This window comes from Talpa occidentalis, unplaced genomic scaffold, assembly GCF_014898055.3.
Source record: "Talpa occidentalis isolate TD23 unplaced genomic scaffold, MPIMG_talOcc4v2.1 talOcc4.10, whole genome shotgun sequence".
Lineage (NCBI taxonomy): Eukaryota > Metazoa > Chordata > Mammalia > Eulipotyphla > Talpidae > Talpa > Talpa occidentalis.
The window spans coordinates 98222857-98294578 of NW_023600993.1; the positions used below are offsets into that span (position 1 = coordinate 98222857).

Sequence of the window (71722 nt, forward strand, 5' to 3'; positions counted from 1 at the left end):
ATGTAACAGTGGTCAAGGGCAGAAATAAGCTATTTAGAGTTGAGAAAATACTGGGTATGGACATTTGCCATGATTTGTGGTCTTCTAGAAACTTCTATGTTCAGGGATATTTCTTAAGGGTCTGCATATTCTTAAGAAAGAGAAGCCAGAACCACTTTCCCTATCCCTTGCAGCTGGAGAGCAGACATGTGATCTGGATTCTATCAGGAGGCTGCAGCTCAGGGGAGCCATGTGTAAGGGCAGCAGCGTGCAGAATGCCTTCTGGGGAGTGTGGCGGAAACAGAGACCTTCTGAAGCCAGCGGGGAGGCACAGGCTGTCACCTTGTCTCCTAGGTTCAGAGTTTGGTGTGCGTTCAGGACCTGAGCCCAATGCCAGCAGCAAGGAGTCTGCCTTGTTCATGCTTGTGACCTCTGAGCCCCATTCTCTGGTCTTGTGGGAGCCACTAAATTCTTTTGTCTTGAACAAGTAAAGGGGTTCAGAACATGCCACCTCAATATGCCACATTGGCATCCTGGTTATTTTGATACGAAGCACTTGAGAAACTGAAGCTGCAAAGCTGCCCTCATAGCTTCTGTTTCTACCAAAAAGCAGGGCATGAAATTCCCCTTATTCTCCTCTACACTGGGGAGAAGAGACACTCTTACCCCCAGAGACTGGAAGTCTTGGGCCAGAAAGGATCTGTAGAAACAAACCTACTCATATAACCTCAATCCGGTCTTCCATTAGTTTCCCCCATATATTTCCTGTCCCAGCCAAGTCACTTCCCCACAATTTATAATTCTTTCTTATAAAGGTATACAAGTTTTTGGACCTGTTGTTGGCTTCTTCTGGTCTTTATTTTTCTTTTGAAGACTTGATGTGCACATAAAAATACTAAATAAAATGTGTATGATTTTCTCTTGTTCATCTGTCTAATGTCAACTTCATTCACAGGCTCAGGGTCAGAATGGAAGAGGGTAGAAGGCAGTCTTGCCTCCTCTATACTACCCTATGGATTCTATTGTTTGCAATTCAGACCCACGCCTGATCCAACTGCGAATAATTGGGGTGTGGGATCCTCAGGGATGCTTGGGTCAGGATAGAATGATGGGAAACTCAATCTGCAGATATGTTCTAGAAGATCTAGAGTTTTCATTAGACTGATGAAGGCTTTTTGGCACTAACAGATTATTTTGCTAACACTGTTTATAAACTTTCACCCTACTACATAAGCAATATCTCAGCTCTAATTATTTCTGAAGTTCCATCCAGTCCTTTGATTTCCTCATTCTATGATGCTTCTTAACACATGCAAACAATCAAAGGTTATCTAGAGGCTGACTTGTATCAATCTTCAAAAAATAACAGTGAACTCTTTAGGGTTTAGCATACTCACTAACTGGCATCCCAGCAGGGATAACAAATTAAAAAAATATGTATATATTCAAAAATTTGATGATCAGGAAATTACTGCTGAGATGAGATTTCTTATCATTAACTTCAAGAACGATGTGTGAGTATGGTGAAATGAAAACGGTATATTACAATTTGACATTTTCCATGCAAATGGAAAAAAAGTAGAAATATCAGTCATTTCAGTTCAAAGAAGAGTCCACCTGGCAAGAGGAGAAATGTGCACACTGTTACATCAGAAGGTGTTTTCTTATGGGTGTTTGAAAAATAGGCAAAAAATTTCTTGGACTTGCTTTGGCTGTAAGTTATAGAGGTCCTTGATTTCTCCCCCAAATAACTTAGAGGTTCATTTTTCCTCATATTAAATAAGTGCCGAAGTAAGTAGTAGTTCAGGGCTAGAATGGTGGCTCCACAATACCAGGGGCTGAGGCTTTTTTTAACTTTCCACTCCTCTATTTTTATTGCAGCCCCTGTCCTCATGTTCTCATAATGGCTGCCAGGCTCCTGCCAGTTTGACAGGTAATGGCAAAGGGCCCCTTCCTGAGGAGAAAGTTTCCTTTAAAGAGTTTTCCTGGAAGCTCCACCCAGTAGCTTATGTTTAGTAATCATTGGTTGCATCTATGTCACATGATGATGCAAGAGAATCTGGGAGCTTTTTATTTAAGCTGAGGTTACAACCTCTTCAAGCAACACAAGGGTTCTGTTAACAAGGATGACAGGCAATCAGGTGTCTCTGATGACCCTAACAGTATCTCTTCATATCAAGTTTTTTTTTTTAAGATTTATTTATTTATTTATACAAGCACTGGGTACAGTCAGAAGCACAGGAGGGTGAGAGGACCCACCAGAGTCAGAGCAGGGAGCAGAGCAGGCAGAAGGACCGAAGCACACTGCTGAGGGGAGCAGCAGGCGGCAGGAGAGGTCTGCGCGCCATGGGGGACCCTCCTCCGGTGGCCGGGGAGCAGCCGGGGATCGAACCAGCACTGCAGAGGCTGCGGGCAGCTTCGCAACCCAGCGCTCAACCGTTGTGCCACCGGGGATGCCCTCTTTACATCAAGTTCTCTTGAAGAACTTGCAATGCTTTAGATATTTCTCTTTCCTCCTTGCTGCTTCTCCCTTCATCTCCCTCATTTTAAATTATCTTTCAACTTCCATTAAAAAAAAAAAGGTGGAAAAACCTATTTGTCATGTTGCTGGTGTTCTGGAGCTGGTTTCTAATAGAGTGTGGGTGTCGAGTCTTCCCCACATCAACAAGCAATTTTCAGCACCAGCAGGATGTCTGAGGATTCAATTCAATTCTGACCTTATCTAACTGGCTAAGGATGAGATGTTCCCACGACCCCCTCATCAAACTTCAGGTGCCTGTCATGGCCCCAGACTGTTACCTGTGCTTCTGACCAACTGACTATGAATCAGAGGGTCCCAGCACACCCTTCTCAGGTTTTATTAATTTGCTAGAGCAGCATGCAAAACTCAGGAATCTCTCTACTCAATAGACCACCAAGTTATTACAAAGGATACGAAAAGTTACAAATCAATAGCCAGGTGGAAGAGATGCTTAGGGCAAGGTATGGGGGAACAGGGCGGCGTTTCTATGTCCTCTCCAGGATCACTATTCTCCTCCAAATCTCCACAAGTTCAACAGCCTGGAAGCTCACCAAAGATCTTCCTTTTGGGCTTTCTTGGGGGCCTCATTACATAGACATGATTGATGAACTCATTGGCCATTGGTGACTGACCCCAACCTCCAAACCCCTCTTTCCTCCCTGGAGGTGGGGGTGTGGTGCAGGGTGGGGTATGGGACTTCAAGCTCCATCCCTCTATTCAGGTTGGTTTCCCTAGTAACCAGTCCCTTCCCAGCTATTTTCCCAAGTTGCCGTCATTAACTTAATAAGAGACACCTTTATCACTCACCACACAGGAAATTCCTAGGTTTTTGGAAGCTGTGAGCCAGGACTCTGGATAAAGACCAAATAGTATAAGGTCATTCAGATGATCAAAAAAATCACATTATAACTCACAATATTGCACAAGTTCCTCCCAACCCTTGGACTTTTATATTAAACAGGGTCTGGGTTACAGAGACCCGGTGATCTCTTCCCTAAGATTATTCAGAATAGTCATAAATACTGCAGATTTTGAGGCTTCGTGATGAAAGACAGCCTTATAAATCAAGCACCTACATTTAAAAAATTGCATTTTCATATTTTCTGAACTGAGACTCTTCTACATATACATTTAGTTAAATATTTTTAGTCACCTGAATTGAACTAAACACTGCAACAAACTATGCTAATTGACTGGAATGCCATCAAAAATCAACACTAAATATTAAATTTATTCCCCAAATCCCCAAATATTCAGCTCCCTCCAAATTGAATATTTATATTTTCCTTAAATATTCAACTTCAACAAAATAGGACCATCCGGTCATTTTCCAAAGAACTTCTGGTCTAGGAGATCAATTCAGAGTTCAAAAGCCCAATTTAAATGACTATATAAACCCAATTATTAAAAAGTAATTTTATTTTCAAAATGATCACATGCGATTAACCTTTCAGGGGAGTGCAAGTGTATGGATTGTAACACAGTGTATCTGACGGAGGATAAAGATAGAAAAACTGGAGAGGAGATGCCACAAGACCAGAAACCTGGTTCACACAATGCCTAGAGCCTGAGGTGGAGGTAGGAGGGATCAACAACCATGAACCCAGCTATAGGACTAGACCCTTAGGCACCAAGGCCTAGATCACACAGCACAAGACCCAAGCAGGGAGTGTTAGGAGCTCTGACCTGAAGGTGAAGATAGGAGACTGAGGGTCACTGTAGAAACCTGGACCCTTTCAAATTCTACGTAGTTCATTCAAATTCAACAACAAACACATCACTCCAGGAAAGAGTGAGCCCCTCCCAAAGAGAGGGGCAATCAACAGCCCTCCTGCCCACCGGTGCCTATGCAGGTGCCCCTTTCCACCAATTCTCTGTCCCTCTGCAGGGCAGCAGCCTTCCTGCCTGCCCGTGACCTCGCAGGGCTTCTCTTCACTGACATCCCTCAGCAGAGGCAGCTCTCCTCAAGTCCGCCCGCCTGCGACCGGGCAGGTCTCTCTCTCTCTGTCTTTGTCTCTCTCAGCCCTTTCTGCCCATTTGTGTCTGTGCAAGTGTCCTGCTTTCTTCTTTCCCTTTTATAATCAACCTGCCCTTTTGGATAGACCTAATGTCCCTGTGTCGTGGAGAAACTCGCCTGGGAGGGGGCGCTCTGGTGAAACCTTTCCCAGACTGAACCCAAGGACCCCACTCTCCGAACCCAACAACTCCAGAAACAACACTGTATCCATCAGCATCTTCAGGACACAAAACCATTTCATCGCCCTCAACATTCCCTTCTGTGGCCCCCGTGTGACCAGCCGCATCTTCCCCCGGCCGCTGGCAACCGCTGCTCTTGTTACAGGGCACCCCAGTATGAAATGGGTTGCATGACTGGCTCACCTGTGCGCTTAGGGGGCTTATAATAAGACTCAACTGCAGGCACACACAAAAAGGTTAATAAAGGGCTTTTTTTTTTTAACAAAAGAAGGGGAAATGAAGACATGAATAACTCAGGGAGAAAGAGAGGGAGATAAATTCCTGAACACGTCCTACCAGTTCCGCCGAGCTGGAATCCCAATAGCACGCAGAGAGCCCGCGGAAAGCCAAGAGACCCCCCAAGGCCCACTTGCCTGGTTATACGCCACACCTGGCTGCTTACCTCCAGCCCCAGTTCCCAGCAGCCTCCATTCAGGGCTGTGATTTTATGGGATTTGTAGTTCTTGGTGTCTTCGATCTATTTGGTCTGGAGTGGGGGTGGAGTCCATAAAACCTGGGTTTGTGGAGTTTACTCAGGGCATCCTTTCCCCCCAAACCTTTAGTTTTCATTTTAAGGATCTCCTGCAAAGGACAGATAGCACATATGAGCCCAGCTTCTCTTACTTAGTTAGCATAACCGCTGTGAGGGTCTCCCTTGTGATGGTATAAGAGGAATCACCACCTTGTGGCAGCTCAGGGAGGACTCTGCTGAGGCCATGGGAGCAAGTGCTGTCTTCCTCACCCCTGTCTCAGCACCCGATACCTCAGCTGCCTTGCATTACACCTCCTGCCAAGCTGTGACCCGGACTCCCTGAACAGGGAGCTGCTAGGGAGGGCGGAGCTGAGTGGTCATGTTGAACGGGGTGGGCGGAGGGCTGAAGCCAAGCAGAGAGATGCTTCTCCTGGTCCCCCCTCTTTTTTCCAGCTTTTGCATTTTGGCAGGGGCAGCATGACCCCACTCTCTTGAGAAACTGACCTGATGGTGGATTCAGCTTGTGTGGTGGATATTGAACTTTGGTTCTCTTCTCGCTCAGACCTTTGGACCTGTGCAACCTCACGCTTGTGTTTCCTGCCGAGAGGTGCCTGAGATTCCTTCTTCTGGTGGCTCTGCTTTGGGCCTTTGTTGTTCTGCCTGTTTGGCTGAACTTTGCCCAAGTGGGCATGGTCACTTTCAGAGTTTGATCAGGAGTCTGTATTTTGAAATTCTCTCCCCTATTCCTCATCTCCCCCTCTTTATTCCCTGGGAAATTTTCACTGATTAAAAATCTTTGAACATGCTAGAATTTAATTGCTTTTGTGTGTATGGGTAGGCATGAACTCTTAGAATGGGTGGAATGGATATTTCACATTAAAAGTTTGGGGGGGTCCCTGAGCACCCCCATTTTTTGCCTGATAACAGCTGTGTGTGTCAACAGATTGTTCCTTTTGTTGCTAAAGAGTATATTCTACAGTATGGCTACACTAGTTTTGTTTTGTTTCTTTAATACATCCACCAACTGATGGCTATTTGGGTTATTACCACTTCTTATCAAGAATAATGCTGCTGTGAGCACTCATATGCACATCTTTGTGTGGACATATGTTTTCATTTTTCTTGGCTTACAACTGCAGGGTAGGGGGTGGTCTCCTGGAAAATAGATGGGGAATATTTTGTAACCCAAAATAGTGTGAGTGTGTTTGTGTACATATGTGTGTGGGGTGGGGGGTGGGGGGGGCGGAGACCAAAACTAACACTTGTCTATGATGCAGAGCCAAGTTTTTTTTTTTTTAACATAAAAATAAAGTCAATTTTGGTGTTTTATACTTGCCATTTACCAACTTTCTCACATCTCTTTATAGCTCACCCTTTATGGTAACAAAAGCAATTGGAGTTCTTTATTTTCTCTGGTTGTGGTTAAGACATGTTGACCAGCCTCTTGTGTAGAACATATTTTCTCTGTTTTCTCCTCCTCCTTCATAATAGTCTTAAGATGAAGTATAGTCACAACATGGATGGCAATGATTATTTACTTCAAATAATCCCCAGATGGCATTAAGCACCCACACCCCACTGGTTCATTCCTAACTGTCACTGTATTATTTCTGTGTCTAAATTTAGATCTCCTTTGTCATGCCATTAAAGTGCCATCCCCAATGTCAGCTCTTTCAAGCTTCTTTCCCTCCCATCAGATTCAATATTGGGGCTGTAGCTCCTGATTTGTTGAGGTCAGCAACTAGCTCATCTGTTCTGAGTTTTTTGACTGGAAAAAACTGAGAACCCATAATCTTTTCACGGTAAGTTTAGAGAAAGCTGTTCACATGTTCCTCCATAGGATACTGTGGTAGAAGGTACTGGGTATATTAATCAGAAGGGGAATGGCATGTTGCAGTAACAAACAGGAATGAAATCTCCATGACTGAACACAACAGATTTCTCGCATAACATCATGACTCACGTTGGTTGTTTGGGAGGCTCTATTCATCATTGTCATCCCATAGTCATCCCATGATCCAGTCTGATGGAGGCTGCAATATCTTACTACATGTCCTTGTGACCACCATCGTGGGGGCGAGAGCAAAGTCAATCACACTCCAGCTCTTGCATGCTTCTGCCTGGAAAGAGCACCTGTTATTTTCTCTTGGACTGACTTCATTGGCTGAGAGTGGTCACATGTCCTTGTACCATTACAAGGGTAGGAGATGTCTTATCCTCCTGTGTGGATGGAAAAGTGGGGAGCTAAGGGTTTAAGTGAGCTCTAGCTCTGTCTATCAAGAGCATGGGGTGTGGAGAGGGAAAAATTGACTTAATAAGAAACTAGATTCAGCTGATGAGATTTTTCTATGACTCTTTGGATATTGACAAATTATTGGGTCTTCATATTGATGGATTAAAGAGAAGTATCATTTGAGGTTGGGCGTTTTTGCCCTCAATATCTCTGTAATCTCATTTTGTCTGCATGAAGGCATTAGCATACATTTTCTGGGCTCTGCGCCAAGATGAGTCATTCTGTCTGTTTCTTCGTCTCTATGGTGCCCTAGCCTTCGCCAGAACCAAACAGCCGTTCCCATCAGGAACTGAGCCAGGGATCCTAAATCCCTCTAGCCTGTTGCCTGCTCACCCCTCCTGCTTTCTACAAGGAGCCCACCCTCGACAAGCGCCATCCCGAGGGCGAGGCGCCAGGGACAATGCCACTTGGAATCTGATAAGCAACACTTGGGACTGTGCCCGGATCAACTGTTCGTCACTCTAGAAATGAGCCAGGCTTGGGACACTTCAGTCTCCACAAAACCCTCCGGCACACCTTTGTTATTACAGGGTGGGATTATGGTTCACTCTGCTAGAAGGACCCACCCCCACCTCAGGCTGCTGTGAAGATTAGAGAGGTGAAGAAGCAAAATGGAAATGTTAGATTTCTAGTGGGGATTAGGAGGCTCTCAAATCTACTGACTTTCCTTTTTCCCATTCTTAAGAGAAGAAAGTAAAACCCAAATTCTCCAACTCTGCAACATATCATAAATTAGAAGGGAAAAAATCCCCAGACACAAAGAAGCAACTGGCCAACTAGCCAGGATTGCTTTGCCTAAAAATATTTTCATTTCCTATGATTTCGATGTCAGCACGTGCAAAAGTTCCCAAGAGCTATCTCTGGTGTGAATGGGGGCTCAATCCAGGATTCAGAGGTCTCTGAAGAATAGGAAAGAAGAGAAAATACGGTTTGCTAACGAGGCACAATTTAGTCTATTAACTATCAAAAATATGGTGAGAATATTTGCTGAGTTAAATAACCCATGTCCATGATTCTTCCCACAGTAAAAAAAAGAAAGCAATTTTGAATTCACCTCACTCCAGCATAGACTCCAGTAGATAGTCTCAATTATTTCTAGTTGCCAACATTTTTATCAACGAAAACTTGTAAGAAGTCAGTTTGTAAGCGAAACCAGAAACGGAGCTGCTTTGGTGGGGGGTGGGCCCTGTCCCTACCTCTACCTCGACTGCTGTCTCCATCTCGCCTGTGACATCCTCATTTTAAGACTCCTCAGCACAGACTGGGGATGGCCCAGCTCACTAGAAAGTATTTGGAAACCCCAGGGGAGTCTGAGGTTGACAGACTGATGGCCTCTTAGCCGTCACCGCAATAGGATCAGGTGTGAGGGGTGGGGATGATACCTCACGTAAGGTGGATGAGACGCGTCCTCCCCACAAAATTATTCTGCCTACATGTCCATGCAGCCCCTGCAAAGAAACAGCAGACTAAAGGCCGACTTTCAGGGGGTGGGGGTAAGGGCCCCTTGCTGAGGGTTTGGCCATAGCCCCCCCAGGTCCCAGTCAGCAGGAGCATGTAAAAAAGTGAATCTGCCAGAACCTTCTTGGCCAGCCGATCCTGCAGTCAGGAGGGGCCATGGGCCCACGTCTGAGCAAGCAATAGGACTGTAAATATTCTGAAGTCTGGAGAATTCTAGGAAAAAGTTTAGTGTCTAATCAAACAGATGCACAAGAAGAAACTCTGCTTCTTGGATTTAAAAAATGGTTGGTTGATGACAAGATGCTGGAACCGAAGCAGCCATTATGTGGACGTGAGGAGACATGTTGGGGAATCAGCCACCAGGGTAAGGGGTGACTGAGTCACCCCTTCTGTTACAGGGGACAGTAAATCTGATTCTTTAGGTTTTGGTTACTGACATCCAAACACATTTTCATGGATTTTCCCCACTACAGATTCACCTAGAAGTATAGTGAAGGGCTGTGGGGGAATATTCTACACACGTGTTGACACTTTGATTTTCAGTGGGTTATTTCTTGTTGACTCAGAGGCTGGGAAAACTTTACCCTCCTTGATTTTAATTGATCTTCCACTTCTGCCTCAGGGTGGTTATCTGTGTTTTGTAAGCAGTGAGGGAGCTTCTGGTTACTAACAGCCATTCTATATTTACATTCTTCAGTCATTTCTCTGCGAGGCCAATCCCAAACAACCAAGAATACTTGACATTAACCATTGATGCTGAAATAAAGCGATTTCCCCCTCAGGCATCCCCAGCACAGACTTCTATAAATCCCAGGTTGAGTGGAGGATGGGAGCTTGTCAGACTCGAGTACAGGGGTTTCCTCCTTCTGCCCAGTTCCCCACTCCACTTCCTGCTGCACCCCAGCCATACACCCCCCTCACCATCCAAAAGCCCCTGATCCCTGCAGGCAGATGGGGCTCCACCAGCCAAGCCTTCCTGGAGAAGGGAAAGGGAGGGAGCCAGAAAGGAAGGCGTGTCTGAAGCTGGGGGGCAGGGGTGCTGGGTCCCTCAGCTCCAATGTACTCATCAGAGCCTCCCTGTCCTCCTGCACACACCTGTGGGTGCCCGAGATCCCCAAACCCGCGGATCTGACAACTGATGGCGCAGCTGGGCGATGTCCAGCTCCCGCGGGGAGACGGCTGTGCCTGCAACTCCTTCCTGAGTCCTGACTGAAGATCAATAGACAAATTACAACGTGACGAAGTGCTGTGGGCACGAGGGCAGCTTCCTGCCTGGACAGCACAGCAGACTGTGCAGAGGGATCCGAATGATGGAGCCGGGGGTGAGCAGGTGCCCCGGGAAGGAGCGAGAGCTGGTGTTCCCGAGGTTTCTAAGGAAGAGGCACAGACTCCAGATAGAAACCGTCTCAGGGCAAAGTGGGCAGGGGTTGGGAGCTGCGGCTTGATTTTTTTCTGTAAAGGAGGATTTCAGACACACAAGCGTGCATCCCTCTGACGTTGCGGGGACCAGCTGTTGGTTGTCCCCTCCCGGCTAGGTGCACGCTTGGTGGAACTACTTGCTCAAGATGGTCTTCCTGTCCTTGGCTTGACCAGGGTAGCTCAGTCCTCTCTCTCTGGACATTTGAATCTGGGGAGGAATAAAATACATCTGGGGAATGGTCAAAAATCACTGTGGTGCAGGAACCTTTGTCTTTTTTCTTCTTTGTGGAACCTCAGAGACGATTCGATTCTTGCCCTTCCTAAGGCTGTTTCTGAAGAGACTTACCTTCGTTTTTTTGAGCTAACCCGCGCCCTTCCAGGAACTTGTTTTTTTGCTGAAGTTGCCTGGACCCAATGTCTGTGGGAGACAACGAAAGACGCCAAGGATGGCAGGTGAGCGGTTCTGGGTGGACCTAAGACAGGCAGACACCCTCCCTGTACTAACCCCCCATATGTTCACGCCCCTGCCTCGGACCATCCACGCAGACACATGGCTCTTTTGTGTGGTCACCAATCCATTCCCAACGTAGGAAATTCCATTCTCAGCACCCACTGGCATTTATTTAGCACCAGAATTGATCTGGCACTGGCATGGAAGACTCATTCTTCACCCTTGGAGGGGGCCCTGAAAAGGCTTGACTTGAATTCCCATGAGGGACCACAGTTCATCAAGATGAACAGGGTGAGGAAGGATGCCTTTAAGTGGATTTTATGCTCGAAAGACATGCCCACCCAAGTCATTGCTTCATTCCTTCCTCTGCAGAGGTCTGGGAGAAGACCGGCTCCCATTGAAGGATTGTTTTGTGCTCTGGCAAGCCCCCAGGAGCTGGGAGGAAGGAATTGCTTCTGCTTTGAAGGCAGACAGGGTATTTCATCAGCGCGCGACTTGACCTCGCCAGCAAGTGGACTCACCAGCGGTGAATAGTGAGTTCCTGTATCCCATGCATCAAGAGACACCATCAATAACAGGTCAGCGATTTCAAATCTATTTTCTACACACAAACAGATGAATCTGAAGACACCGATGCCACGCTGCAGGCGGCCACTGCGGGTTACATGCATTTTGAATTTACTTCCAAGTAATAGAAAGAAAAGATGATCATCCCTCACATGGGAACTCGGGTAGAGTGAGTAGTTATTCTTAACCCCCCACATCTCCATCATTATTTGGAAACAGAATACTCCCCCCAGCCTTCTCCTCCCAACACCCACAAACAAACATTTTCTTTTGGAAAATCTCCCCGCCCCATCTTCAGTGCCTAAGGGCTGGGAATCAGACCCAGCGCTGAGCCCCACCTTGCACTTCTCTCATCCACCTGGTGTAATTCTCAAGAATTGACCAAATTCAGATTCCTTGCACAAAGTTAGCCTGGCAGAGAAAATCAGTTTCTAGACACGGAAATAAAAAAAAGGAAGAAAAGGTTTCAAGGAAATGAATGCTTAGTTTCAACAAAGCTCTTCTGGGAGAAAATCAGAAAATCCAATGCAAAGGGCAAGAAGTTGTCCAAGAAGCTGAAGTTGTCCAAGTGGAAGTGTGGTGTGAAGGCTGATCTCTTGCTATAAAACCATTGCGTCATCCTTTGAAATGGGTCCCATTAAAGCTAAATATTAAAGCTGTTCCATAGCCACTATCCTTTTGAAGAAAATATATATATATATATATATTTTTTTTTTTTTTTTGTGGGACCCTCGCCAGTGGCCGGGGATCGAACTGGAGCTGCAGAGGCTGCGGGCAGCCTTGCAACCCGGCGCTCAACCCCTGCGCCACCAGGGGAGGCCCAGAAATATGTTGTTTTTTAACCATCTAAAATGTTTACCATTCTGTTTTCTCCTCTAAAGCTCCTCTCCCTTCTCCATGATAAAATTCATCTCTTTTTTTAAAAGGTACTTTTATCATTTATTTTACTTACAAATTAATTATGTTGAAAATTTCATCTGGGTTGAGTTATCTTTGGAATTATTTGTAACACCCAAGTAATCAAAACCATATGCATGAGTAGTAAATTTGGATAAATAATTAGTAAGCATCAAAGCAATAATTTTTTAGAAATGTATATCTCTATGGGGTGGACAGGGGACCAGGGAATATTAACTGAAGGACATTCACCCCAGATCCCAGCGTTACAGCTACCTCTGTGCTGTGTGTGGGAGGCTCGTACCCTTGGGTGCCAGGCACTCTGGGGGGCTCAGCGTGGGTGAAGATCGCGCCTCTTCTACAACAGGAAAGGGCCATTGTTAGAGGGGAGATGGCCGGAAGGCAGGTGCGTGGGCTCAGGTAGTTGAGTGCGGGAGGGAAGGGCACCCAGGTGTGAGGGGCCTGCCTGTCTGCGTGCCCCCAGAGCCAGGAGCCCTCGAATGGAATTCCTCCTCCTGCTCCCTGACTTGCAGGTCCGGCTCTTCTCTCCCTGCTCCTGGGAATAGCTGAGGCTGTGTAAGGAGCCCTGGGCCGTTTTTATATACAGCATTTCTCACAGCGGGGCTCATTTGCTCTCACAACTTTAGGGGGCGCTCGGAGCAGGGACCCTTTCCACCACCACCTGCCCTGCTGAGGAGCAGGCCTGAGTGTCTGCTCCTGGCCCTCACCTGGCCTTGCCGGCACCTCTCATCTGTCCTCGCCAAGGCTTCCCTCTTCCTCTCTCCTTGTTGTTGTGATCTTCCTGCTCCTCTGCCTTGTCCTCCATCTCTCTCCCTAAGCCCTTCTCTTCTTTCCTCTTCTCTCCTCTCTCCCGGCCTGCTTTCTCCCTGAAATCATTATTACCACACCAAGCCTTGGGTGTTATTTGCATAAAACTATTGCAAAGAGTCACATTCCTGCAGGATCTGGGGCCAAGCCTTTGACCCATGGAGCCCAGATCAGGGGAAACAAATTGTGTTGAATCGAAGTTTCGCTGCAGCCACTGCTGTTCGCTTGTGGGGGAACCAAACACGCTGGGTGGAAGAGCTGAATTCTGCTCCCAAACCATAAAAAATGAAAGGCAGCTGTGGATTGGGCTTGGGATGGACATCCCTGCCTCTACAGATTTCACAGTGACAGAAGAATTAGTCCCCAGGTGGAATGCAAACCCACTTTCTTTCATAGAAGCAAAGAAGACTAATAAAAACCAAGTCTTTGCAGCCCAGAATCCACTGCGCTCCGTCAACCTCTGTTTAATAGCCTGATGCCTCTTAATTAAGTCTCGAGGTTTGGCCCTTAAGAAATCTTTACACACCTGAGTCCCGGAGTTTACTTAGTTGATCTTTAATTTCCTTCCATTGAAAATGAAATGAGTTGAATGATGATTTTATTATTTTAAAATTAATGGTGGTTCCATAGGATGGCTTGGGAAGAGAGGCTCAGGGTACCTATCAGTGCCCGCGGTGCATCCCATATAACATGACACTAAGGAAAGGGAGATATTCCTTAGGAAGCTGTGTGACTATGAGGATCTGGGAAATGCACTCCATGTAGTGAGGGTGACACTCTGTGAACACCCTGGAGTCAGTCTCCCAACCTCCCTCCCCTGGCCCCCAGCCCCACACCAACCAGTAAAGACTGGGTTATGCTAGAGCAACACAAAACCCCAAGTCACCATGGTTCTGTTACAGGGCAGGGAGAGGGGCAGCCCAGACCCCGCAAACCTCCTGCTCTAAACATCCGCCGCATCAACACAAAACACATGAGACGTTAATGGGAAGGAACTTTAATACAATTAGAAAACAATACAGGAAAGACAAAGAATCTAGTTTCTAAATCAAACACCCACAGTTACCCGTCCCCTCATGGGTAAAAGTCCATCCAAATGGGATTGGCCCAGAGCAAGGCCCCAAAGCCTGCCACAAGTCTAAAGTACCTTCAAGTGGGGACCCACTAAAGCACCTTCAAGTGGGGACCCACAAAAAAGGGTCAGAAATAACCAGACAAGTTTGGGAGGAAAAGAGCAAAATCAAAATCAAGACAAAAACCGCCATTGTCACCTCCCCCCGGGTCTCTCACCCACGTCTCTGTCACCCGGTCCACGACCAAAAGGCAAGTGCAGTTTCCTCACGTGTCTCTCGGCTCCATGTGCCTCCTCCAGGTCTCCTTCTGGCTCCATCCTGCTTCCTCCTTCCTCAGTCTCCTCTGCAGCTTCTTCTCTCCCTTCTCAGCTCCACCTGCCCTTGGGTAAGGCAGGAAACCTGGAACCTCTCCCTTTCCTGGGGACCCCCCCTGTTACGGTTCAACACATCAAGATTTCTTTTTCTTTCCCTTGAAAAACTGACTGTCCTTGCAGATGATCTTCAAGGACACTGTCTCTGTGTGGACCCAGCTGTGTGGGGGGCTTCTATCTTGGGTGTCAGCTGGCACCGGGCTCCCATCATCCCAGTGCAGGGCAGAACCCCAGAGCCTGTGCCTACTGTGAGGAGTGCTTCAGTGAAACAACACATGCCACCTCGTCCATCCTCACCAGTGCCTGCAGCATGACCCCCAGGGGCCTCTCAGCTCAGAGGGAGGAGAAGGAGCACCCAGTTCTGTTTCCCAAAGCAGGGGAGAGTCAGAACACACAGCCATACAAAGTTCCTGTCCGTCCCTTTCCAAAACATTACTGCCTCCAAGGCCCTCCTCTAAACATTCTGGACCCACTAAAGCCTTTCATAATTTGATACCAGAATACTTTCCAAAAGAGGCAACGATATTTTCCCTTTTTCTTTTCCATAGGACGGGCCTCACATCCGCTTATCCAGAACAGTGCCTGGCACATAGCAGGCATCATAAATATTTGTTGAGTGAATTCATGGATAAATGACTGGCCGAGTGAGAGTGAATGAGGGCCTCTCTTATATCAAAACTCTTGGGATACCGACAGTGTTCCTGGGAAGATGGGAGAGCCAGGCCTGGCTCTGACCTTGCTGAAGCTCTGTGGGCTGGAATGAGGCACAGGGCCCAAGGACATCGTGCAGGAAGGAGCCTGTACAGATGTGGGGCCTGGAGCTGCCAGCTGTTGAGGACAATCAGAGAGGGGTAGAGCCTGGAAGGAGTAGGGGCTGGGAGGGCAGCTGCAGGGTTGGTCATGTGATCTGGTTAGAGCCAATCCGAGCCAATCCTGGGCCTTGGCTAGAGGTTCAGACAAGGGGCTCTTGCAGGGATCTGGAGGGGGCAGGGAGAATGTAAGTTTCTTGAGTGTGAAGTTAAGGACCATTGTGCCAGGATGGACAGAAGAGAGAGTCGTGGCCCCTGAATTTAGATAGGCCCAAATCTAGCTCATCACTGGTCTTACCTGGACATGAGCCCATCTATTCCTTTCCTTCGTTTAAGCCAGCTGGATGGGGGTTTTCTGCCGTCACCAAATGTCTTCTAAGATGGACACAGTGCCTCTTTGAGACCTGGTGCTCCTTTTCTTACAGTCAACATGCCCCGCTTTGCAAAGACACTATTTTGACAACTATTTTTGACCTAACTCAAATAAATTTGGTTGAATTCTCAAAAAATACATTTCAGTTCAGCCTCCCTCCCCATACACAACGTTAACTTACTCTTGAAGAATGCGGGTCTGGAAGAGACTTCCACTTCCCCTACCAATTTTCCCTCTTGGCCATTGGCCTCTGAATCATGTACGTTACATATAATTTCACACCCATCCAGCTTACACAGCAGTCTCCATGGGCTAATCTTCATGGGGTCGATTTTGATGACAAAAATGACAAATTGAAACCCTAAAATTTGTTTACGCCAAATGCATTACGGTGCTAGTTATCAAATCGGAACTATATTACCCCTTAAATTACATTGAAAACAAAATCAATAGTTTATTTAAACAGTCTGGAAGAGAAAAAGTGGAAAAAAATTGTCCCCAGGAATCTGGATTAGAAGTTTCCCTCAGAAGACAGCAGACACATACGCTGAATTCAGGGACACGTGTCGTCCCTTGGAGTAGTCAACTGACCTGCTCTTGAAGAAATGGTGGCTCGTTTCTTGGCTCCTTCTCACAAATAAGTCAATAGGTTTTTGCTATGTCTGACCTTCTATCTAATCAGTGATTAGGGCTCAAGTGCTGTTCACCCAGCATTTGCTCAGCGTGGATCGAGGTGTTATGTCTCCAGTAAACAAGACAAGACACTGAAGTCCCCATTTGGACTCCAGGAGCAAAGTCTGAGCTAATTCAAATGCTCCAACCTAAGCTACTTTTAATTACTAAAACAATTTTCCCTAGGTTTCCCATCCCAAGTCACTTAGCTCCTCTGCCTTTGTTGGAAAGGTCACTTGCCGGGGGATGGTCCTCAAAGCATTATTTCCAGCTGCACAGATTTCGAGAAGCCTGGTCTGCTGTTCTTTCCTGGAGGCTGTGTGCTCCCAGAGCTTTCCCCTAAATTCCTTTTCTGCTTAGAGAGCTAGAGTGAGTCTGTTGCCGGTGACCAAGAACACGCAGATGTGCGCTGACCTCCACTGTCGCTTCTGTGTCTGGACAGCTGGTGTCCACTGGGCGGCCACCCCTCAAGTGGGTGTGCCAGGGCCCTCCTGCTCACTTCCTGGGACAGCTGACAGGCTAGCTGGGCAGAGCATGCTCTTATTTATTCATTTTAAAGCAGCTTCATCCAGGTGCCCCCATCTCGTGCATACAATCTGATGCCCACCCCCGTGAAGCCATCGCTGCAGCCAGGGTAACAGATATCTCCACAGCCCCCAAAGTTTCCTGTGTCTCCTCCAATTTGGTGGTTAAGAACATGCAATAGGAGAGCTGCACTCTTAACAGAATTTTAAGTGCTTAACACAGCAGTGTGACTGTAGGCAGAAAACATACCATTTTTTGCTCCCAAATGTGAGACTTGGATTGTAAGTCAAGGGAAGAGTCTGCCTGTGAACATGTATCTACAAATACTGAATGTTGATGGGGATTAGGAGCAAGTCAGGATTTTCTTAGGAATTGCGGGGGAGGCAGGCGGGGGAGGGGCATCTGCTCCTGTACACCTGTGCTTTACTCTTCTGTTTTAGGGACCCAGATATTTTTGCCTGGCACACCACCAGGTAGAATAAGGCTATATTCCCATCCTGGCTGATAGATGTGGCCAAATCACTGAATTATAGAATATAAGCCTAAGGGGTTTGGATCATAATCCTAAATATCAGAATCCCAAAGGCTGAAATTCCGAAGATCAAAATCCTGCAAGAAGAATGCTGAAGAAGCAAAGACCCAAAAATGCTTTCGGGGGCATTTCTTGACCTTTGGCAAAGGGCGTATTCTCTGGGAGAGAGAACATGAGCACGTGCTCACTTGCTTCCTCCTGTACCTGGAGAGCTGCCATCTGTGCGGGCGCCCTGCCCTGTGCTTCCTGGGGCGTGAAGAAGGAGCCTCGAGACTCTTCTCCCAATCTGAGGTCACGTGTGCATGGAAATCCTCTCCGGAGCGGACGATCTCACAGACTCTCCCATCCTGCTGTCAGGAGGAATGGCAGGAAAACAAGGCTCACGAGACAGAATCAGACCAGGAACCATCTCTGTGACCACTAGGAGCACCCGCTGATGGAACAGCAGTTTTGGGGATTCCCATTTTTCAGCTTGTGATCGTGGGGACTTCAGACTTTGGGAATTTTGAGCTTTTATTACTTTGCTCTTTGGGATTATGATCCCAAATCCCTTAGGTTAATACTAACTAGAGCTTGGTGATCTACCGGGGAACCTGAGTGAGAAAGGTGCCTTTCCTGCTTGGAGCAAATACTAGGAATATTTGCCTGGGACTGAGAATATGAGTCCCAGGCCCTGAAAGTGGGTGTCCTATCTGGGTATATACCGGGGACCACATCCTTGTGACTCAGATTGTTTTTGGTTCTTCGATGTCACTGAAATTGAAGGAGATTCTCGTACAGATATCAGTGCATAGATGATCAGAGACCTCCCCACTGTGTTTGGCATCTAACTTGACAGGAGCCCAGACAACTGAGCTGCACACAACAGACCTACCCGACCACCCCCCGCCCCCGCCCCACAGCCATTGTTTGGTTACGTGAACAGGTCCCAGGGCTCCCACCGATAGGACAAAGTGGTGTGAATAGACTTGATGCTGAAACCTGGCTTTTTAAAATAATAGTTCTCAGTCATGAGCACATTGATGGAAAAAAGGCTCCCGATCATATTAAGAGAATCTATCCCAAAGAATTTTACCTTTTTGGGATTTATAAGTCTTTCTCATGAGCTATGACATGTTTATGTCGCTTTGATCAATTGTGTTCTGCTAACAACCATAACAACCATTTGATTAGAAATAGCTTGCTTTGAATTCCAAAGACGGTGCTCCAAGAAATTTTTCAAATTTGAATTTCAACATAGAAGCACATTTTTGTTGCAGTTTGTGATCCATGATGGAATGATTAATTTAAAACCTCCAAGAATAAGAATATGATACATTAAGGCCAAATTTCTGCCATGGGAGTAGAACCTCACAGACAAAAATAATTCAGAATTCCTAATAATTAAAGCGAAGTTTGTACATTCATTTTTAGAAATCCAGAGTGATGGGCATGAAACCACAATGGGTACTGAGCTTCAATGGGATGTACTTTGAAAGCTATACTACAGTTTTCTTTAAAAAAATCAATATTTGTAACATGTCAAAATCATACCCATCTATATTAATTTTATTTATCATTCTTTTAAATAGATTACTAAAATATAGCTTTTATGTATACTTATATATTAATATATAATGTTTATAATTATAAACATTAAATATGTTTTTACATCTAAGTATGTCTTTAAACCTATAATAAAAAATATAGATGAGAGCTTAAAAATGTGGGAATAGAAACAGAATTCTTCAAACTGGGGGAGATGCTAGAACATGAGTCTGTAGAATTGAACTGGGGTTGGACCCCGGTTTGCCCACTGCAGGCTGCAAAACAAGGAATGGAAAAAGCTAAAATCCATACAGGATGTCACAGGACAGCTGTCACAGGGCAGCATCCGGCATTCAAGGCAAGGTAATTACCTGCTGTCAGAGGAGGAAAGATTGCTGGGGACGGAGGTGATCACAATGGATGTCCCAGAGGGATGGAGATTAACCTCAGGCTTGAAGGAGAGAGGAACCGGATTGAAGTATGTGGAAAAAGTTGCCAGAGCAGCTGAGAAAGAATAATTGGCGTAGCGAGGCTGGAATGCTCTCATTCGAAGTCAGATCAAGCAGTGGCCACGCAATACCTTTCAAGCGGCACCATGCCCACAGCCCCATATCACAAGTCTGTGATCAGGGACGGTGTTTTCAGGCCCTCGTCTGAGACACTGCACTGCTCCTCCTTTGTCCCTGGGTGTTAGTCATGCAGACATTCCTTCGGGATTTCATTGCAGGCTGACCACGTGCTGACCATGCCAAGTCACCTTAATTGCCTGGACATTCTCATCGGCGTTGATCGGGGACTGTCACTCCTGTCGTCTGGTCTCCCCTTCTCGCTGGGCAGGAATGTGGACTCCCCTTTCCAAGCCTTGAAAGGGAGGCATGTTCTCTTTGCTCCCCTCTCCTTCATCCTCTAGTCTCAGGGTCCACCTCCCATGGCCAGACTGTCCCAGCCGGTCCACTGAGTGTCCGCCCTTCTCAGAACGTTGGCATTACCTGAGTTTTATACAATGGTTCTCATCAGAGTTGCTGTGTTCATGGGAACTGCCTGTTATTACCTTCTGAACACCCCCCAGCTTTCCAGCTCAGGGGCACCCACTGTGACGAGATTTGCGATTTCATTCTTCTCGGAAATTCTCCTTAAATGGGCAGTGTCTTAGACAGATAAAAATGCATTTCTGTCTCATGTCACTGTGGACAGTCCAGGGCTAACACAGTAGCTCCGGAGACATCAAGGGTCCTGTCCCCTCTGTCTTGTGTCTCTGCACACTCACAGCTCACTCACGGCCCCTGGCGTCTGCACGGGCCTGTGCCAGAGCAGACACCGGAGTCCGCATTCCAGCCAGCAGGAAGCAGGAAAGGAGCAATGGAGGAAAAGAAAGCACTCTCTCCTTGAGCTAGTTCTAGAATTTGAACACAGTACTCAGGTTTCAGCACCCCTCATAATCCTGCAAGACCCGACCCCTAACAGCGGAATCTCGAAAGACTAAATCCTGAAAGTCTGAAATCTGTGATTGTGCCTTTGGGGTTATGAACTCAGCCTCCTTTGTAAGATTCCAGACAGGTGATGTCTCCTGAGTAGACAGACTCCTACTCTCTGCCCTCCTCCTGCCAGCCGCTGACCAGTCAATAGGCTCCCTCTTGGTTTCCAGTTGGGTAAGGCCAATAGGGAGCAGGCAGCGGGGAGATGCCCCCACCTGCCAGTGGCCCAGGGTGGCTGCATCTTCTCCAGGAACCCACATTCCTCACGGTTGCCCATGTCTCCCGGTTCTGGAAATCTCTCTCTCTCCTTTCCCTTTCCCTCCTGCATTATCCTTTGTGGTTTTCTTTATCCCACGTACAAATTTATGAACATTTCCTCTATTAAATTCTCTTTGAATCACCCATCTTGAGTGCACTTTCTGTTTTAGGTCGGCATAAGTCTGATAAACTTATTTTTTATGCAGTGGAAGAAGGACATTGGTGAGGGAGGATGTGGCAAATAGAACTTATATCAGTTAAAGCTCTCAAAATTGCTTCTCTTATAACTTGTGCCTATGAACCCTTAGAAAGTCTTCCCAGGGTTCTGGCTACTCCAATTTGATGATGCTCCACTTGGTACCTGACCATCTCTCTGTTCCCTCCATTGTTTCAGGGGAAGGACACAGCTGGGATCCAAAAAGACAGAAAGCAAGCTGGCAAGGGCTTTTCCATGGACGCCAAATGATCCAGGGAGTCCTCTACAGCCACCTTCCATCCTTCCTGTTGCCCAGCAGCACCTCCCACTGCCCTCACCCGCGGGGAAGCTAATGTCCTCCCTGAGCTGATATATGTGGTAGGGGCTGGTTGCTAGAAGCCAGCACCCCATGATTGCCTGCTTGAATCTGGCATCAATCACCCTTGATGGGGAGCCTGCCTGGTTTATCCACCAGCCTCTCTGCAGCCTGATTTAGAATTTCCAGACAACCCATTGAGAGTTCTTTATTGCAACGGCAGGCAACTGATCTACAATAACATGTGGAAAGATAGGCATCCCCTGGCAACAGCAGCAGCTGCGATTTAAGCTGAAATGGAAGTTAAAATGTGTATGGATCCACCTGCTGGTGGCGGTGGGGATGATGATCTCCCACCTCCCATCCCCGAAAGGCTAGAAGCCCCCAGGTCAATTGTTTTGTTGTTCTTGTTGTCACTGAGCCTCAAGCTGCCGGCAGATGGCTGTGGGTGGGTGGGCGTTCTCCGCCACTGTCATTTCTTGTCCCCTCAGAAGGGTATTTCAGATTCGGTCATTCATTCATTCATTTACGAGCATCCATTGGGTCATCCAATGATTGTATTATTGTTCAAATAGTCATTCTCTGCCCTCACATGATGAAGGGTGAGTGTTTCCCTCCCCCCTTGTGGGTTTGGCCATGCGACTTGCGTTGGCCAGTTGAATATCAGTGGACACGATGAGCAAAATAGTTTTATGTGTCCTGTAGCTTGTCTTGACCTTGCTCCATGGATTAGTCATGAGAAGACAGTGCCCAGGCAGCCAATGCCCCCTCATCAGACCCAGGAGACACCCTCACGGACCAGATCTGCATCCAAGCTCCAGTCTGCACTAAACCTGGCAGAGCCCAATCCACGTCAGCCGAGCCAAGGTGGCTCCGAGGACCTGTGAGTGCAGGAATAAATGTTTCTTGTAAGCCAAGGTGTGGGGTTGGCAACAACTGACAAATGACTGAGTTTGCAAATTCTGCTCTGGTTGAACACAAAGCAAGAAGTTTTCTAAAAACTTCTCTGCATGGGAGAGGGAAATCAGGTTTATTTCTTCAGTCACTTATTTATTAATGCACTTGTTTATTCTACAAACGCTTTTTGATCACCCTAGGTATCAAGCCCTGTTCTAGAGAGACTCATTTATCTCTGTACATCTGGGCTGTCTCTTGAGCTTCACGAGAGAAATGAAGCTGTGCTGTGCACATTCTTAAAGTGCTTTGAAGGCAGGGTATAAATCCAGCCTTTTTCCCAGCCCATTTCTCCTGCTTTGCTTGGCTGCCTGACATCCTTGGAGGCCAGGCTGCAGGTGGGGTGAGTGGAAGGGAATGATCCCACTTGCTCTCCCCTTGCACTAAATCAGAAGCTTGGAAGGGGGTGGGGAGGGGAGAAGAGGGTGATGCTTAGCATCTCCCCTGGGGGGGCAGGTGTTTCAATGTCTTGCCTGGGTTAACTGGGCCACTTTGGAGTCAGCCTTGTTTCTGCTTTCAGATAAGGAAGCTGGGACTCAGAGAGGGCCAATAACTCACCCAATTATTGACACAGGGCAGGGGCAGTAAATGTTAATTACTGTTATGGCAAGCCCCCATGAATAGAGAAGAAAAAAGCCCTGACCTTAATGTTGAACCCTTGAACATGCGTACAAAAAAGAGTTGCCATCGCCACAATGACTGTTGTCCTTTGAACGGACTGTGTATGGGGCTGGCCCTTGACTGGGGCCTGAGGACTTGGGAGGGTTCCCACACCCTGACTGACAAGCGAGGTTCACGGTGCCTAAGCTGTTCATACAAAGCCATATGTTTATGTTAATGCCAGCTTTCCTTCTGGGAGTCTGGGATTTTTGGTGCATGCTAAGGAGGCGCAGCCACACGACTGGCCTCTGATAAAAATCCCAAGCCCTGAGTCACTAATGAGTTTCCCGGGTGGGCAACATTCCGCATGCGTTGTCTCAACTTGTTGCTGCAGGAATTAGTGAGTTTCTTGTTACTTTGATGGGAGAGACCCTTGGATGCTCACCGTTCCCCTTTGCCAATTTACTTGGTGTTTTTTCCCTGTAATAAACCATAACCACGAGCATGCTGGGTCCTCGGAGTCCTCCCAGGGAATTGACAGGCCGAGTATGGTGTTGGGAACACTCAGCACAGTGTCCCTTCCTTTTCTGTGTCTCTGTTTTCACTTTGGACCCTTTGTCTGCCTTACAATCCATTCTTGATTCTTAGGATCGTCTTAGGATCTATGGGATTTTGTTCTAATCTCCCCTTGGCTGAGAGCTTTGAAGGGCTTTCATCCTTCTTGGGATTCAGTAGCATTTATTATCAAAATCACCCATCTGGCACTGTGTCTTAAATGATCATCAGTTCCTTTCCTAAGAATGGTTCCATTTTGGGTTTTGGGATATGTATTAATGCATCACAGCCCTTCGCCTACAGGCTAAGATAAAGAGCTATAAAAAAAATGAACATTTTGATGTTGGTTTGCTTCGTCCTCAATGCTGTGTTCACACACACAAAAAAGACTTTTGAGGATAGAATCTTAATAGATACCAAATTATTACTTAACTTCAAAATATTTTGACAGTTCTTTACAGACACAGCGCTAGCAAAACATGTGTCTCAGATGTAGTGCCTACAACTAGAATTAACCCTAGGACTGTGAGTTCTAATTTTAAACGTGATTAGAATTTTATTCCCTCTAGCTTGATTGTTTTAGCTCTTTAATCCAGTTATTAAAAATCAACCAAGTGCTAACGGAGTGCCATTAACTAAGAATATTCTGGAAATTCACAATGAAGAAGACCCATTCTCTGCTTTGGTAAGATGTAGTTCTATGTGTGGTAGTTTTTGTAATAAGTATTTTTGTGCCCACCCAGTATTTAATCACCACACTCCCTCTATGCAATACCTTCTGGGGATACTCACCCCTTGCCCAGCTAGCCCATGACTCGCAGGGAAGCTGACCCCAAGCCAATGTCATCAGTGGGACCTGAACATTCTAAGCTACTTAGCAGAAACCTTTGAAACATGTGTGGTGCAAAACCAGACATAAGTCAATCAGTATCTAACATTTTCCCAGGCACAGTAGCCCAAGCAACACCGAGCTCTTATTTTCCTTGGAAACCTCCTTCTAGAAGTGATTTGAATCTTGCAACTGTTTACAACAGTTTGAACTGGATTTTCTGATAACTGCTATGTACTTATAATAAGTACTGTTTAGAAGTCTATTTTTTGTTCCTCCCTATGCTTAGTCCTAAGACAGCATCATGTAAGACTGAAACTGGGCACATTAGCTGGAGAAGCCCCCATTCCAGTGGCACAGGCAGCAAACATACACGTGATGTGACTTAAGGAATGTTGTGACAAGTATGTTGAACGAATGAATGAATCATTTAAAAAATTTGATGCCAGCAGCTCCTGATGCCAGGTAAGCTGAAGTAAACACCCTACCCTGTCTCTCCCAGTGAATAAATCTGTAAAACCTGAAAAGATTGCATGGAGCAACGAGCTGAGGACTCTGAAAAGGAAATGACTGTGGACAGGCAAGAAGAACAGAAATTGAAGACCCACCAAATGGGTGGTGAGTTTGCCATGACTGTGGTCATGTGATCAGATCTCCAAACTTCGAAGCGGGTGAAGACTTCCCGAGGAGAAGCCCAGAGAGGACTCTGGTCTTGTTCAGGGAACTGCTTCTAACACTCAGAGAAAGTGTGGAAATTCCCCATTATCCCTTTCTTTTCTATTCTCTTATACCCAAACTCTTAAGCCACCTTGTGGGATTGGCACACAGGATTTGAACAAGACTCCATGTCTCATAACATAATATACAAAATGTCCAGGATAAAATCTAAGATCACTCAATGTGTAAAAAATTAGGAAAATCTCAACATTCTTGGGAACAAATAATAGACAATGAAATAACACAGATGTTGACATTTTCTGACAAACACATTAAAGCTGCTAATAAAAAAATCCCTTCATAAACAGTTATGAACACCTGTGAAAGAAATGGAAAAATAGAATTCAGGCCAAGAATGGGGAAAATCTTTGTCACCTGATATTAGGAAAAGCTTACTAGACTTGATACCAAAAGCACTCCAGAAGAAAAAATTGACTTCATCACAATCAAAAATTTCTATTCTGTGAAAGATATGTTAAAAGAAGACAATGTTAAAAGACTCTTAAAGAAATTCAGTTTATCACTGGGAGAAAATTTTTTGACCATACACCCAGCAAAAAAATTATTCAAAATTCAATAGAGAAAACATAGGTAGCTGATTAAAGAATTTGCAAAGACTTGAACAGATTCCCCAGGAAAGAGGGTACGTGGGTGGGAAGTGTACACATGATGCAGCTTCTCCTGCGTGAGTCTTTAGGGCAAAACTAGCACCACATGTCAGGATGGGCTACATCAAACCCTGACAATGCCAAGTGCTAACGAGCTTGTAGAGCAACTAGAACTCATACAATGCTTTTGGGGATGCAAAATAGTACAGTCACTCTGGAAAACAGTTTTTCAGTTTCTCATAAAATTAAACACATACTCACCAATGACCCAGCCACCCCACTCCTGGGGGATTTATCCTAGGGGAAAGAATACTTACTTGTGTTCACACCAAAACCTGTTGGGTATATGTTTATAGCTGCTAATAAATCTCCATAATTGCGAAAACATGGAAATGACCCAATGTCCTCCTGCAGGCGAGTGGCTCAGCAGCCTGGGTGACAGCCATGTGAAGGATTCAAGGCAGCAGTGACAGGAGTGAGCTACTCACATTCCCCTTCTTTGAGCCTGGAAGGCATTATGTTGGATGAAGGAAAGCAGTCTCAAACTCACATACTGTATATTTCCATTTATGTGACTTTCTCAAAAACAAACCAACAAACCCAAAAGAATGATAGAGAACAGACAGATTGCCGGGGGTTTGGTGGGGGGGTGAGGGTGGGGACTCAAATGGAAAAGGGGGTTGGGTTGGGGTGGCAGGAGTAGAACTGTTCGCGTGCTGATTTTGGTGGGGACACACGACGTGTACACAGTATACATACTTGAAAACGCATACAACCGTGCAGCACACAAGGTCAAAACTGCCGTATGATAATTTTTTTAAAGTGTCAATTCACACAGACACAAAACTGATGTCTCTGGGTGCATTAGTTGAATTTCCCCTTATAAAAAAAAGCCTAAACTATCCAGAATCAGATCTCCACAGGGCAGTGCTGGGAAGAGACCCCTTAAAAGTGCCACCAAGCCCTATGCCTACCTATGAAGATACTCTTCAGGCAAAGTCCTGGTCTTAATGCCCAGAATTTTCTGAGCTCTGCCAGGCACCTGGAAATAATGTTAGAAATGAAAACTTTGAGCTTGAGCTTATTTCCAGAGATGTTTATAATTTTTTGTTTGGGGTTGAAACCTCATTCATTCCTAAATAAATTACTTGGGTGTGTTGATAAGAGGCTAAATCTTTGAGGGTTCGTATAAAGGTCTGTATTCAGAAAACCTGCCTTTTTCAGCACTGCACATTTTATGGGACATGGGAGGAGTGGAAGGAGGAGCTGGCATTCTGAATTTGCTGTCTTTTCTCTTCCTTTTTCATACGTACACAAAGCGCTGTAGATATCAGGCAACTAGAAGTTCAAGGTGGGAAGGGAGATAGGCTTTCCTAGGGATGATCACCTTACAAAGCATACACAAAGGTCCAACTTATTCCTGGAGCCCTGCCAAGGGAGACAGCAACAGAGCTGAGCTTTTGTTTGCATTTTCTGTGCCAGCATTCAGGATATATCAGCGGTAAGAGAGGGGGGACCTGTTGTCTGTGTTTTAGCATAGTTTTCAGGTAGCCAGGGACTCTGTTGAGATGACTGATGAGTGAGGATGGAAATATGATCTAGTGGGAGGGGACTATATATTTAAGGAACTGGGCTTCAAGCTGTAGTTTTAAGGTACCCTATAGGAACTACAGTTTGACTTTTCCACATATCCCCTCCACCCCTATGTTGACAGAAGGTGTGCGTGTTAGTAGGCTTTAACAATAAGTAAGAATCCAAATTCAACTGGATTGGAAGATAAGGGAAGATGGATCAAGATAACTGGCTTGCTTAACTGAAATTCTGTGGGAGGATTGCAGGCATAGTTGGATCTAGGTGGTTTTATCTGTCATGAGTTACTTATAAATGGCAGAAATCAATCTAACTTGTATATGTGTAAAGGACTTATTCAAGGCTAACATGTGGCTCACAGAATATCTGGAAAGAGCAAAGATTCAGGCTCAGTGGCTCTGAAACTAGGAGTGACTTCCAAATTGGAGGATCCCAGAACTTTATTAGAGCAAACACCATTGTCTCTGCTCATCACTGCAACTGAGAATAGCATCAGAACCTCTGGTATTGGTGCCACCAGGAAGCTGTATGTCCCTGAGTCCTCTCACCAGTGAGGATCTGAGTGGGTCTTATCCAGGTTGCCAGCATCCAGATGGCATGGTGCTCTGACTCACTGAGGTGACCTCACCTCCCTGAAACATAGCTGCAAGGGAGTCTGAAAACATGTTTCTGAGGTCTCATGTGGAGAACATGAGTCCCTAAGATGGGAAATTCTCTAAACATGAGGAAGGAAAGTAAAGGTACTTGGGGAATAACAAAAGAAGCTAACACATCTCTGTAATTTATTATGTACCTGGCCATTTTCTACATACTTCAGATGTATCATTAATTTAATCCTCACAACCTCCTGAGAGATAGGTATTCCTCAGATGAGGAATCTGAGATTGAGGTAAAGTGACTCATCCAAGTCTAGGGTTACCATCCATCCTGGCTTGCCTGTGACAATCTCCAAATAGAGATTATGAGCACCTCCAACAACTCTCAAAGTCTGATTCAGCCTATGAGTCCAATTGTCCTTCTACCAAGGCTTTTGGTAGAAGGTCAGACCACACAGTGGTGATGTTGCTGTCTCTCCTCTTGCTGCTCGCCCTACTTTTCTGGGTAAGTCAAGGGGTGAGCCTCACTGGATGCAAAGAGTGTCTGGTCATCTCTCCATGCCTTCTCAAATCTCCAGAGATATTCTAATCTCCTGACCTAATCAGGGACAATGTTGGGCCAGGAATCCAAGTCACTAACTGCATAGCCAATGCATCTTTTACCACTTTTGCACACACTCCTTTATCAGATTAGCTAAATTCTAAGAAAAAATATCTTCATTGTTGAGATAAAACAAGATGCAGGCATTTTGCTGGGAAGGAATACAGGAAACATCCATGGCTGGGGTGGGAAGTCCAGAAAAAGATCCCAGGAATCCTGGGAGGTGGCCATCAAAAGAGTGATGGGGACATGCTGAAGTTACAACCAATCCTCTCCATCCCATTTTGGCAGCAGGAGTTGCAAGGGATATCCATATCCTTCTAGATGCTTCTGTTTCAGTAGAAAGATGAACTGTGGGGACTTACGCCTGCTCCATTCGCCATCTGAACACCTCCAAGTCTTCTGTGGCTGGCACAATCTGGCTCCTATCACCATCCATCATAAGCTGGCAGTGGATGCAATACCTGGGGCCCATGGGCCCAGAGCTAACAGAGCCCATCTGTATGGGCTGCTTGGCACTGGGACACATGGGCCTGAGCAGACTGCTGATGGAAGAAGGACTGGGCTGGCAGCAATGCATGTTTTCCCTGATGTCTGACATTTCTCCGTCCAGGAGCTGCAGACAGCATGGAATGTACCTCTCCTGAGAGCTGGGAAAGCTGGCAGCCTCTGAGGCCTGTACCCTCACTGGACACATGGAAATGAGTCCCCAGGAAAAGCCTGGAGAAAAAGGTGGGCATTTATCAGAGCTCTCTTTACCTCTTCCTAAGGACAGGAGATGACATGTTTAGCCACTATTGAGAAACCTTCCATTCCATTGGGAGAAGCTTCCAGAAGCTGTGGTTTAGCCAGCTGTCCATGACCCAATGGCAATGCTTGATCAGTCACACTCCACCCTTCTCCCACCTTCTATGGCATCAGCAAAATCCACAGCTCTACCTCCATAATAGACTCTGCATTGTCCATTTCTCTCCATCCCTATCAAGCCCACGCTAGTCCAAACTACCCCCCATCTTTAACCTGGCCCACTCAGAATCCCTCCAACTTATCCCTTTCATTTCGCACCCCCCAACCCATCTTTCATACACTGGCAAGACACATCATTTGAAAATATGTATCAGACGGAACTACTCACCCTCTAATAGCCTCGAGGTGAGGGGGTGTTCTATCTAAAATAAAATTCCACCTCCTTCTTTGTCTTCAACACTCTGTGTTCTTGGCTCCCCATATGCTTCTAACACTCCAGTTGGATCAGTGTGGTGGTTCCTCAAACAATTAAAAACAGAATTACCCTATGATCCAACAGTTGCACTTCCAGGTACATACCTGAGAAATTGAAATCATCTACACCGACAGGGAAATGTACCCCCATCTTCATAGCAGCATTATTTCCAATAGTCCAAAGGTGGAAGCCACCATGTCACTCTCAGAAGAATGAGGGGCAGTGCTGGTCTCTGAGAATGTTTCAAGGCTTGTGCCAAGTGGCATGACCCAGCACGGTCAGAGGGCCAGGGCTGGGGCCTTCTAGGGCCTTCAACTGCTGGCGGTAGTGGGATGGGCAGCAGCTGTACCTTGACCACTTTAGCAGAAGACATCCCAAGTGGAGGCATGAGAGCTAGGGAGAACAGGGGAGAGGGTGCAAAGGGGCACCTTAACCTCTCCCTGTAGCTTCAAAGTGGGGGCAGATGCTGGGGTCCATTCTTCCTTGTCCTTTCACAAGGGCATTGATTTTATACCCGCTCCCCCCACCCCAAGGGGAGGAGGCAGCAGGGGTGGTGGGCCGGAAACCACGACTGTCTGGTCTCCTATCTGATGGTTTTCATTAGCTCCCCCATCTACCTCACCCCAATGCTACCCTCAGGACCCAGTGCCCCCACCTTGCACCTTGCACTCCACGTATATGCCAAGTTTGGTCTCCTGCAAACATGCACTATTCTATGCATGGAAACTTTCTCTCCCTTCGGGCTGTGATGTCCTGCTTCACAGGAAGAAAGCTGAGGCTCAGGGCAGGGCCCACACGTTGGCCACAGAGCCAGAGCCAGCACTCAGCCCCCCAGCGAGCCTGGGGCAGGGCCTCCAGAGGTCGACGGCTCAACCACGTGCACACTGGGGACCCAGCTCCTCTGAGCCTGCATTCAAGGACTCCCTCAAGCCCCTTCACCCACAGCTTGCCCTCACCATGCCTCCTGCCGTGACTCATTCCCCACCCAGACCCCGACCCCACCCCTGCACAGTCTGGTGAGATACCCCAGTAAGCGCCCCGGAAAGGTCAGCTGCTTTATTCTCGCTGTTACTGCCACCGTCGTCACCTGCCACAGGCTGCGTCTGCTCGCCTCTCAGGACCCCATCCCTCTGAGCAGCCCTTCCTGGGTGGGGGAGTCCCTGCTTCCCAAGACACCCTTGTCTAGTCTCCCAGGTACATGGTCCCCTCTGGAGTGCTCCAGGCTTTGGAGGGGGTGCTTATGAGGTTGGACTCTGGCCCCAGCTGACCTGGGCTCCTACCCTGGCTCTGAGTGACCTTGAGCAAGTGACTTGACCTCTCCGTGTGTGCCCGTGTTTCCTGGGGGACGGGTGATAGAAGTACCTGTTTCTGGGGTAGGTGTGGGCATCAGACGTATGAATGCTCTCCACAGAGCCTGGACCAGGAGCGTCCAGCACTGGGGCTTCGGCTCTTTTTCACCATCTGCCTTGCTCTCTGCATCATGAGCACCTGAAGGACATGGACCAGGCTCCGCTGGCCTTCATGTTCTTGGCACCAGCATGGTGCCCGGACCCGGCATCTGCCACTCTAGTGCTCCTAGCTTGCAGTCAGGTCTCTTGTGGGTTGCCTCCTTATTCCTCCAGCCCAAAGGCTCTGTTCCAGTCTGGAAAAGCAGAAGAGAGACCCACCCAGGCTTGGCCCTTTGGGCTGCCGGCCTGGAGAGCCCAAGAAGACCCAAGACCTGTCAGCTGGGCAGGGCTGACACTCCTCAGCAAGGGCTTTGGGGACCAGCCACCCTCAGCCGGGAGGCATTTAGCATCTTATTTGGAGGCGTCGTGAGGGAGGCGTCTTGAAGAGGCCCAGAGCATATGCTGACTCTCGGACAGGGCCAGATGGCAGGGAATTGGCTGGATTCCCTCTGTATTTGCGAGCCCGCTGACCTGTCCAGCAGCTCCAAAATGCAAAAGAGAGATGATAATGGTGCTTTGAAATGACTGGCACTGGGAAGCCGCAGGAGCCTGGCAAAGAAAGAGCCTGCTGTTGTCGCTGGTGCTTGGCTGCATTTAGGAGCCAGCAAAGGGGATGGAGTCCAGCCTGCCGGTGACTACCCTGCTCAGCTGCCTGGCTCAGGCCTTCCGACCACCCTACCGAGGATCTAGACTAGAGCACTGGTCAGGAGACAGGATCCTGGAGCCTGTGGCCTGGGCTCAACCCTGGCCTCAGCTGTGCAAAACAGCTTCATTAACTTAATTCTCTGTGCCTCAGTTTCCTTACCTGTGAAATGGGAATGCAGTTGCTGTAACAGCAGAAAAACACCGTTGTGTCAGTGTGACCACAGCTGACTCTTCTCTGGGACTTCGATGTGCCGTGACCTGCTCTCTCCGTGGATGGTGTCAGTCAGTCCTTACAAGCAGCCAGGAGGTAGGAGCTGTTCTTCCCTCTATTTTTAAAATACATGAAGTAAAGAGAGTTTGAACAATTCACTTGGGTCATCGAGCTAGAAATGGGCAGAACCAGAATTCAGACCAAGGCAGCGTGTCCCACAATCCATGAGTCACCTGCAGGCCGCGTAGCCTGTGTGACACCCAGAATCACAGACAGACTGCCCTGAAGCCAGCGCTTATGAACTACTCTGGAAGACCAAAGAAAGCCCTGCCTTCCATCAGTTAAAACAGCCAGACACGATGGCTTAGCTCTCTGCAGCCAGTCATTAGCTCTTTTCCCCTAGAAAAAGGCATGAGTTAGGCCAATAGGGCTGCAAATCATGCAAACCCCCTTGTGTGTCCACCAACGATGCTCCAAAGGCCATTACTGCTCACACAGGAGCTCTGGCAGCTGTGGTTTGGTTAGTCCTGTGGCCCGAGGACACCATTAAGGAGCCATTTTCTGTTCTGTGATCTTTGGAGCATCAACTTTGTCCAGAGGCCAATTCCCATCTTGAGACAAGATGGCTGCCCACTGTTCCCAGCAGTTTCAGATGTGAACCACGTCTAACAGAGGAGAAGGGTTGCGTTTGTTCTTGCATGTTTTCTTAGGAATCTGAAAACATTCTCTAGAATCTTCTAGAAGACACTGTATCTGGTGTCATTGGCCAGTGCTGGGTCACATGCTCTTTTTTCGGCCAATCAGAGGCAGGGGTTCATGTGGAGTTGACTGGATAGTGGAGACCCCTGCCTAGCCTCCTTCCTGTGTCTCTACTTCCTTCAGTTGCTGCTTCTGCCATTCCTCCTGCAGAGGCCCCCGCCCCTTCCTCAATATCATTTTGGCAGCTGTTTGTATCGAGTAACAGGAAACCCAAGGAAGAGACTTAACGGAGATGTTTGTTTTTTTCTCACATCAGAAGCCCTGAGGCAGGTAGTGTTGAGCCTGTGCTGTATCAGTGATATTCAGGCATCAGGCTCTTTCTGTCTCTCCACTCTGCATCCTCAGTGTTCTGGTTTTCATCTACAGACTCAAACTCTTCTGGCTTTAAAATGGCGGCTTCACTTCCAGGCAGGAAGGAGAGAGAAGGAAGTCTGGTGGTTTTGACGTCTCAGAAATGCCCTGAAGAAATCCACATGGATCTCCTTGGCTTGCATGGTTCATGTGGCCACTGTTAGCTGCAAGGGAGTCTGGGATCTTGCAACCTTGAAGGAAGCCTGGGAGGAGGTGAGACTGGCAGGGCAGCTAGTCATGTCTGCTACACTCTTCCTTAGAGCTCAGCTCACCCTGCACACCACTGCAAATCCCTTCCTTCTTCCCTAAGTGAATGGACTCCCCCCACCCCCTTCTGAGAAACCAAAGTGAAAAAGAAAAAAGGGGAAAAGGCGCTGATGGAACACCTTGTGTGTCATCTCCTACATTCTTCAAAACCTTCTCAGGTGGTGTTCACGACATATTTGTTGATTAGGGCAACTGAGGCTCAGAGAGCAGTCATGATTTGCCCAGGGTCCCAGATAAATTTGGGGCTTAGCAGGAATGTGAACTGGGCCTGTCTCCCCCAAAAATGCAAGCTGTCCTATTCCACCAGTTCCCATAGAGCCCCAGTGAGCTTGTCTGCTCCGGGGCAGAGCACTGATATTTGGCTCCATCTCTCCCAATGATACTACACATTCCTTCAGTCCCGAGTGTTACCACACATGGGGGAGAGCACTCCCATCAACACCTGCCTCCTGGCTGCAGGGAGAGGGGACCATGTGGGCTGGAGTTGGTGCCCGAGCCCAATCAGCAGCCTCTGACTAGAAGCCTGAGAACATCACTTCTGACTGTGGTGAGAACATTAAACTTGCAAGTAGGTACTGTGCTCCCACAGATGCAAATGCCAACCCTGCATATTTTTCTCCTCCTTCTCTCTCCCCTGAGTTCTGCTGGGGGCTGGTTCATGGGAAGTTGGTTAATTGGAACTGTCCCTGCTGCTCCTGTGAGAAATGGGACATTCTACACCATGTCCCCTGGAGAAAACCTCCCATCTGCTCACGCCATGAGGATAATTATGTGTATAAATGACCCTTCCTCTCATCCTCCCCTAGCCTGGATTCGAGGGGGGTGTTGCTGAAGGGAGAGTGCTCATGATGACAGTCAGAGTGACCTTTGAGATGAGGGAGTGTGTCTGAATCGGCTCCCAGATCAGCCATCTGCCCTGACCACCACGGCAGGATCGATTTCTGTTCTAGGGATGGAAACAGACATTTATTTTAAAATATTTTCTGGAATGAATCTGGGATTTGGGAAGGGTGCATCTACAATTATTATTTTTGAACTTGATATGACTCCAAGCCACAGAGAAAGTCATTGACAGTTACTGGGTTTACTTTTGTTTCTTGTTACCATGAGGACAGACGCCAGGCTGAGTCGTGTAGGGAATGCACTAGGTGCTTTCATAACAGTAATACCTTCAGCCTCTCTGAATACCCCTAATGTGAAACATATCACATGGGATTTCTTCTACCTGGAAATGCCCCTGAGCCTTGGAGTGAGGACTTAGGGGACAAGACCACTCACCAATCTTGATGTCTGGGCCAGTTCATGTCCTCTTCAAGGGTCTCGGTGTTCCTGCTTGTGGAATGGGAGGGCAGATTTAGTTTCAGTTACCTCTGTGGTAAGCAGAATGATGGCCCCCTAAAATGTTTTTGACCTTAAAATAGGGAGAGTATCCTGGGTTATCTGGGTGGCAGTGTTGATAAAAACTCAGCCTGATGTTGCTGATTTTGAAGATGGAAGAAGGGGCCACAAGCCAAGGAATGTGGGTGGCCTCATTCTGGAAGTTGGAAAAGATAAGGAAACAGTCTCAGAATGGTCCTGCCAATAGTTTAATTTTAGACCTTGAAGACAGATCCTTTTTGGACTTGTGATCTCCAGAATTATAAGAGGATACTATTTATATCACTAAATTTGTTGTCATTTGTTACAGCAGTTATATGAAGCTAATACAACCTTTAAGCTCCTCTAGTCCTGGGATCTGCTGATTGATCTCCTCCCACCTGAATCCAAAGATTCTCATATCCCTACATTGATTTTCTCTTTGGATGTCTATAATTCACTGATCCTTCCTCTCACCCATTCACCCACCCATCAATCTATCCATCTGTCCACTCACCCACCCATCTTCTTACCCTACCACCTACTACCTACTCATCTACCTACCCATCCACCCAATGAAACATTCATTGCCATCATGTTCCACTGCCTCTCACTATGGGCTTGATACAGTAAGTCATCACTCCTTCCATTACTTCTAAGAGCCCACGGGATCGACTCCTACCTCTGGACTATGTAACATTCTCACATTTCCTCTGTCTTCATCTTTGCTACCCACCTCCCTGATTTATTTAACTTGAGACACACTGGCTTCTTTGATGATGATCCCCAAACATTATGAGCCATACATCTGGTTCAGGGTCTCTTATCTACATAAATCACCCCCTTTCCTCCTGTAATATTTTGCTCAAATTTCTACATCTCAGGGAAGTCTTCCTAGTCATAATGTTTAAAATTTCAAATTGCTTCTCCCCAAACATATCGCCTTCCTTTCTTTTGTTGTTATTCATAAATCCGAATACCATCTGACATATTGCACATGCTATTTAATTATCTTGTTTATTTCCTTTTCACTGGGATGCAAGCTTTAGAGGGTTAGGATTTTTGCCTTTTTCTTAAACTACCATGTCCCTGGAACTAGCAACAGTGTCTGTCATATAGCAGGCATCCAATGAATGAATAAATGAATCCAGGCAAGAAATAGTATCTTGGCATAAGTTTGTGGAATTGAGAAATGAAATTGATTTGAGACATACTGAAAGAAAAAATTTTTCATTTGCATTTCACATTAAGCCAAGTTTTCCTTTGTGCTCTCTATATTTATTGTCATATTTACGCTTCCTCCAATATTATACGAACATTCATTATTTTTTCCCAGTGTTTTGATGTTTCTATATTTAATTTACCAGTGCATCTAAAATTTATTTTGATGTATACCATGAGATATGGATCAGATTTAATATTTTCATCTAGATTATTAGGCATTTTCAAAATGATGTGAACAGCATTTATTGAATAATCTATCTTTCTGTAAATAATGGAAATGCAAGATTTATCTATTCTAATGGTTCTGATATTGTAAAGTCATCTCTCTCGGAGTCTTTTCCAAACTTTCTACTGAGTTTTGTTGCTCCATTCTCCATCAGTTGAGGCTTCAGTTAGCTTTCTATTGTGAGAATGCCTGACAGTTAACTCCATAATTTCTGTCTTTAATTTAAAAAATTATGACTTAATTTTCCAAATTTACTATAGACCATTTTTCCCATGATAATTTCCTGGAATTTCACTTAACATAGATTGAAAGAGAGGAAATAGCTTTCTAGTCAATATTAACTGTCTATCCAGGATTATGCTGTGTATCCTATTATTTGTTTTTTTTCCCCCATAGTTCTATTCATGGGATCCCCAAGTCTTGTTATAATAATCTAAGTGCTTTATGTTATTACTATTGGAAACTGGATTTATTTCTCTTTGGGGTTTTGTGCTTATTCTTCACATAAGGGATACCTTGATTTGTGCATCTGGCTTTTGGTCTGCTGAAGTTTTTCTTTATTCCTGTATCAACACAAAAAAGAGTAGAGCTAGTTCTCCTAGGTTTCCTTTCTTCTCAACCAAATTCCATGTTTTTCTTACTTGTTTTTTTCTCTTTATGGAAATGTTATAATTGATTTATTTAGCTCCTTAAATATATGCTGATTTTGTTGATCATTGGATTTCTGGACACAATTATAAGCCCTGGAAGTTCTAGCTGATTCTCTTGGATTTTCCAGGTGATGATCCACTGATACACTTTGTTTAAATCCATGTACCCCTTACTGTCTGTCAAAGTATGTGGTCATTAAACACCTGCTTCCCGTTGTCCACTTTCTCCATCATAGGGAGGTTTCTGGTCCAGGGAAATGGAGTGTTGAAGATGGTGTGACAGAGGGAACAGGCCTGGGAAGCACTAGAGCAGAAGCTGCTATACGTGTCAGAAATCCTAATAGAAGTCAGCGTGAAACTAAGATTCTTTTCTCCAAGATGCAGATTTTCATAAAACACATACCTGCACCTTGCTTTTATACAAATTAGGTGTGGCAGGTACCGAAGTAAATGTAAAAGAATTAGTAATTGACAATCAATTCCCTTAAATTATTTAAATGTCTTAGCCCCTTATTCCAGAACTTGACATTTTCAAGGAGACAAGATTATTCAATTTGACACATGGATTGAGCTAAAGGAACACCTTGTTTGGCTTGAACTGAAGATGAGAGAAAGCCGATGTATGTGTAGTTGGGTGGGTATGGGGGGTCTTGATGCCACAGTTGCCAGGGTGATACTGATCTGACCAATTAGGTTGCTCGGCACCCCTACCTATAAGTCACCTCTAATTGTTTCTTTTCTTTCATGTGCCACATCACCCAGTCTTCAGGAAGGGCAGTGGGCTCTGTCTTTAGAATACATCCAAGTCCAGCCACTTCTTCTTGTTCTCCCTGGCACAGGCACCATCATCTTTCCCCTGGTCTTTACAGTGGCCTCCTCACTGGCCTCTCCTCCTGCCATCACCCTCTATCCTGACCCTCTCTCCTCATCAGAGAGTTTACGTGATGTGTTTACACACAGATCAACTCTTGTGATTCCTCTCACCCCCCCCATGGACTTCCCATGTCGTTTGGAATGAAAAGAGGGAAGAAAGTGGTGGGACTCTGGCACCAGCTTCATTTCTGGAAAATTCAATTCTAGAAAATTTGTTTCTAGAAAAATTGGCAACACTCTCCTGTTTAGCATTCCATGGGACCCCCAAGCTCTCCTGTACTCCCTCCCTGATTTCCCCCTTGGAATCCAGATGTTCTTCCTGATCCACCCTCCTGGGGCTCTGACCAGTGTGTCTACTCCCCTTAAGCCTCAGCCCCCCTCCTTATAGGCTGTCCCACTCATATACGGGGTCCCCAAAGATTGTGGCAACAGCTACATTGGAAGCATTGAAAAGTGAAAAAAAAAAAAAATTCAAAATGGAACCAATGCACCAGGAGAATAGAAAGACATTCTCTTGAGGAATTTTGTGGTGACTCTATTGACACAAGGGATGAAAATTTATTTTCCAGCATTGGAAGTTCAGGAAGGGAAACAGGCTGTGAGCTCACACGTCCTACACATTCCCCAGGTGGGAAAGAATTGACATCCGTGTTCACCCAGAATCCTCCAAATAGACATGAGGCAGCTCTTTCAATCATCATTTTATGGTTTCCTTTCCCACGGTACCATTTCTCAACCCTAGGCCAGTGGCTCCCAGCACCTCCCCTTCAAGTTCTAGGCTCTGTCCCAAGTCTCAGACCTCACTATTCACTGTCAAGTTAATCCTAGAAGATTCAAACACAAGTAGCATCTTCCTTATCCACCCCCCTCCCCAGTACAGCTTCTCCTCCAGACAACCTTATTTCTGTTCAGGCCCCTCATCCAGTCAGCCACGCAAGTTCAAAGACATTCATGTGGCCTTTGGCTCCCTGAGTGTTGGTTAAGATGCTTTGGGCCACAGGTAACAGCAACTCCAACAATGTTTTGGGGTTTGAGAGGAAAAAGCAAGTGTCTTTAGCAAAAGACTGGGAAAGGCTTTGCACATTCCACTTCTGCCTAAAACCAGAAAAACAAGGCAGTTCAAGGGAACAGTCTGTTTCCATCTGTCCTGTTCATTAGGAGTAGAACCTTCCCAGTGGCCCCATCACACAGCCCCTCAGGTCTCCTTGGCCAGAATGAGGTCAGAGGGTAACCCACACCGCAAGGGGAGTTGGGAACGTATCTGGCAATATGCCTGGGAGAGCAAGATTGGTTTTGACCCATTAAGATTTATTTCCATTTTGCCTAGAAAAGCAATCAGGGTTTCCTTAGTCAGAAGAGTGATCATGGCTGTTGGGGAAGCAGGTGTCAGTGCCAGACACACGATCTTCTTGCACCCCCCACCCCCGCCACCCACATACTAGTCAGAGTGCTGTCTTATCATTTCCTCTCCTTAAACACCTTGATCATTTTTGCTTCATTCCTCTTGTCACACCTTTATCACACTGCCCTGCCTCTCACCTCTATCCCACACCTACCTTTCTCACATCTGAAATTCAAGCCGAACTAGGTAAACCTTTGCTCTAAACATTTGTTGAATTGAATAATCTTCCTAAAAATGTCAAGTTCTAGAATAAGGGGCTAAGACATTTAAATAATTTAAGGGGAAAAACTGTCACTAACCAGTTCTTTCACATTTACTTTGCCACACCTACATTTGCAAAATATCAAGAGGCAGGTATGTGTTTTATGAAAATTTGCTTTCGACAATAAGGATCCTATTTTCCTATTGATTTCTGACAAGTAAAACTTATCTTCTGCTCTAGGGCTTCCCAGCCCTGTCCTCATCCATGTCCTACAATCTTTAAGCCCACATTTCCCTGTACCGAAAAATGGGTAGCATCTTGGTCCCAGGTTAGTTAGAGTCTAGGCCCTGCGGCCTAGCTTGGGGGCCTGCTCATAACCAGGTGTCTGTTTTGAGCTGGATTTCTTTGCAAGACGCTGCCTGCATCTTTCAATGGGCCCCAATCTCGGCTTCTGGGAATCAGCCAGCCGCACTAGCAGTGAGTTATGATGTCAGTATTCCAGAATTTCTAACAAAATTCTCCTGAGCAAAAGCTGCTGTTACTTCACCTCCCCCCAGTCACATTTCTAGTTGATGAGTGAGCCAAGGAACAGAAAATCCTATGGTTTGGAGGGAACAAGGAAGAGTGAAATTATTTCAGCTTTAGGAAATCACTGTGCCCCACTTATTTTATTTAAGAAAAAGGGATTTCATTTTCCATTTATTTCCTTCTCTAAATCTAGATTCAGAGCCAAAAAAAAAAAAGAATAGCAGATTTGGATCAACAGCCCTTCCTTCTGCTCCCCCACGGGCTCCTTATTTGTCCCAAGATAGAAAATCCAGCCACGGTCTTTAGGAACCGTGCTCTTCGCTGGCCAGGACGGGTTTCAAATCCCATCTAATTGACTTGAAATAAATGTGCACTCGCTGATGAAAGTCAATGCCTCCAGGCTGCAAGAGGCAACCCCAAGTGGAGACTGCTTAGCTGAGTCCAGCACCCCCCCGTGACCCTTCCCAGCACATGTACAAGGGCCTCCCTCTAGCCGGGGTGCCCTGGACAGTCGATCCTGGGGACAGTCGCTTGGCACAATCACTCTGCTCGATATTGATGCCTTTTGTGGGGCTCCTTGGCCTAATGAAAAGTCACGCTGTGCATGATTTTAATTAGGATTTGCATCAGGCCGGGCAAGGCTTTCAAAGAGAGAGGAAACCACAAGCTGAGCATTCAGTGGGTGGGGGCCGCAGGGAGGGAGGACAGTTTATTTATAACCCTTCCTGCCACGTGTGCGCTGTGGAGGCCAACAGACTTGTGTTCCCATCCCGAAGGGCAGAGGAGCTGGAATGCAGGACTCTAGTTTGGCCTGGTTGATTCCAGTTTTCATAGGCTGGGGTGTCGGAATTTTCCTGCCTTGGAGGTGAAGCTTACATACTCCATTTCATTAAAGATGACACGAGTCAGGGTCTCTGGCTCGAGCCCAGCACTGGCCTTGCAAGTGCGGCCTCTGGACTCACTGGCTGCGGCCAGCACTGCGAGGCAGTCAGTGCTGCTGCCCCACTAGCTCTGATGCCCTGTGCCAAACGAGTTATCACATTCAAGTTCTTCACTCGGCGCCTGACACCTAGTGATAGTCACTATTAGGAGAAAGATCATTTTGCCTGTATCCTTTCTATGGTTTCAGTTTTTGTGAGCTCAGAGACTGGGTTGAATTCATTTTTGTATTCTAAGAGCCTCAAAGATTGTTGGCCCCTGTGGGTCACTGGATGAAATGTTGGTTGATTTCCTCATGAGGAACTGGGATAAGCAAACAGAGCCCACTCTTGGTGGGAAGATACTTGCATCCCTGGGAATGTGTTTGGCTGCAATTACAGAACTGCTACTAGCTCTATCTTAGATATTGTATGAACCAGACCTCTGGATCCCCAAGATCTCAGGGCTGGTGTGGCAGCAATGTGATGCTTCCATAGATACAGCCTCTTTCCGCATTGCTGTTCTGCCTTCCTTATCCTATTAGCTCTTCATCCAGCCACATGCCTGCATCCTCATGGTCACAAGGTAGCTGCCAAGATCCTGCTCTCTCAAAGAAGGGAGAAAGAATCAGGGCAAAGAGTTTTATCATGAGACTTCCTTCCTTCCTTTCCCTATTTATTTCTTCACTGTGAGCAACCCCTAACACACTTCTTATAGCTAATTAACCAGAACTGGCTCCCTTGCCAATTCCCAAACCAATCACTGGCACCAGGGGAAGGAAGTATGATGGTTATACCCCAGATTAATCCTCTGGCACTGAAGGCGATCTAGCTTCCCTGAGATCTTGCGATCACTAACTTTTATCTCAATGCAAAATCAAGGATCTGTTTGCAGAGAATAAGGGGAGGAGACAACCAAGTGTCTGCTGTTGCTGTCATTGTTGTAATTGTCACTAACTTGTGCTAGCCCTGCGGTGTACCTCTCCCGTGGTGAACTGGATAATCGGTACTAGGAGCTACAGAAGATAGGGTATAGTCTGGCCCTCCCACAAGCTGTGACTAAGACCACGGCAAAGCTATAAAGAGCCCGTATGGAGAAAGCAGGCAGATGGCAGGTGGAGCAGAGGTGCACTACTGTAGGAGCTTTTGGAAATGTGAGGGCATCATTTGCATTTTGACACCAACTGGAGGGCACTGCAGGCATTCAGTAGGCAGAGGACAAGGACACTAAATGCCTTGGGATGCTCTTCACGGCCCTACACAGTGAACATCACCCCCAGTGCCAAAAGCACCCAGGGGTGTGCTCCATGACGCCTTTCAATTCAAGAAGACACTGCCTTTCCTGCTTCTCCTGTGGTCTCCACCTCTCACTGGCCATCCCCCAGGAGCTTGTCTTGCTGAGCAAACTTGGCCCAGTTGAGACATCATGGTTATGCCTGGAACTCGCTGAACTTCCAGAGCTGGCTGTTGGGTCCATCTACATCACTTACACTGGGACCAAGGGCAGCTGTGGGCCTCCCTGCAGAAGGCCATGCATGACGTGCCAGCACGTGACTGCTTTCTCTGCTGCAGTTTCATCTCCCAGCACAGCAGATGTCCCCCCGGATCCCAGCACATGCCTGGAAGATTTAAAGGCTCTAGCATGGGGTTTCTGAGCGAGGGCTCGTAATTCAGGTCTAAGGGGTGGGAATTAAGGCCCAGCCTGTGCATGAGCCCAGACCTTGATGTCATGGACTGTAACTACCGGGCAGGGCACAGACTCCAATTTGGACTCATTGCATGAAATTTCTGTCTCCAGGAGCATTCGAGGCACTGGGTACAGTGTTACCTATGCCATTACTCTGAGGGGTGATAACAGAAAAGCTGACCATTTATTAATGCCAAAGCAGGCTTTAAACATACCTTCACCGTCATATTTAAATCAGTAAAAATGAAGTTTGCGGGCCTCCCTGGTGGCGCAGCGGTTGAGCGCTGGGTTGCGAAGCTGCCCGCGGCCTCTGCAGTGCCGGTTCGATCCCCGGCTGCTCCCCGGCCACCGGAGGAGGGTCCCGCATGGCGCACAGACCTCTCCTGCCGCCCGCAGCTCCCCTCAGCAGTGTACTTCGGTCCCTCTGCCTGCTCTGCTCCCCGCTCTGGCTCTGGTGAATTCTCTCACCCTCCCGCGCTTCTGACTGTACCCAGTGCTTGTATAAATAAATAAATCTTAAAAAAAAAAAATTAAAAAAAAAATTATTGCTAAAAAAAAAAAAGAAATAAGGACCATTAAAAAAAAAAAAATGAAGTTTGCTGTTTCCCAGTGTCTGGAACATTTGCAAGGGGCCACCGTCCCCTGGTCGTGAACTCGCAGAATGTCTCTCCAGGGTTAAGTGACCGGCGATGGCTCCACATATTCAGCAAGAACTGAAAGCTCTTGCCCGGCTGTGCCAGGAGATTGGGGTAAAGCGAAAGGAGGAAACACCTTTCCTGTGGCAAAGCTGAGAGAAGTATTAGTTCTTTCACCTGTGTGCTCACACCTTTGATTAAATAAATAGGGGGGAAAAGTCAGATTGGGGCTTTCCGTGAGGTGGGTCTGCGCGCCAACCTGGACCGGCCTGGGTGAGGCTGGGGGTGGGCAGGAACTCTGACCCAGCTCTCCCCCCCTCCTGACACCCCTCCCACCTCCAGTCTATTGCTGCCTCTCAGCTGGAGCATAAAGCAAGAGAAGCGATTTAAACCTAATCACCTGGGTCATTTTCTCAAAAATTGCTTTCTTTTTCACCATTTTTCATGAGAAACAAAAAAGAACATGAGCGGCAGCCAAATTGCTGTCCCCGAGGCTCTGGTGCTCCGGAGGGGGCTGGCCTGAGGGGCAAATGCCTTTGGAGCATTTTCCATCCATCTGCAGAGACAGGACCTCAATGCCGCTTAGTGAAATGAAATGGCGACATAGGGAGAGGCACATAATCGCCGTGAAATGCTCCAACACAAACCAGAGACCTGAGAGCTTGGTGGCTCACTGGCAGAGAGCTCCAGAAGGCACCTCTGTTAACCCCCTGTGGTTCAAAGTCTTTTAAAGTGTTTCTAGCCTGATTCTCAGACCCAGAAGTCAACGCGGAGGTCCAGCGTTTGAGCCTGACTTTGGTCCACACTTGCTGTGCGGCCAAGGAAAATCACTCACCCTCTCTGGGCTTCATTTTTGCCTCTGCTTAGTGAGGCAGAATGATTTCTACTCTGAATGCTCAGAGGCAATAGGAAAAGCTATTAGCGATCTCCCCAAATTGTGACTGGTGTTGTTACGTGCTACTTAAAACATTTTCTTGGGCTTTCTGTTGCAAACTCCTTACAACAGCTCTGGAAGGTGAAGGCTGAGCTGCTGGAATCACTGCCTTGTTCCAGGTGGTGTGTAGAGAGAAGTAAGGATGCACGTGAGGGTGATACCCACACAATCTAGGGTGGTGACTCTGTCTTCAGGGAGCAGGGCACACGCCTGGGGGTAGGGCGAGAACACAGAGGACTTCAACTCTTTCCTGCTGTCCCAGAGGCAGAGATGGGGACATTCATCACAGTCCTTTTCCTGCCTATGTGTGTCCACACCAGAGCTTCTTAACCTCAGCACTGCTGACACTGGGCTGGATAATTCCATGTTGTAGGTGTCCGCCCTGTGCACTCGAGGGTGCTTAGCAGCATTCGTGGCCTCAGCCTACCAGGTGCCAGTATCTCCCACCTGTCTCCAGATGTGACCACCAAAAGTATGGATGTTGCCGCCCTGTGCACTCGAGGGTGCTTAGCAGCATTCGTGGCCTCAGCCTACCAGGTGCCAGTATCTCCCACCTGTCTCCAGATGTGACCACCAAAAGTATGTCTCCAGATGTTGCCAATTGCCCCTAGTGGAGTGTAGAGAAGGGAGGACCTACATCTCAGAAACAGCAGGCAATGCCCCTGAAGTCGCACAGGGGGTAAATGAGACAGCGTCCAGGCCTGGTGGCCTCGGTCCCACTCAGCGCTCTTTAAAATGGATCAGTGTCCCTGAGAGCAGGTGTTCTTACTGTTAGGACTGTGGTTAAGCTATAAATATCCCTACACACCCTGCAAGACAAGAGCACGTGGCAGGATTACCTTCTGTTTTACAGCGCATGTCATGGTGAATATAATGGTGATAATTCAACGTGGACTATTTAAAAGCATGTAAACAACCAAGCCGACCGTATTCCCGCACAGGCTGCTTCTTTTGGAGGTGGGGTGCTGGGGGCGGGGGCAGGTAGAAAAGGCAAAGGGACCTTCCTTCATGGTCTGCACCATTCGGGACGGGCTCAGGCTGAGTGGGATTCCTGGGTTTATATGTACTCCGTGATTCCTGCACGTGACGGTCACTTTGTTCAGTCATTTTAGAAACTGAGCCAAGCCCAGAACTGGAGGCACCCCCACTGTTTCCCAAAGAGGAGCAGAGGCCACCCCCAGGGCTCACAGCAGAGCTGGGAGAGACCCATTCTGGTTCGCAGGGAATGAAGACCCTGGAAAGGGGAACTGACTGCCCTCAGAAAGGAATTCACCTTCCCAGAAGCCGTGGGTGGTGTCCCGGGCCCCCGGGAGACCTTGTGGCTGGAAGGTTTTGTGACGAGGGCAGGCAGCAGGTTCTGGTGCAGAGCTCTGTGCTGGGAAGTGGCAGACTCTCAGAACTCCGACGCCCCTTCCAGCTCAAAGCTTTTCAGAAACTCACTAATGTGGAAAAAATACTCCTAGTCCACCTTTCAGTGGACCTCTGATTAGTGTTTTAAAGTGATGTTACTAACTACATCGCAGGTATGAGCTGGAGGAAAACACAGCAGTAGCCACACTAGATTGCATTTAACTCACCGTCACGTTCAACTTCGTTCGTGGAGGGAGAGGACTGGACAGAGGTGGGCATCCAGCCAGCCAGCCTTGGGGCTCACAGAGTGGTGCCCTGGGCACTGAGTGCTGTGATGTCTGAGCAGTCCAGGAAAAGTCAGAAAACCTACAGAAAGAATGTATGAGAACAATTTGAAAGGTTCCCTGAGCATGAAACAAAGAGGGAAATCACTCCTCATTCACGCAGCCTCTGCAAATTCTTTTGGGTCCTTGAGGAGTCGAGGTGTTGTTGACCTAAGAGCGTTGGTCTAACATTGGTAAAGAGGACACAGGTAAGAGCCAGGAGGCCTGGGAGCTAGTGGCAGTCACATCATGTACCAGCTGTGCAATCTTTAGTAGGTTGCTTAACCTCTCTGTTCCTTAATTTCTTGTCTGTAAAATGGCACCATCATGAGGATATATATTAAGTTCAACCATATGAAATTGCTGTCCTCGCTAGGAAATCATCAGCTATTGGAGATTACTTTTGATTTAACCTAATATTCCATAAGGATGTGTTAGGGATTGTGGTACTAATGCCGGCCTCTGAGTAAGTCCTAGATGGTTAGCCTCACTGTGTAGATTTAAGGAAATGTGTAACAGTTTTTCTATATGTGGCAGCTGCCCACTAGTAACTTTCAAACAATAGCATCATCTGTTTCTTAACCATGAGCAGGTTCAGAAATAAAATCAGTGTAGCAGACTGGGATGGGGTGTGGACAAAGGGCAGGAATGAAAGACACAGCTTGTGCATCTCTGTGCGCCTGTCTACACCAGGCCAGAGTGGAAACATGGAGGTGAAGAGAGTTTTAAAGTCACTGCATTAAACCACGTAGACTGGACTTCATGAGAGCAGAGAGAGAGTGCTTTGGACTGAGGCATTCAGGGGCCTATGGTTCTGGATGAGTTAATGGTCCTCTCTGGACCTCAGCTTCCTCATCTGGATCCTCATGCCTGACTCTTAGGGCTGTGCTGAGACAAGAGAAGCAGCCAAGAGACTCAACCTACTGCCTGGCGCGTGACAAAGAGCCCAATAGATGGCAGCCATGTCTGTTGGGGTTGTTCCTTAATGTTCACCCCCCACCTGACTTGGCCTGAGCTGGGATTGCAAAAAGAAGAAATAAATTTGGTGCTGATTTTAGAAACAGTTCAGGAGGCAGAACATTCCTGGATAAAATAACCTAAAGCCATGACCACCAAAACCTCTTTGAACAATTGCACCCCACCAAGGAGTCATGCTAGCGAAAGCGAGCCTCTCCACGGGGAAAGACCAACCCAGGGAGGCTTCCCAGAGGAGGGGGTTCTCAGCTTATCTCAAGGAGACGGGGGTGGGCGGGTCAGGGACTGGAGGAGAGCTGGGCCAAGGGCAGCCAGGAAAAGAAAGGGCTGTGGAAAATCCAGCAAGCTGTGACCAGCCATCCCGTGTGAATGATACATAATGAAGACATGGCCAGGTCTCCTGGCAAGAGGCCATCAGCCCCGACAACACCCTCCGGTGTCCACGGGCAAGAAGACAAATCAGAAATCACAGGTGCGCACGGTGGCGGACACATGACGGTCATGTCAGGGCCGGGCATCCGCCTGCACGATACAAATGTTTATGAATATTAATAACCATTTGTTCCCAAAGGACCACAAATCAGTTAATTAGGGCCCTGTCAACCTGTTTATATTATCTATAAATGAAAACCCATCAGCAGCCAAACATGAAATTAAGCGGCTGTGTGTGGGCCGCCGCCGTTGCTGGATAAATGACACAGCGGGCCTGCCGGAGCCCCCTCCCTTGGCACGGAGGTGGGTATTCCTCTTCCCTGCCCAGCTTTAATCAAGTCGGTGGTTACAGGAGGCACTTGATGGATGGTGCCTCGTGTGGCTTTGCTGCGTGGGGCGGGGGTGGTGGGTGATTTAAGACTGTCGGTAAATTAGCTGCAATCCAGTCTTGGAGGAGAGGGAGAATTACCTATAAATCAATGTTTCATAGACGGGTAATCAGGCCCCCGATCCAGGCCCTGATCACCCCGGGCCAGGCCCGTCCAGTCTCCTTCCCAGAGGTAGGGGGTGGGGGTGTGGCCATGCCAGGGCCCCCACCAGGCTCACCTTCCACCCTGACAGCTCAGCATGGGGGCTTGGGCACAGCCATGGGACTCAGAGTCAGTGGGGGAGAGCGAGACAGAGCTTGGCGCTGAGTTTCCTGCAGCAGCTCCCATGCGGTGCAGTGAGCAAACGGAAGGGGAGCAGCGCTGAGAGCAGAGGACCCTGCAGAGCAGGTGTGTGCTGGCCCAGAGGAGAAGCTGGTCTTCCACCTCACTCTACAGGGATTCCTTCCTGAAAAGCTCCTCCTTCCTGAACATCTCATGAGGCAAACTCTTGCACTATTTTTGCGTTGGGGCAAAAAAAAAAAAAAAGAAATGCATTTTCCTGATGACCTGTATGTTAAAACAGCACTGAATTCTGCACAGCTGCATTAAAGTGGGGACACTTTGCCGGGACAGTCAAGGTTCTCACGGTCCCTATTTTTCCAGAGTGGGAGACCCTGCTTTCTATGTGGACATTCCCAATGATTAGATTTGGGGACGTTTGTTTTTTAAAAAACAAATGATCCACATTGGCAGTCCATAAGCCAGCAGCCTGCCTGCACCCCCAGGGTCCTGGAAGTGCCATTAATTCTCACTCTGGGAGTCAGAGGTGCAGGGTCTGCCTCCCCCCAACTCCTGGACTTACAGGACAGATGTCTGCCCCCGTCCTGGCAGAGCCGGCAGGTCCTTGCCATGCTCTCCACGACAGCTGGCTCTGAGGCTTGCTCTCCACTGGCCCTAAAGGAGCCGTCAGCGGGAGGTGACAGCAACCATAATTCTGTTTTTATTATTATGGAGCGCCGGTCATTTCTGGCTGAGTGGCGCTGAGTGACGGGTAGTGATTTAGGAATCTTACAGAGGGATTAAGGAGGTGAAGCTAAATGCATTTCCTCCGAGGCCCATCCTGGCCACAAACACGTTTCTGTGGAGGATGCTGATAAAAAGCAAATTATTTTATTCTGTTCACAATCAATTCCAACTCCAGACTGCAGAGTCCCCCAAGAAATAAGGTATTAACATTTATCGTAAGGAACTGAATTCTTCGAGGAATAGTAATCCTTAAACAGACAGAGAAGTCATTTTTAAAGCATTAATATCCAGCAGTGTGTGCCCGCACATCCTTCTTTTTAACAAGCCGCTCGCTGTCCTGATGTATCTGGTGTGAGAAATGAACTCAAATCACATTTCTTTGGTAAGGCAAGGGTGGTGGGCCCCATGGGCGCCTGAACGAGGAGGAATTTGGCAGGGGGCCTGGTCTGTGCCAAGGATGTTGAGTCTCTCTAGAGGTCTAGCATCATTTCTCCATCTTCTGAGACAGCACCCTGGTTCTCTTTTGCAGAACCCCTTTCCCTTCCTGTTCCGTCGACGTGCTTTGGGTAAGCGTCTCCACCCTGGATGCAGGGATGGTGCAGCGGCAGGACAGCCACAGGGTAGGATCTCTATGACCCGAGCAGACAGGCTAAAGGAGTCGTTCTGGAGCCCTTGGTGGCTTTTTCAGGGTTTTATTGAGTTTACCAGGTACACCGCAGGCAGGGGTGCTGGGGGGTCGGGAGGCTGGCAGGCCTCCCAGCCCCCAGCAAATCTTCACTCTTCCTAGGCTCTCTGGCATTCTCTTGCGGCGTCTGCTTCTCTTCTACTCTGCTGCTCTGCTCTGCTGGCATTCCGGTGACGCCACCCTTATAAGCCCAGTCTCTCAGCCCAGGTGTACCCACCTACGCATGCTCACACCCTACTCCAGGTGCCCGCCATCAGGCATGCATTCAGGACCGCAGGGTTCCATCATCAACCCTAATGGCGGGAGGGCAGAAAAGCCTGATACTTTGCTTACCCTACAGATAGGCATGTGACGTATCCAGGGACGGGCATGTGCAGACTCTCAGGAGCCCTAGGGCTGTGGCACATTTGATGGCATGGGGGTTCCAGAGGGTCCATGCTGCATCCAGCCCCATCTCTGTCCCATCTTCCAAGCTGTCCACCTCCAAGGAAAACCAGACACTTCCTGGTCTTCTTGTCCCCACTCTGGCAGGGGGGACCCCACCAGGGGAGGTCCCTGGGGGGTGGGGAATGTGAAGGTCAGGTGGGCGTGTGTTCACCCTGAGAAGGCTCTAGGTCCAGGCATTGTGGCTTTGGAGCAGGCCCCGCCCTGGGTGCTGTGAGGGAACAGATGTGTTTCTATGGTCACCATGGAGATCTGCCAGCCTGGCAACCATGATGGGCAGCTGGGCCTAAGCAGGAAGCTTTTGTCTTCACAAAGCATCAGAGGCTTCCTCCTGTGCAAACACGGAAGACAAACCTGCCAGGCAGCCATGGAGACCAGTCATCCTTCCTAGCTGCCGGGGCCCTGACCTATCCTGACACCCCAAAGTAGGGCAGATATGTGTAGGGGCCTTGGTGAGCTCTCCTTGGACCATAGAAATAAATTCTGGTTCAATAAAGTTCAACCCCACCTCCTGCCCCTCCACTACTAGTTATGAACACAGGCTGATGCCAGCTCTGTTTCTAGAACAAAGCCCCTCCAAGTCTGCAGTGGAAGAAAGAGAACCCTGTGTGTCTCAAAGGAGTCCCAAGAAGTATGTTTTAGGTAGACGTGGATAACCAGAGCAAGGCAGGCCACTGGCCCAATCATTCACCCACTATCATAGCCCCTTCTAGATGCCAGCAGTGGACACCCCAGGTGCAGTCCCTCCCCATTGAGCTGGCACAAAGTGGGGGAGACAGACACTCCACACATTGACAAATATGATTCCAGTCCAGGAAACAAGACCAAGTCGATGGTGAGAGGTGGGGGTGGGGTGTCACATAGGACATGCTGGGAAGCTGTTCTGACACACGAGCAGGGGCCTAAATGAGAAGCAGTCACTCAATGAGGAGCACAGGGAAGTGTGATCCTGAGGTGGGATCAGCCAGTGCAAAGGCTCAGAGTCTACCTTATTTGAAGTCTAAAGTATTTGCCACTCAGTATTGTTCTTACCCGCTCAAGATGTACCTTGGCTTGATGAGGATGGAGGTACAACCTCCCACCCAGCCAGACCTTATAAGATTTTCCTCCTCGGGCCTCCCGGGTGGCGCAGTGGGTTGAGTGCAGCCCTGTGAAGCTGTCTGCAGCCTCTGCAGTGCTGATTCGATCCCCAGCCAGCCAGGGAGATTCCCACATGGCGCGGCAGACCTCTCCTGTCTCGCCCGCTGCTCCCCTCAGCAGTGTATTTCAGTCAGTCTGCCTGTTCTGCTTCCCACTCTGTCTCTGGTGAATCCTCTCACCCTCCCGCGCCTCTTGCCTGTACCCCAGCTCTTGTATAAATAAAAAATAAATCTTAAAAAAAAATAAAGGTTTCCTTCCTCTTCTGGAGAGCAGGGCAGTGAGGGGTGCAGGGAACAATATGGGGTCCCCTCTCTCAAGTTAACTCAGCTACTGGCCTGATAACCAGGTCCTTTCATAGCTTTAAACCACAGCACCGGAAGTCCCCCTTTAAGGTCACCCCAGTCCCGTTTCCCCAACGTGAGCATTCGTACCCCCAGCACCTTGCTGCTTACCTGTGTGCATCTCAGCTGTGCGGGGCTAGCCACACCCTCACATGCTGGCTTGCAGTTCACCTCATCCTGGGGACAAACAATCATGGTATCATCAGTAGTTCTTTTATCTCTAGAAATAGTTTTTTAAATTAAAATTTGTGCACCTTGAGGCCACCTGAAACCCACCCAGGAGGGACACTTCGGGAAATGCTGCTCCAGCCCGGCCCCTGAGCACAGGGATTTGCACAAAACCATGAGGTCTGCGAGGCCACATCCTTCCACCCTCGTCTGTGCTCTGGGCTGGCTCTCCCCCCGCCGAGCTTCAGAAAGTGACCAAATGGCCACGGCCTCTGAGCGCGCAGCCTCAGTTCTCAGCATCACACGTTCTCTCTGTCTCGCCCCCTCCCTTTCTCCTTCCCTCCTCCCGCCCCCTCCTCTGGCCTCTGCATAGTTCCCAAATCACCAAACAGGTTTTCAAGCCTCAGCTCTGCCTCACTCACTTACTGCAAGCCATTCTCTGCAGGTGAAACAAGCTCCTATTTCACCCCTTCTCTGCAAAGAGGCAGAAAGAGGCTGTTCCTTGAGAATATTCTGAGTCACCCTCACATCATATGAGCCCGTGGCCTCCATCAGAACCGCTCAGGGAGGGCGACCGGAAGTACGTCCTGGACTCAGAGACACTCAGGAAGACAGAACAACAAACAAAACCAAACACGGTCAGGGTGGAGCTTCCGGCCCCCTGGGAAGGTCATCCACAGCCAGGCCAGCGAGGGGATGCTCTAAAGTGAATGCCTGAGACCGAATCGCTGGTCTTCCCAACGTTCCAGGCAGATTCCTTCTCATCCTTCAAGACTTGGCTTAGGTCTGCTCTCTCCTGGCAGAGAAGCACCCACGCTCTGGACGGGGTGCTCCTCCCCAGGCCCCCAAGGCACTTGAGAAGCAGCCGGGAACTCAGGAGATGGTCAGCGAATGAAACCCATGAGCGAGTGTTTGTGTTCAGGAAGGATAATTGGGGAGGTGCTCGTGTTTGCAGGCCTGGATGGTAAGTGGGTGTGTTCGTGAGCTTGCTCACAGATGAGGCTACATCTGCATGTGTGTGTGCATGCAAGTGTGTGTGCGCATACGTGTGTGTGTGCACGCGCAGTGACCTGTGTCTTCTGGTGGCAAAGATGCAGTCTTCACCCGATGATGTCCCTGCATCTGAGTAGGCGGTTGGGGGTGGTCCAAACACGTGCGAGTGTGTGCTCAGTAAGTGCATGCACGTGAGTGTGTATATATGTGTAAGAGTGTATGCATTTGCCAGTGTGTCTGTAGTGTGTGTGTTCTACAAGAGCGTGTGCAGAATATCAGACTGCTACCTCTAGTTGTTCCCACCCCAAGGTGGCACCCCAGGAGGCTCACCCTGAGTGCCCACACAGCCCTGCCCCCTCCACTCAGTCCCAGGCAGCTCCCTGACTCCCTCCAGAGAGAGAAAAGGAGGGAAGGAGGCTCAGTTTCACCCCAGCCCTTGGCCCACACACCCACCTGCAGGCTTACTCCCATGTCTTTCCATCTGCTGGGGCCAGGACTCCCAATCTCAAAGATTTGTAAGGTAGAAAGGCCCTCGAGCTAATATCTCAGCTCCTTGCTATGTCCCCAGGAAAGAGCAGGCTGTGTGGATTTATTCTTGATTAAATAATCTATGCTAATGTAGGCACCAGGAGGCCATGGTGGTCCTGGGCTATAGCCCCAGGGAGTCATCAGAGTGGCCTGGGCCCCATGCTGGGGTACTCAGCCCCTCTCTCCTGGCCTGCCAGTTCCCAGCCAAGGCAGACTAGCATCTCCACGTCATAGACCTATGAGTGGGGGCTCTCTAAGTGGTTCCAGATGCCAGCCCCCCCCCCCCGCCCTGTGCAAGGAGGCCGCTCCAAACCAGATGCCTCCAGGAAGCCACGGCCCCTGCTGCCCCCACACCAACCCCAGCGCCCCACGGAGGGCTGAGGAATTTGATCCACAGAGAGAACCTAAGAGCAGCAGGCAGCTGGGATCGCACAGAGAACCTCACCCTTGCTGACACAATCTTCATTGGCTGGGGGTGGAGGGGGAGGCAGTAGGCCACCTCTGTACAGATGCCAGACTATTCATTTTTCATAGAAAATTCCAGATCGCAGAATTTTCTTGCAGAGACCTGGCTGGTGATGGTATGCACAGGTAGCAGCCTCCTCTGGGGAGGCAGGGGCAGGGGTGGGGACTGTGCATTCCAGGGCTCATAGTGTCCAGTTATGCCCCCCAATCCTACCCCCCCCGCCCCAGCAATTCCTGATCTCTCCCTTCACCTGGGCTACCAGGCCTCTGTAGATGAATGTTCAGAGATTCTACAGTAAGGGGGGAAAATTAAATATACAAAGTCTCTAGTTTGCTATTGAAGCCACCTCTGATGCATCCAGGCAGGCACAGATGGGGGGCCAAAACCCCCTGCAGCTTCGGCCTCCACATGTCCCTGTTCTCCCAAACTGTCCCTGGAATGCCGTCCTCACAGCTTCTCGTAATGTCTAACATTGAATCCTTCAAAGACAGGCTTCCAGGCCACCTCCTCCAAGAAGTCCTCCCTGATCTGGTAAGCCCAAATGCAAGTGCAGATTAAGACCCATCAAGGGGTCACAACAACTGCTCTGAACAACTTTTAACAGTCCAGGCCTGAGCAAACCCCCAACCTCTCTCCGGGGTGTTCCCAGTCTGCCCCTGCCCTCCCCAACTCTCAGTCCTGCCTTTGACCTCAGAGTCCAGGGCAGCCCCAGAGCACCAGTGTGGGTGTGGAGCAATGGATGGGCGCCTGGGAAGGCCATGTCAGCCTGTGGCAAGCAGGGCCTTTTATCACCAGAAGAAAAGTCAAGGTCAGCTAATGGTCTGCAAAGGCTGCCATTAGCTGTGGCAATGACTGAGTCTGCCAGGGGTACGGCAGCAATAAACCATATTCAGTGGTTTTATAACACCAATAATAGGTTAGGAAGCAAAGCGCTGCCCATCTGCCGCTGAGCTGCCCGGAGGAGCTCACGTCACTGTCTACCATCTCTAGGTGATGTCGCCCCATCGGCAGCCTCACACACAGCCTCGGAACACTCCAGGGACACCTCCAAGAGGCCATGGAGGGAACTGTCCAGGACCATCAAGGGCCTTCAAACCAACGACCCTCAGTCAGGGGATCATTTATCTATAACTCTTGCAGTTTGTCACCTCCTTGCTGTGTCTTTGGGCAGGCGATATGGCCTCTCTGTGCCTCAGTTTCCCCATTGGCCAAATAAGGACCACTGTAGCCACTGAAGGAAGGAGTATTTGTTGCATGGAGACACACTCAGAAAGTTCTCAGAGAATGCCAGTGATTATTGCTATTTCCCCAGCAGATCAGCCACCAACTCAAACCTTGTCATTCACCCTCAGCTCCCTGGTTTCATGACTCCGGTTAATCTAGTGATAAGTACATGTTCTGCTTAATAGAGCTCTTTATGATAGAAATCACCTTCTCTATTGACATTTCAAAATCTAAAACCTGGGTCATTTGTAATCCACAGAAACAGCCCTGCAGAGGCCACAGAGGCTCTGGGCCTGACCCACTCTGTCCTCAGAGGGAGGGCTCAGTAAGTGAGGGCTGGCGGAGGGCGTGTGTTGGAGGCAGGATCATCATCAGGATTTTGAAGAGCTATCTGCAGCCCTATATTTACTGATGCATCATTCACAATAGCCAAGACGTGGAAACAACCTAAGTGCCCATGGACAGAAGGGTGAATAAAGAAAATGTGGTGTTTACATGGGAATATTATTCCAATGGAATATTATTCAGTCATGAAAAGGAAGGAACTTCCTTTCCATAGCAATACGGCTACTAAATGACACAGCTGGGGCTTGAGCCAGGTGACCTGGCTGCAGAGACATAGCTCAGCCATGACTGCCTTGGGACGAGGGACAGTTTTCTTGGATCAGGTCAACCCCATGAATATGTGCTAAATGGAAGGTGAGCAAGAAGCCCTTCCAGTAACAGAGATTCAATTTCCTGCCAGACCAGAGAGGGGCTGGACCAGATTTTCCAATAATTTTTAAGAAATAAAAAAATTCCCAAAATTCCTTGTTGGTGGGCAAGCCTCATTTTTGAATTTATGTCTCTCTCCTTACTGAAAGGTGTTTTCCAGATCCCCCCTCCCCTGCCATCAGACACACGGTACCTGGCCCTCTGCTGGAGTCCTGAAACCAGAACCCAGTGCCGGGCCTGGTGCATAAACAGCACCAGGTGACGGGGCATCAGCATGGCTCTTTGGCCATGAACCCTGAGTCTGGGGGTCCTGGGGACAAGGTTTTCTAGGAGGGACTGGTTTCCACAGTGGCAGATTCCATGGGAAGGTGACAACAATGGCCTCTGTAGATCTAACTCCTCGAGTGTCTTTCCCAGGGCTGGGCCTCCCCCCTACTCTGCCTCAACTCTGGGGTGGGAAGATGGTCCCACCTGGGTGGCATCTTCCCAGAGGAATGAAAGAAAGCAGAGGTTAAGAGCGAGGTCTTGAGTCAGACCCTCAGAGTTCAAATCCCAGTTCTGTCAGTGAGTAGCTGTGTGACCTTGGGCCAGTCGCTTTACCTCTCTGCTCTAGCGTCCTCATCTATAAAATGGACTTGCAATGGCACCTCCTGCAGAGGGGATTATGGGGACCCAATAGACCAATTAATTTAATAGAGGTGTGCGCAGCACCCCGCTGGCTCAGCTGTGTTTATAGTTTTGTCTCAGGCTTCTAATCTTAACCCAGATAGAACTTGGGGAATGGCAGGTGAAAGTAAACCAAAAATGAATATGGCTGCCAACCAGAAACACAAAAACATGCCCCCCAAAGCAGCCGAACACTGTGGTTTTCTCTGCAGACCAGGGTGCCAAGTTCTTTTCCAACACCCAGATCACACAGAACGAAGTCTGGCCCCAACCTCAGACCAACAAGAAGCCATGCAAATAACTAAGTAAAGAAATTAAACCCCAAAGCGCTGCAGGTGCTGGAGGGCGATCCTGGCTCATCATCAGGCACTGAAAGGAAAACAACGCGGCTTCTCATTCCCGGGGCTCGGAGCCAGGCTGGAGCTGGAGGGTCACCTCGGAGAATGGCTGCAGAGAAGCAGCATCTGGAGGGCGCCAAGCAAGTTTTCATGGCCCTGGATTTTTGTTTACAAAGTGAAAAACTCAGGGTTCAAGAACTGAGGCTGAGAGGTGGCTGTGCGGGAAGGGCCCCAAGAACACAGCAAGACCAGCTCCCTGCCGTGCTCGCACTCGCTAGCTGGTCCTGGGGTGGCAACACAGACCAGACTCCCGTCTCCTCCCAAGTCACCCCACTTTGGGGTTTTGGGTGACCTGGGAGGGACAGAGACAGACCGACCGGGCATCCTTAACAAAGCGGCACAAAGCCACTTGATTTCACCTGACATTTGAGTGTGAGATTTATATGGACAAGTGTTCTTGGAACTTAGGTAGAGACTGAGCAGAATGGGAAGGTTCTGCCACAGTGTCGCTACATGTCTTTACACATTACTTTTTACACGTCTCCTCCCCATCCATGTTATGCTCGCCCCCCGGGGCCATATGCCCCTGAAACAGGATTCATCAATATTTTGTACCCAGAAGCCATCTGCAGAGTCTCAGAGCGAGGCGCTTGGGACAAGCTGTGACATAAGCTGTTTATCGAATGTGTGCTAATTACACTTACAGCAAAAACAAACCTTGTTCTTCAGAAAAGGGGTGAGAGGTGTGGACGGGGCTCCAGGGCTGAAGAGGCAGTGTCTGGGACCAAGGGTGGCTGGGTGGGTGACAGCCACCCAACTCGGTGCTTCTAGAAATCCGGGAGCTGCCAAGAACCCCAGGGCCCCAGAAAGTGTAGGCTGGAGGGAGGAGCCAGGAGGGAGGCAGAGATTCAGGGAGGAGGGGTGGGGTGGTCAGAGGAGACTGGGGTCTACGGATGACTGGACAGACTGAGCCATGCAGACAAAGAGGGGTTCCTGCGAGAGGCCCCGTGTTCCTTCAGTGGGCCATGCGAGCAGGGGCACATGCGCCATCCAGGGTCCCAGCTCCAGAGGGACTGATGTTCCAGTGGGGAGGGGCGTTGGGTGATAAACCAGAAAACAGTGAGCAAGTGGGAAACTCACGAAGTCAGGGTGATTGCCAGGGTGTTAGGGAGGCAGCTGTGGGTGGGTGGGGGTTGCTTTGGTGGCCAGGACGGGCTCTCCAATTAGGGATCATGGAGGGGGAGGAGGAGGTGGCATGGAGGATGGGAGGGGGAAGGGAGGAGGGGGAAGAGAGGGAAGAGGGAGAGTAGGAGGAGGAGGGATGGGAGGAGGGAGAGTAGGAGGAGGAGGGATGGGAGGAGGGAGAGTAGGAGGAGGCGGGATGGGAGGAGGGGGGAAGGAGGAAGAAAGGAGGAAGAATAGGAGGAGGAGGGATGGGAGGAGGGAGAGTAGGAGGAGGAGGGATGGGAGGAGGGGGAGTAGGAGGAGGAGGGATGGGAGGAGAGGGAGTAGAGGAGGGATGGGAGGAGGGGCAGTAGGAGGAGGAGGGATGGGAGGCAGGAGAGGAGGAGGAGGGATGGGAGGAGGGGGAGTAGGAGGAGGAGGGATGGGAGGAGGGAGAGTAGGAGTAAGAGAGGAGGGGGAATAGGAGGAGGAGGGATGGGAGGAGGGGGAGGAGGAGGAGGGATGGGAGGAGGGAGAGTAGGAGGAGGCGGGATGGGAGGAGGGGGGAAGGAGAAGAAAGGAGGAAGAATAGGAGGAGGAGGGATGGGAGGAGGGAGAGTAGGAGGAGGAGGGATGGGAGGAGGGGAGTAGAGGAGGGATGGGAGGAGGGGCAGTAGGAGGAGGAGGGATGGGAGGCAGGAGAGGAGGAGGAGGGATGGGAGGAGGGGGAGTAGGAGTAAGAGAGGAGGGGGAATAGGAGGAGGAGGGATGGGAGGCAGGAGAGGAGGAGGAGGGATGGGAGGAGGGGGAGGAGGAGGAGGGATGGGAGGAGGGGAGTAGAAGGAGGCGGGATGGGAGGTGGGAGAGGAGGAGGAGGGATGGGAGGAGGGAGGATGGAGGAAGAGAGGAAGGAGAGTAGGAGGAGGAGGGATGGGAGGAGGGAGAGTAGGAGAAGGGATGGGAGGAGGGAGGGTAGGAGGAGGTGGGATGGGAGGAGGGAGGGGAGGAGGAGGAGGATAGGAGGAGGAGGAGTAGAAGGAGGAGGGATGGGAGGAGGGGGAGTAGGAGGAGGAGGGATGGGAGGAGGGGGAGTAGGAGGAGGAGGGACGGGAGGAGGGGGAGTAGGAGGAGGAGGGACGGGAGGAGGGAGAGTAGAAGGAGGGATGGGAGGAGGGGGAAGGAGGAAGAGAGGAGGGGGAGTAGGAGGAGGAGGGATGGGAGGAGGGGGAGGAGGAGGAGGGATGAGAGGAGGGAGAGGAGGAGGAGGAGGATGGAGGAGGGGGAGTAGGAGGAAGAGAGGAGGGGGAGTACGAGGAGGAGGGATGGGAGGAGGGGGAGGAGGGGCGTGGGGGAGGAGAGTGAGGCAGTGTTTAAAAAATATTTACTGTGAGGCCCTGGAGTGAGCCGGGAGCTGAGGCAGAGCGCCAAGGAGATTGTGACGGGAGGAGCAGGCTCAGGCGCTGCTGGTGATGTATTCGCTGCGGACCAGCTCCAGGCCAGCCTGGCGGGAAGGGAAACAGCCTCTTCTAAGCACGATGACTGGGGGCGCCTGGAGGAACCGTGTGGCCTGGGGAGATTGGGGAATGCAGGCTGAGAGGCCCCCCGCCAGGCCCGCCCTGGAAGGCCTGCCCTTTCAGGCTCCTGCTGCTCACCGCGCCTTGTGCTCAGACCCTCGGGCCGCCCTTCTGCTGCGCTCTGGGTCGTGGCCCGGCCCCGGCTCCCCAGCCTGCCTGTCATGGCACCTTGGACCAGGTGTTCTGGCCCAGAGAACTCTCGAGGTGCCGGGGGCAGAGGCTGGGTGAAGCCAGGCCACTTCTCCCTGCTCTTCTGCCAGGAACGGACACGGAGCCTCCTCTGTGGGTCTGGCTCCCTCGGTCCCTTCGGTCCCCCCGGGCTGGCCGCTCCTCCACAGACCCCGCCGGCACCCGGCCCGACCCGACACCGCGATGAACGACTTCGTCCCTGGCAAATGCGTGTTTAGGTGACCGTCCATCCCTTGCTGCCAGCTTCAGTGTGGCCAGGAGAAAACAGTTAACCCGGGGACGGGCAAACACTTTAAAGCTGAATTTACCAAGGATAGAGCCCAGCGGCTTCTACCCCGAAAAAGCAAACACGGGCCGGTGGCATGCCCACAGGACTGCCATTTAGCTGCTGGATGGAAACAGGCCTGCGGTGATGGTGGCATTCTGGGTTACTGGAAGAAGTCCCAAAGCTTCCAGGACTTTTGCACTATTTCGGTTAATGTTATATATGAGTCACGAGCCGCGCGCCGTGGGATCCGCTGCGTGTGTGAAGTGCGGTGATGTCTAATGCAGGCTTCACGGCAGAAGCAGAGTCACTTGAGGGCGGTTAGAGAACTGTCCTCGTGTGCCCTCCTCGCCATCCTCAGGCTCCAAGAAGAGAGCACAGAGAAGGTGAGGTCAGAGGCAGCTTTTATTTCAGAACACACCTTTGACTGTGAACCCCAATCAGTTTACTGTCCTGATGAACCTGCTGGGCACCACAGCTACTTCTTTCTAAGCAAGACGATGAAGAAAGGATCCAGGAGGGACAGAGGTGAAGAGGTCAAGCAGAAAATGTGAAAGTCAGCCCCCACCCCCAGAAGCTCTGGGTTTCAGGAGGAACCTGCCATCCCTTCCAGGTACCCTGGGCCCCAAACAGGGAGGTGTCTGTTGTCTCTCTTGGGAGGTCGAGCAAGGCTGCAATTCCTTCCCCCGACCCTCAACCCCCGCCCTGAGCCATTGACTAGCTCTTATTTGCAGCTCCTATTGAGGGGACGGGTGGGGGGGCAGTTCCACCTGTCCATCTCACTTCTTGCTAGCCAGGGAGGGGAGGGAGAAAGCCAGAAAGAAGCTGCTGGAATCCCAGATGAGCTCTCACCTGACTCAGATGGCCCAGATGACCCAGTGCCAAAGGTTTGACTCTGTCCAGCAGGTGGACAGACTTGGACTCAACCCCAGTTGGCTGTGCCCACTGCCAGCATCTTCCTTTACGCAGTGAGCCTTTCCACAGCAACAGGATGAAGCATCCAACTGTGCAATCTTCTCGCACTGGGCATCTGTTTCCAAGTACTAACCTGAAGTCCCTCAGAAGAATGAGGCAGGGTTGGTGCAATACCGCAGGACAGTTTGGATGCAACTGCAGACTCCAAAGTTCAAGGGATGTTCCCAACTAGACAGTCCTCACTGCACACACCAGATGCAAGTGTGGGGATCCCCAGGCCACCCCCCATTTCTGACTATGGTGACACATTCGGGGGTCCCATGAAGCATCAGGGTTGATAATTCCTTAGAATGACCCACAGAATCCAGGAAAGCCCTACACTTACCATGACACTCCAAATAGAAAGGTACATTATGTGTCAGAACCCAACAAATAAAGTGACATCAAGGTTGAGGTCAATGAGGGTGTAAACACAGAGTCCTGTGTCATCTCCCTGGGGAGCCAGGGCACAGCACCCTCCTGACAGCTGCATGAGTTCACCACCCAGGGAACCCCATCCCTGGCACCCAGGACAAGCACCAGACACACTCTTTATTCTGGTGCTGGAAGGAATTCTCTTTCCAGGCGCACACCACACCCTGTTTAGGCTGGTACCTCTTCTGGAGTCTCCTACCAGTTACGGAGCAAAACTCAGGGGAGGCAAGACCAGGTTAAGACTATCAGTGGGTGTTCTAGCTCTGGATGTCACATCATCACACAAACCATTTTCTGGAAACTCTTCCCCCAAGAGTGATTTCTCATTCGCAAGCAGAGTTGGGGAGGGGCCTCTTCAGGAACCAAGAGACGATTCACGGGGCCCCACGCAAGAGCCTGGATAAAGCAACCTTTCTTCCCCAACAGCATGGAAGCATCATTAATCATCCCACCGAGCCCCTGGCCTGGGTGACCACCTGGCTCATTTTACCTTCTACAAATTCACATAAATCACTAGATTTGGGGTGCACATGGCATGGAGGCTCAGAAGGGCTGCCCAGAAGCTTGTTGCCTTCCTTCCAATGAAACACCCTGCATTGTGTTTGCCACTCCTTTCCATTTTCTTTTTCACATCACTAGGGGTTTTCCAGACTCAAAAGTCCATTCTTGGAGAATGAATACAGCAGAATTTCCTTCTGCACCTCCCCCTCTTGAACTCGCTGGCTGGGGTGAGCAATTAGCAACCATATGGAGGACGATACCCTTGTCTAGGAAAACAGCTCTGTAATGTGCTGGCCCATCAGAAAGCAGGCTGAAATTATATGCTGAAGCACAGTGGAAATTTCCCCCTGCATGTTTTATGTAAACAAGTTCATTTGTTCATTCAATGAATCCACAGTTCTTCAAAGACCCTGTTTATATTAAAAGAAAGCAGCAGAAAAATTTGGATTGGCTGGCAGCCAGCTCTACACCTACAGAGTTGTCAAGCTGTTAGAGCGACATTCAGGAGCTCACATGTTTATGTTGAGATGGGCTCTTAAGCCAAAAGTAAAATATTGTTTTTGGATGCAACAGCCTGATGTATGAGCAATGGAATCACATCGTCAGAGACAAAATGACCAGTGTTTTCCAAAGGGCAGAGCTGAGCCAGGAAAGGGCCTCAGACCGTGAGCCGCCCTGAGGGCTCACACCTCTTGCGTCTGATGGAGCAGCACACGGCAGCTTTCACAATAGACAGTTTCAAAGTAACCAAGAGAAGAAGTGCCCGATGTCAGGACATTGACAGAACCGGGCTACTTCCTTGGATTCAAGGGGCAAAATCCTACCCACCAAAGACCTAAAATTGTGTCCTTTCCTAGTCTGATGCCTTGTATTTATCATTCATAGGAGCAGGCAGTAATCAGGTGTAGCTTCAAGAGAGGGTTCAGGAGGAAGAGACTCTTTGCATCTGTCAGGATTTGTTGGTTGCAAGTGATATAAACTCCAACTGGAGCTCGATTAAGTAAACCAGGGATTTTATTGGGTCACACATTTGGGGACTTTTGTTTAGCTTTAGGTCTGGCTGGATCCAGGAACTCGGGATGTCTCCAAGTGGCTCTCTTTCCATTTTTCATTCCCCTGAGTTGACTACATTGAAGAAAAAAGAAAACGGAAGGAGATGAGGGATCTGATCTCAGGGGTGCTTCTGGGGCGTGATATAAAGGTATGGAAGCCAGAGAAGAGGCAGGAAGCTGCTGGGCCATGGTGGCATGTGGGCGGGGTCCTGCCAGCAGAGGGAGGTGGAGGTGCCAGCAGAAGAATGTGGTGGTGGCAGAGCTGCCCAGCAGCTGCTACTACATGAATACAAAGCACTTGACCATGGACCAGAGTGACTCTGGGTGGACAGCACGCCCTTACCTACATTCTGCCAGATCAACAAAGGCACAGGCTGATCCCTGTTCATTGTACAGGATGGAAACCAAATCCCTCGGATCAGCAACAAGCAGGGCCAGGAGGCACACACAGTCCCAGAAGCCAGGACCCCCAAGCTCCTTGCACCCATCACCCTCATCACCCCTCTTCTCCCTTGAGACTCAGTGAGTCTATCAGTGCAACCTCAAAATCAGCTCAAGAGTGTCCTTGATAGATGCAGTGAAGGAAAATGTGCCTGATACTTGGAACTTGTAGCAAAGGCAAATGTAGCCAATAGTAATAACTCCAGGTCCACCCGATCATCCATTTTGCATTAAAAAAGAAGTGACCTGAAGTGAGAATATCTATCGCCTCAGAGGTAATTGTGAAAGACTTATTGGCCGGGAGGCTGGAGAAATAATGGGTCGCTGGAAAATGGACATCTGGGGGAGAGACATGTAGTTGATCCAGAGCAGAGGATACAAGTGGGAAGATGTTTGCATTTGCAGTTATTACCGACCAGAGAACATTTAGGGCAGAAGGAACACGAAACAACCAACCAGACTGAATGACTTGGACAGCAGCCATCCCCTGTCACCGGTCTCCCCCAGTGCTGTTCAGATTTCAAATGTATACAGTAGAATGGGGATAGAGATGGAGGTTTGCACGGGGGCTCACATACCCAGGGAATTTTACTCATTGCTGCTACTGAATGTCCAGTCTTCCAGAAACAGAGCTGATGTGAGGAAACTAATCAGCCACTTAGTGCAAAGTTAATTACACAGGACCTTCTACCACGAAGGATCACCGATTCATCATGATTGGAATCGACACACTTCAGTCCCTTTTCTGAGTGTGATAGCCTTCCCTGCTTGCAAGTCCTTTGCCAGCAACACTGAGTGTTTCCCAAGTAACTTATCTTCCGAAAAGCAATCTTGCAAAAATAGCACATCAAACAAATTTTATAGTAAACGAGTACAGCTGTGGGCTCCTGGTCACAGCGTCCAGTATTGTCCCCCAGACCAGATAGCCCAGAAGCTGGAAGAATAATGAAGTGATGGAGCAACCTTTAAAGGTGCTGCTGTGTTGCCAGTTTCGAGATGATGCCCATACAGACCGGCTGTGTTTCCGCAGGAGACAGCAATGCCCTGAGTCGGTGGATCGGGGCTGTAGTGCTACCAGATCAGCAGAATTTCTTTTACACATCTGAACATTCTTGCCTCACCTGCCAAGATCTCCCTTTTTGCTTTTCACTTTGTCTTTGTAGTTAAGTCCAGTGTGTGCTTCCTCAAAAAACTTCCACTGACCATATCAAATATGTTCCGAGTAAATATCTTTTTTTTTTTTTTAAACTGAAGTTTAAAAGCCGTGACTTTTTTTTTTTTTTAAAGATTTATTTATTTATTTATTTATTTATACAAGCATTGGGTACAGTCAGAAGCGCTGGAGGGTGAGAGAATTCACCAGAGCCAGAGCGGGGAGCAGAGCAGGCAGAAGGACCGAAGTACACTGCTGAGGGGAGCAGCAGGCAGCAGGAGAGGTCTGCGCACCATGTGGGACCCTCCTCCGGTGGCCGGGGAGCAGCCGGGGATCGAACCTGCACTGCAGAGGCTGCAGGCAGCTTCGCAACCCAGCGCTCAACTGCTGCACCACCGGGGAGGCCCCCGAGTAAATGTCTTAAGCAAAATCCCCTCCCGCCAAAACTTGAGCTATCATACACTCGCTAAAAACCACAATTTATTATAACATTTCTTTTATAACTTTTTCGTATCTTCCCAATGCCAGCACTCTACTCTGAACACTTCTCTCACATCAATACTCAGTGACTTCATTGTTTTAAAATTATATTTCTATGACTTTAAAATTAACACATATCTTTCCCAAAGATGGGTTATGTTAAATAATTGGCAAGGCAATAATCTGCAAACCATTTCTTTTTGACATTTCAAATAATTATATGACTCCTGTATACTGTGGGATATTTACTAGGTGTCTTTTGTTCCCTTATTTTAGTTTTCTATTGATATTCTATTCTAGTATTCCTATTGATGTGAGAATTCATATTCAACCCTATTGTTTATCCACAAACATAGTGTTTTGATACTGTTTATTCTTATTTGATACTGTTCATTCTTATTTACATGCTTTACAATTTTTCTTTACACATCAGAAACTGGTAGGATGCAGTAAATAATAATATAAATAAATCTGACATTTAAAGTATATTCTGTGCATTACCATAGACTTAAAGCATCTATTTGGGGTGGAATAAGAGGGAGCTTCCAGAAGTATTTGTCCCGAAAAAAAAAAATGTCATCTGGGTGTTTTATTAAGACTGTTTTGAATCAGGGCCTCCCTGGTGGCACAGACTTTTGAGCGCCACACTGTGAAGCTGTCCATAGCCTCTACAGCACGGGTTCGATCCCAGCTGGCCAGCATGGGAGATACCCACATGGTGCAGCAGACCTCTCCTGTCTCACCCGCTGCTCCCTCAGCAGTGTATTTCAGTCAGTCTGCCTGTTCTGCTCCCCACTCTGTCTCTGGTGAATCCTCTCACCCTCCCACGCATCTGGCCTGTGCCCTGGTTCTTGTATAAAAATAAACAAATCTTTAAAAAAAAAAAGAGACTGTTTTGAATCAACAGCAAGAAAAAGAATAAAAGATATAGATATGGGGGGGGGGAAGGAAGGACATGGATTGCTTGATTTGAGAATAATAATAACTACAGTGAATCCTGGAATCTAAAGTTGAAAGCACCATCACAGAAGTAGGCCAACAGTTTTCAAGCATCTGTATTCAAAGTAACAGGTCTCTTTTATCAAATGAAATCTGAAATCGATGGAAATATCTGTGATGAAAACAGATCAACGCTGAGTCACTGGGTGAGAAGAGAAGAGGAGGAGGAGGGAAGTCTCACTCCCTGCCCGTTAGTTCTTCCATTGTGCCCATTCTACCCTTCTCCTTGGCAATTGAGGGAGACAGCTCAGAACGAGGGGTTCAAGGATGTCTTCGGGAGGTTGTGTGGACACCTCAATAGAATAACACTGACTCATGGCAAGAAAACATTCTGCCCAGCTCAGTTCTCTTACTTGTGTTGATTTTGTCAAAGAGAAAGTCAAAATGGAGCACTAAAATATTTTAATCCATCTTGTCTCTCTTCCCAATATTCATTTGAAAAATAAGAGATCCGTTTCCTCTGGCTCAGAGTCCTCTCATGGTCGCAGTTTTAGGATAGAATTTAATATAAATATTTTGTTTTCATTGGTTTTGTTTTCACTGTTTTCTTCTATTTAGAGATATGATGATGGTTTCCAGTGGAAGGTGATGACTTGTGTGTGTTCCTTCCTTCCTTTTTTTTCCTTTGAGTTTTAAAAATCTTTTTGGATCACGGTAGGATATACCGATCAATAAAACTTGGCTATTTTAACCACGTTTAGGTGTATGGTTCAGTGTTACTAAGTATTCACACATCATTGTGTGACCCTCACCATCTCCAGAACTTCTTTCATCTGTACCCATAAAACAGTAGCTCCCCATTCCCGTAGGCCCTGCCAATAACATAGTTCTTTTAAATACATGTATGTAAGTAAAACACATACTGTTTCCCCATGGAAACACTGAATCATAAATCACAGCGCAGATGGTCTACAGAGCAAAGGACAAAGCTGCTAGAGATGCTTGGAAAGCTTTGCAGGAACTCAGTCTCTCCCAAGATGACAAATCTTTTCCAGAACATTCCAGCAAATTCAACCTTTTGTTGGCAGGTTGAACAATAGAACTCCCTCCATGGCAAGGTTCGGAAGCATAGAATTCAAAAGATGCTGGATGTCAGTCCCGTGGACTGGAATCCTTTTCCTGAAGGTCTAACCTTTGGCCTGAGACTTGGCTCCTTCCTCCTTACAGCACTCCACAAATCCTGATTTGGGCTTTAGGGCCCAGCCTAATGACTGTGTTTGCACCCAGGTCTGCTGGAAGTGGTTCCTGCCTTTTCCGCCTGCCTAGTACCCAGGACTCACCTCCTGGTGGCATCTGCCTGATTTCCTTTGGGAACAACTGTCTTTCACATTGGTGTGTGAGGCTGACTCCAACCCCTCATTGCCCTACTGCCCATGGCTGCCCAGTCAGAGCAGTCCATGGCCCAAGCCAAAGTGATTTGCTCATGGATGACCAGGCGATCGCACTGGGCAAAAAAGATGACCCAGGCTCCCCCGCCAGCCCCTCCCTCCAGCCGTGTTCATGTTAGTTACTCTGGGTGCTCCTCACCCTTTTTAACCAGTGCTTTTTGCTTTTTTTTTTTTTTAATTCTGAAAATGCAGCTGTGTCCAAAAATCAGGGCTCTATCCATGATTCCCAGAGGCAGCTGCCCCCAGGCTGGACCCTGTTCCAGACCATTTTAACTGCTTGACAATATCACTAATGCATTTTCTCTTCAGAGTGAGCTTGAGGGAGGTCCCTGGGACTGTGTTTCAGGGAAGGCAGCGGAGGCTCAGAGGGTGGAGAAGCCTGAGCAGGCCCTGAAGCTGGGTAGCCTGGCGCTGAGCCGCTCCTCACACCACCCCCAGCAGGCCTCTCAAGGCCGGCCTCAGCACCACTAGCAGAACATAATTCCAGCCGCTGCCCTTGCTCCAGATTGTCTCTCTTTCAAAGGTAACATGTGCCTGATGCTGTCGCTCTGCAAGCTCTCTCAAATCCAATGCCTTTGATCTTGAGCCTTTTTTGGAAGTCTCTGAAGGACTTGGAGACCATTTTCCGGCATCTGGACTCTTCCCTCTCAGGGCCCTCGGTATCTGGCCCACAGGACTGGCCTCCAGCCTGCGTGTGAATTCTGCCCCTCTTATGTGGAAAATAGAGGCGAAAAAAAAAAAATCTCAGCTTTGTGACATTCGTGATTCCAGCTAAGAGGCCGCTGAGGCCCCGTACGGGGACATAGCAGTTCCCAGAAGAGAGCCAAGTCCTGCTTCAAGATAGCATCAGTCTCGCCTGCACACGCAGAGGGTGCAGGGGCTGTAATTAGAGCCCTTCATCTGGGGCTTTGCTTTACTTAATGAGTAATTTACCAAAACCACGCTACTGTTCGAGGCGTGTGAAGAGTTCATACGCCTCTCTCCCACCCACATCTCTCCCCAATATCTGGGGGCCTGGGAGAAAATGTTTCTAAACCTGGCAGCCGCCTCCCACTCACCTTCCCTGCCCCAGCCCATCTCCACCCGCCTTCCACCCTCCTACTCCTTGGCAAAGGGGAAAAAGGTTCTTTCTTGGGTTCCAGTGACAGAGTAGCTAAGAAGAGGGGCCCTCAAAGTGTCCCATAAAAAGCACAGACATGTAGAAGGGGAGACCAGGATGTGAAGACAGCAGATGCTGTCACTGGCATGGTGGAAGCGTAATAAACATGATGAGCCTTCTGTGTGGTTTCTATTGCACAGGTTTTTGTCCTGGGGGATACTTATACTGAGGTACTATGGAAGACAGAGTTTGGGGAGATAGAAAACCTGTCTTTTCTGTCTTTTCTTTTTTGATGAGAAAACTCATCAACCCACTGTCCTCAAGTATTTGTAGAAGTTGGGCCCAAACAGACCTTGATGAATTGCTAGATATGAGTTCGTATTGAATTGGTCAAAGGGGACTGTTTCTGGACATCATGAGCACTGGTGCTAATTTCCCTTAAAGATCTTGATAATGGCAAAATTGGGGTCTAGAAGAACTGCTAGTTGTCTGCCCCAAATGCAGCCGCCTCTTCTTTCTTGAAAACAGAACTCCAAATGGGCACCTGGCTCCATAGAAGATGATTTTTGACCAGCCTCTCTTGCCCAAGGTGAGGTCATGTAATAAAGGCCAATGTCAGAGTAGAAGTCTTATGGGAGAGTTCAGACTAGAAACAAGTTCATGGAGAAAGAGTGCATTTTGGGCTCTGACTCCATTCCTCCTGGCTACTTGGGATGTAGACACCATGGCTGGTGCTCAGCAGCTACTTTGGGTCACAGGGGAAACCACAAGGAATGATGTGGTGTGGCAGAAATAGGATAGATCTGTGTTCCCTGATGACTTCAAGGAGCTTCCATTTCTACCATGGATTGTTTATCCTCAAAACTTCCTTTTAAGTGAGACAATATAAATACATACTTGTGTAAAGTCATTGGTATATTGGATTCTATACATCCTTACTGACAGGAGACACAAATGAGACATGAAGCGGATCAGGGTGAAGAGTAAATACTTCTTGCATTTTAACTCCTTCATAATCGTGGATCAACTCTGACACCCACTGTCATGACCCACCTGTACCAGCACCACCTCCCACTTCCAGCTTCTCACCACTTGCTCTGCTGGCCACACTCCCTCCCATGTCTTGACAGTTTCCTTTAGAGTAAGCACTGGGCCAACTGCCTCTCCACAAATCTTACCACCCATCATAGTACAACTTTGACTTTCACTTCCATAGTCTCCCAAATGTTCCGGGAATCACCTTTCTGGACTATCTATTAATATGGAATCCCATTGCTTCTTAAATGCCCCACATGGGCAAGAGCCCTCTGCTCCAGGACTATGAGAATCTTCAGGAAAGTGCTGGCCATTTTTTTCCCCTTTGCCTCCCTTATTGCAGCCTGGATGCTGAGCTAAACTTCTTTCAGGGGCCCTGGATCATGTGGTTCTGGCTGGGTCCTGCCACAAGATTATGGGTCAAGGAAATAGCCTCCCCAATCAAGTGTAGGACAGGTTCAGGTTTACCCTTAACGAATGCAGGTTGGGTACCCCTTGGAACGGACTCTTACACAGAACACACACTTGGCACATTCTGTTCCACAGCCCAAGATGCTTGTCCACCTCATCAGCCAGGCTCCAATCCTCACCATCACCAAATACAAATCTCTGCACGTTCAGCCCTGCCAGCCTCTCCTCTCAATGCACTGCCTCCTTGGTTTACTCCACTCTGCCACACTGGCCCCTTGATGCAATTTGAGCTCCCACTACATGTGAGCCTTGTACTGGCTGCTCCGTCTGCCTGGAGTGATTGTCCCAGGTCTCAGGGGAATGTCACCTCCCAGTCAGACCTTCCCTGAGCAGCACAAATAAAGTGGGCACTACCACCCCCCCCACACACACACACACAGACACTTAGCCACTCTTGTGCTTAGTTTCTCCTCAAATACCATAATCTGGAATGAAGCCTTATCTTCCCTTCCAGAATATCTGCTCCATGGGGTCAGGCCCATTGCTCTGCCCTGGACCCTCCAATGTCAGAGCACCTGTTCGCGAACAGTAACTTCCTAGTTAGTGAGTGACTGAGTGAGTGTGTGAGTAACTCTCATGAGGTCTCTTCTACCTCTTTCACGCTGTGTGTGAGTTCAAGCAGGACAGTTCACCTTGCCGAGACTCACTTTCTCCATCTACAAAGTGGTGCTAATAATATAAAGCTCTCCCCAAAGGAGAGATTAGATTGTTTTTCTCTAAAGCGTCTATAAAGAGCAGCTCTTGCTAAACCAGGCATTGTCACGGTAGAGGAGATTTCAAGCAATTAGATTAGACGTTCACACAGGCCCTGCCAGGAAACTCCAGCACTTACACAGGAGCAAGTGGCGTCTTGCCCGGGGTCACCCAGAAGAGCTCTGCGGGGCGGGCTCCTGGGCTCATCCTGTGTTGCCCTGGAGGCTGGGACGCCATTTGCTCAGAGGTGTTGATTGAGCACCTATTAAGTGCCAGACACTGAAGTTACTGCCATGGACAATGCCGACCTCCCTCGGACTGTAGGGGCTTGGGCTCCTGGAGATACAGGCTGGGCAAGTGCGATGCCCCTCACCCAGGGACCCGGCCCAGGTAGGGGTTTCTGGTGACCTCCCTGTGGTCGCTCCCTGGCTGAGTCCTGGAGAGTGGACATGTCCTAGCCTGGGAGACACATCGGGGCAATGGAGCAGCATGTGCTAAGGCCTAGACACGTGGGCTTGAGGGTCACACAGGTGGAAGAAGTGGGGGTGGGGATTAAACGGAAGAACATGCTTCTGATTTCACAAACACTGTGCACTGTGGGAAGCACAGACGGAAGGGGGAAGAAGCGGCAGAGAGGCCCCAATCAAGTGTGGCCAGGAGTTAGATGGCCACTTAGGTGGCCAGGAGTGAGATGAAGTTGCGTGGACTGGACGTTAGTAGGGTTTATTTTTCAGAACAGCCCGATTGAGATCGAATTTGCAGACTGTGCCATCTACCCTGTTCAAGTGCGCACTTCAGTTGTGAGAAGGCAGCAAGTTAATGGTTGTGTTCAGCATCATTTTCCATATAATATGGACAAGAAAACAATCCTAGCAGATGTTGAGTGAAAGACTTTATCTGAGGACCTGCTTTCATTACGCCTTCAATTCAGTTTCCAAGAACCCGTCGACCCACTGCTGCACTCAGAGTAGTGGCCACCAGCACTAGCAATTCCAGAACAGTTTCATCCCCCCAGAAGGAACCTCATTTCCCTTAGCCACTCCCTGTTCCCCACCTCAGCCATAGCGACCTCCATCTATGTGTGTCTCAGGGATGCGCCTGTTCTGGACCTTTCTGTGCAGGGCGTCCTCCACTCTGGTCCTGCATGTCCTTTCCCCGAGTGTCCAGGGCTCATCTGTGTGGGAGCAGATGTCAGAATTTCATTCCTTTTCGTGGCCAAGTAACATTCCATTGTGTGGATCACTATCTTCTTGTTTATCCATTCATCAGTTGATGGACATTTGGGTGGCTTCCAAATGTTGTGAGTCTTCTGCACAGAACATTTGAGTACAAGTGTTCTTGTGGACATAGGTCTTCAGTTCTCTTGGGTAGACTCCTAAGAGTCTAATGAACTGCCAGATCATTTTCCCAAATGGCTGTACCAAGTTATATTCCCACCAGCGAAGTGTGAGGCTTCCAATTTCTCCACACTCTTGCCAACACTTGTTACTGTCTGTCTTTTCATTTTAGCCATCCTAGTGGGTGTGAAGTGGTGTTTCATTGTGGTTTTGATTTGTGTTTCCCTAATGACTGATGACATTGAGTATTTTTGCACATGTTTATCTTGCACATATTAAACTGCACCCCCCACCCCCCGCCCCAAACCCAGGAGGAGATATTACCAGGTCCATTTTAGAGATGAGGAGGCTGCTTAAGTGAGGAGAGGTTTGGTGACTTGCCAGCTCTCAGAGCTGGGAGCAGAGGGGGAGGGAGAGGCACCAGGCCCTGTTGTTGCGGCTGTACTGTTGCCGGCTCCCCTCCTCTGATGCCTCTAT

The 71722-nt window shown here is 48.5% G+C and overlaps 1 long non-coding RNA gene across 1 annotated transcript; it reads right to left on the reverse strand.

The window, feature by feature from the left end:
* Nucleotides 1-19146: 19146 nt before the first annotated feature.
* On the reverse strand, nucleotides 19147-51672 carry LOC119236239 (uncharacterized). Its single transcript, XR_005123011.2, has 12 exons — nucleotides 51513-51672; nucleotides 51030-51095; nucleotides 49327-49768; nucleotides 45412-45550; nucleotides 36522-36569; nucleotides 34479-34532; nucleotides 31773-31938; nucleotides 30882-31161; nucleotides 29433-29563; nucleotides 26485-26552; nucleotides 25828-26015; nucleotides 19147-22128 (listed from the first exon to the last, which is right to left on the reverse strand). It is a non-coding gene; the product is annotated as an uncharacterized LOC119236239 (long non-coding RNA).
* Between the last annotated feature and the right edge of the window lie 20050 nt (nucleotides 51673-71722).